Genomic DNA, 72,089 nt, shown 5'->3' on the forward strand with positions numbered 1-72,089 from the left:
TCTGCAGCAGACCTTCCACGGAGGCGAAGCTCTGGACGAACCATCAGCGCTGATTAGGGACTTAGACATATTCGATTTCTCACGCTTTATGACTCTGTATAACCGTTGCCACTTTACTTAATAAATCCAAGGTCCTCGTGCCGATAGACTTTATTACCTCTCCGTCTCATTTCATCTGGTCCAGTAACTAGACAGACCGTTTTTCCCAACAATTTGGTGACCTCCGACGTGAATTTTTTCTGAATTGAACACGCAACTGGGAAACGAGAGACGGAGAGCGGCACGACCTCGGGACCCCGGAGCACCGGACCGATTCCTGCAGTCTCACCTCGCGATCGCCCAACAAAAGGTAGGCAGAACCTGTTGATAAAATCCAAACTCTGCATAGTTATATAGGAACCACATTAGGAGGTGAGACTGTGAGAGCGGTTCGCTACGGTATATCTCGTGGGGACGAATAGAGCTGCATCCCAGCATTTCCCCATAAACCCGATTGACCCTGAACGCGTGACACATCGAATATCGGCTCGTTGCATGGTGAAAGAATACCCTCGAGACCATAGGGCCTATAAGAATCGGGCATAGTGATACAAGACTACCGATGGCCAAGTAATGGATGTGTAATAAAGGCACCTGTGTATCAAGAGGGTTTGAGTCCCCACCTGTGTGAAGAGGGTTTGAGTCCCCACCTGTGTAAAGAGGGTTAGAGTCCCCACCTGTGTATCAAGAGGGTCAGAGTCCCCACCAGTGTATCAAGAGGGTCAGAGTCCCCACCAGTGTATCAAGAGGGTCAGAGTCCCCACCAGTGTATCAAGAGGGTTAGAGTCCCCACCTATGTCTTAAGGGGGTTGGAGTCCCTCAGAGTGGGGTTAGAGTCCCCACCTATGTCTTAAGGGGGTTGGAGTCCCTCAGAGTGGGGTTAGAGTCCCCACCTATGTCTTAAGGGGGTTGGAGTCCCTCAGAGTGGGGTTAGAGTCCCCACCTATGTCTTAAGGGGGTTGGAGTCCCTCAGAGTGGGGTTAGAGTCCCCACCTATGTCTTAAGGGGGTTGGAGTCCCTCAGAGTGGGGTTAGAGTCCCCACCTATGTCTTAAGGGGGTTGGAGTCCCTCAGAGTGGGGTTAGAGTCCCCACCTATGTCTTAAGGGGGTTGGAATCCCTCGGGCTGGGGTTAAAGTCCCCACCTGTGACTAAAGGGGGGTTAGAGTCCCCTTCTTTGTTTGTATATTAAATAATTCTATGTGGTAAGCTATATATTCATTGCATATGCGGGGACTGACGGACAGACACCTGAACTGACGCAGACTAGGGATAGCAGAGACCTCTCACCCCCACCTTCACGACCAGAGAGCAAGTGCGTGTGTATGGAGTCGAGAACGAGAGTCAACGTGGGTGGAAGAATAGGAGAGCATGGGTGAGAGAGAGACAGAGAGACAGTGTGTGTATGCGCGAGTGAGAGAGAGGTTGAGACGGAGAGACTATGTGTGTGTGTGTGTGAGAGGCCCAGAGAGAAAAAAAAAAAAAAGAGAACAAGCGTATCTGTGAGCCGGCTAAATATAGAAATAAATCATTCAATGATAACCCGGGTGTGTGTGTGCAGCGTTCCCTTGTTTTGTTATGCTCAACGCTATGTGTGCAGCGCTTGCTTGCTTTGTTGTGCTCAACGCTATTTTGCAGTGTCTGATGATTGTGGGCGCGAGAGACAGAATGAGAGGTCCGTTGATATGTTTCTGTGTGCGTCTGTGAGAGACAGAATGAGAGGTCCGTTGATATGTTTCTGTGTGCGTCTGTGAGAGACAGAACAAAAGGTCTGTTGATATGTTTCTGTGTGCGTCTGCGAGAGACAGAATGAGAGGTCCGTTGATATGTTTCTGTGTGCGTCTGCGAGAGACAGAATGAGAGGTCCGTTGATATGTTTCTGTGTGCGTCTGTGAGAGACAGAACGAAAGGTCTGTTGATATGTGTCTGTGTGCGTCTGCGTGAAAGAGAGAATCTGTGAGTGAGTCAGTGGGTGTATGCGTGGTCCGCTCTATCTTCGCCCGTTAAAACGGGTAAAGGAAAGAATAGACAGATTGATAATAATGAATAATGTCTCTCTGACGTATTGCTTCGGTCTATGGCTTAACCTGCGGACCTAGATAAATTGACAAGGATAAATAACTTTTTTACTGCGTTGCTTCAATCTACGGTTTGACCCGTTAAAACTAGACCTAGATAAGTTGACAAAGATAAAGGATATCTCTTTTACTGTGTTTCTTAAAATTACTACTGGACCTGTCGCATAGATAAACTACGATACTAAACAACATCTCTTTGTCGCGTTGGTTGGCGATTTAGCCTGTTGAAACAGATTAATCAATAAAGATAGATAACGATTATTGGCTATGAGGAATATCTGGATGTATTGAATAACGTCTCTAGGCCCTGTTGTTGTTTTTGCTTCCTCCCCCCCTGTTTTTTCCTCCTTTTCTCCTCCTCCAAGAGTGACAAGAGTTACCACCTAGCCTCTCATCCGCTCTCATGTGTTAGACAGGTCACACAGAGTTATAGCACCACAGCCGCCATTTTTTGAGTTCTCTCACTCAGTCCCAAGCCACACCTCCCCCTCCGCCAAATCTGGACCACTCCAGCCCTGCCCTTCCCCAACTACACCGCCCCCTACTGGACTACTCCGACTCTGCCCTTCCCCAACTGCAGCGCCCCCTACTGGACCACTCCGACTCTGCCCTTCCCCAACTACAGCGCCCCCTACTGGACCACTCCGACCCTGCCCTTCCCCAACTACAGCGCCCCCTACTGGACCACTCCAGCCCTGCCCTTCCCCAACCACACCGCCCCCTACTGGACCACTCCGACTCTGCCCTTCCCCAACTACAGCGCCCCCTGCTGGACCACTCCAACTCTGAAAAAACAATCGGCAATATTTAAAAATTAGACCAAATAAGTATGATCAAACGTTATCCAAATTTCTAATTCAGGCTATCCACAATGACAAATGTCATTTAAAATAAATAAGCAAAATAAAATAAGAAAGGATGCGTATGTGAGCCTGTTCTCGTGTGTGTGTCAGGGCTGCCGAGGTAGGGGAGAATCCTCTCCTACTCCGAGTGATGGAGTACACAAGGGGATACACAAGCACACTTCAGATAAAACAATATGGTTAATTAGTAAATAGAAACAATGTATCAATTCAGTGTTGAATAAACTAGATAAGGACAACGTAGAGGGTTTGGGTTTGGCATAGTAGTGAATCAAAATGTGGAAAACACTAAATGCAATCAATAGGTAGAATAAAAGGTTTAATTAGGTCATCCAATTTAAATAGATAGTGAAGGGCAATCGGGTAGGATTATGAAGAGAATTGTGATTTTAAGTAACGGTTAAGACAGAAGTATGTCGCCCAATATTGAAAATGCAAGTTTTAATATTGTGATTTTGTTTTCTTTCACATCTCCCTAGTTCAGGACAATAGGTGGATTGACGCCACATCTGCTGGGAAGGAGTCATACATGCTATGTTGTCAAATTGGATTCGGAAGTAGTGGGTTTACCTTTCAAATGCCACTACTGCTGCTGCAACACTTTAATAATTTTAACTCTGATAAATTACCTTTTGTTTTATAGTTGCCCTGATGTGTATCTTTTACGCACACACACGCTGCATAGGGCAGATGCGGCTGAAGACTGTCTCCATCCCTCCACCTTGCGATCTATACCACCATATAGGTGGGGATTGATCGTATCCCAGGTACGGCATCCTGCACTAAGCCAGTATGGAAGGCTGGTTAGCCAATGACGGGTAAGATCCCACCTTGAAGCCCGGGACAACCTAAAACAGGCACAGTCACGATTACTTGGCAGAGTCACTGTGAGCACTGGCTCACTTGAACATGAAGTGACGAACTGCAACCATCATAGGAAAAGCCGGCTGATGATAGGTGGAGGGGGAACAGGAGTCAGATATGTCAGCTCTGGCAGCAGAGGTGGTCTTGGAACGGGGCATGTCGCGTTTTATTTTATTTTACCTTTGTGGTATAGAAGGCCACTAACGCATGAACGTTTTTTCGGTTTAGTGCATGACTTTGGAACAGCGTGGTTTCAGGCGGCTGATGGTAAACCCACCCATATTGGGCTTTGGATTTGGACATACTGGTTTCGATTTCCCTTCCCAAAAGATTGGTTTTAGTTTGCTGATGGTTAAGGTTAGACGTTTCGACGTTGGTTTCACCAACAGCGTTCTTAGATTTGCTTATCATTTAATGTGCATGGTTTTGACCATTGCCCAAGGGGGGAGGTATTGAGGAGAATTAAAAAAAATATATATATATATATATAAAAAAAATAATATAATAATAATAATAATAATAATAATAATTAGAAAACAAGGTTTTTCTTCACCATACTTGCAAACAATGATTGACATCCAGCTAAATGAGTGTGAAATATTTGAAAAAACAGTGTTCAACAGAGGGGTAGAAGCAGTCCCATCAGACGACCAAAGTGCGGCTACGGTAATCAAGGTTCTGACTAGAGAAGTCATGACTAGGTTTGGAATTCCGTCAGAAATAAGCTCAGACGGAGCGTTTATTCAGAGAACACTCAAACAAGTGATTCAACATTTGCATGTCGAATAAAGACTAGTCTGTGTCTACCATCCTCAAACCACAAGGTATGGTGGAGAGAGGAATGGGACGCTTAAGACAAAGATTAACAAAATTAAATTAGAGTACTAAATTAAAGGACTAATGCACTACGACTGACACTAATGAGTTATCGCATGAAAACTAACAGAACGACGCATCTAACCCCGCATTAAATGCTTAAGGGTCGACCCATGCCTTCACTTAACATTCGAGGGTCCCAAAAGGGACTTCCATTGGAGTAAGTATAAATAGAATTAAGGAAAATATGTTTGAACATCTAATTGTTGTACATAAGTTTGTAATTCCAGCAAGAGAAACACAAAGTTCCAAGGCCGGAGGAGGAGCCAGATGCAGACACGCCCGGAGCCAACGAACTACCCAAGAATGATGCAATCAAATTTCGGCAGGGTTTGAATCAGTCCTGTTTTGGTGGTCCACTATTAACAAAAATGTTAATTGGATAAATAATATATACTATAATCAGCAACGGTTTGTCAATTTTTCCACGGATAAGGTCAAGGGACTATATAGATATAGATATGCTATTGGCAGAGCAAGGAGGGGTGTGTGGGATGATAAGGACAACATGTTGTACTTTTATCCCAACAACACGGCCCCTGACGGGTCAGTGACAAGGGCCCTGGCCGGCCTTCGAGCTCTTTCCGTCCAGATGGCTCTGGGATCGACAACCCCATGGAGAAATGGATGACTGACATGTTCGGCAAGTGGAAGGGCCTTCTCATGGCCGTCCTGTCATCCCTGGCTTGCTTTGTCGGGATTGTGGTCTGCTGCGGGTGTTGCTGCATCCCCTGCGCCCGCACTCTCTGCTCACGCCTCATCACCACGGCCCTCGAAAAGGAGAAACAACAGCCCCCTCCCTACTCCGAAGCAGCCCCCCTCATGCCCCTTCTGGATTGCCTGGACGAGCTTCCCCTGGACGACCAGATGGTGCCTGAAAAATTTGACTGTGAGTATGGCCTCCCTCGCCCTGCAACCCCTGACTTTGAGTACGAGTTCCCCTACACACTCCCAACCCCCACCATCGACTGTGTCCCCGCCGAGCCGGACGCCTACCCGTGAGTGCTAGTGGCCTCTCCAGGTGCACGGCCCCGGCGTCCTGTTTCCACCACCGTATGCTGAAACCCCACCACCACACCCCCCTTCCCATACCCCCGCCTGTGACGTGCTAGTAACCTCTCCAGGTGGGCTGCCCCATTCCCGTCCCCGCCAACGGCACCACCCCCCCCTCCCACCTGATGCGCCCACGTCGCCCGGACCAGGGATCTGCGTTCCGGTACCAGGGGCTGCGGCCCGTTCCCTTAAGGCTTGAGGGCGCCCCTGGCTGTATTCGCTTCTGTACGCTTCACTGTTTTTAGCCGCTCCCATATCTATGCCCGCGTCTACGCAACCGATGCCGGGAACATAAATGTTGTTGTGTATATCGCTGTCCCACTAGATGGAGCTCGGGGATACACACGGGCGAGATTCCAGGGGCCTTGACTGCCCGTTTATCAGATGAGGTCCTGAGCGCAGTTGAATAAAAGGGTTTAACGCTCAGGTGGCGCCTTGCGACCACCTGCCCATGATGACGCTCAGGACTATTCCGTGGTTTCAGTTGTTCCCGTGCCCCGGGCCTGCCCCGAATACCCCATGCGTGTGATTGCTTATTGTTACACGACCAGCTAACTCCTCCTCACATCCTTAGTGTTTGGTCATCTGGGGATGGGTTGAGGGGGATTGCCATTCGTTATCTATCTCATATCTTTCTATTATTATTAATATTATTTAGGGACACGTTTCATGGTTGCATTTCTTTCCGGTGATTGTTATTGTGTAGTATTTGTGTGATTGTTGCATTTTTGTTTATTGTTTACTGTTTGTTTTATTGTTGCATTTCGTTGTTATTCTTAGGGTTTGTTATTGTGTAGTATTTGTGTGATTGTTGCATTTTTGTTTATTGTTTACTGTTTGTTTTATTGCTGCATTTCGTTGTTATTCTTAGGGTTTGGTGTTAGTTTTGTTGTTGGTTGTTGTTGTTTTTGGGTATCGTTTGGTATTTTGTTTTTTGTATTATTGTATGTTTGTGGTATGTTTGTTTTTTGTGTATTACCTGCTGCCACTTTACTTGGTATTGTCTGTTCGCGATGTAAGGCCGGGGTGGATGCCACCCCCTAGGTGGGGTGTGTATGGCACACCCATGTCTGAAGCACGGGTGGCGTTTCTCCCACGTGGTTCCCCATACACCCGGTCCAGCGACTTATTTTAGTCCCATGCTCGTGGTTGTTTGTTTTTATGATCATTTTGCCTTCTTTCTGTTATTTCTAAAAAGTGTTATGATGGTAGTCCCGCGCTGGAGTCCTATCCCTCGTACCCCTAATGAGTAAAAGTCGTCTTGCGACGACTTGAGGGGGATATGTTGGGCAAAATAACCTGCTGAGCACATCACATGTACATTATAAATATAGCTAACTCCCACCCTAGCTTGAGGAGCACAACACATGGCAGTCACGTTACAATATAGTCAATTTTCAACACATAACACACACATGAGAACATGGTCAGGTGAAGGCCAGAACCAAGGCCCCATCTCTCCTCCCGGCAAATGGTAAACACTCAGACAATGCACCGTTTCATCCTCAGAACGGGAGGGCCACAAGCAGGAGACTCTGTGAGACTCTCCCCCGTCAGGAGGAACACAAAAAGATATACATGCATACACTAGAGCCTGGGAGGCAAGGTCAACCAAAGACACACAGAACCATACACATCTCAAACGCACACACCTCATCGAGAGGAAGATACAGCATAAGAGTGTATCACACAGGAACTCAGCCCTTCTTCTGCAGCAGACCTTCCACGGAGGCGAAGCTCTGGACGAACCATCAGCGCTGATTAGGGACTTAGACATATTCGATTTCTCACGCTTTATGACTCTGTATAACCGTTGCCACTTTACTTAATAAATCCAAGGTCCTCGTGCCGATAGACTTTATTACCTCTCCGTCTCATTTCATCTGGTCCAGTAACTAGACAGACCGTTTTTCCCAACACCGTAGTGCAACCAAGTTGCTATAACCAAAAAGATGTAAAAGGGAAATAACAACGTTAAAATTTGCATGTTCAATATCAATTCTGTGTTAACCGTATCTCATAATAACAGTTACCTTCATCATACTACCCGATTGTCCTACACTAACTATGTATATTGGATGACCTAATCTTCATTTATTCTACCTATTGCTCGCATTTGATGCTGTCCACACTTTGATTCACTCCTATGTCAAACGTGAAATGAACCGGGCCGAGAGGAATCAATCCAATTTGAACTCCCTGGCAAACGACGGCCAAGCCTCCGGTTTAATATGCAACTAAGCTAGATTAACGTTAAAAACCTGACCTTTCCTCCCCCCACCGTAAGAGTTTGGAAGTTTATGGTCGGTATAAATATACCTTATGGTGGACCGGCTTAACTTCGGCACTTCACCATCTACCTTTTGGTGGCCCGGCTTAACTTCGGCGCTTTCACCATTTACCTTATGGTGGTCTCGGCTTAACTTCGAGACATTCACCATTTACCTTATGGTGGTCTCGGCTTAACTTCGAGACATTCACCATTTACCTTATGGTGGTCTCGGCTTAACTTCGAGACATTCACCATTTACCTTAGAGAGCGAGAGCGAGAGAGAGAGAGAGGTTGTAACACTTTAGTTGGTAACAAAAGAAACCGACGTCATGAAGACGCGCCGTCTCTTTAAACCTGTGGTTACACTCAAGACTCGCGGAAGAAGCAAACTTTTCGCCATTTGACCCAGATTATTGGTCAAATGCCTTCATGGATCTCAATAAGAATATTGAGATTGCGGCAAATTTGCTTCCACGGCGGGTTAGTGAGGCACTCACATCAGTTGGGTTAAAACTGCGCAAGTGTACCTCTACGGCTGCGTTCTATACTAATCAAAATTGCACATTAGACTTAACTATACCATTACATGAATTATCTAGTTTTTTTTTTGTTTTTTTTTGTCAACATCAAATCGATACATTAAAACTAGGCAGAACAAAGGGTCATCCAAACCTACAACAATTATGCACATCTGGGTATTAAATATATGGTGATATTCTATAAACAAAACAAAAAACTGAACCTAAAAGAAAAATTCAGAAGTTATCGGATGAAACAAATGTTATTGTAATTGAACTACAGTAGTTGAGCCAACTCCCACCTTGGGCACCGGTTAAAACTATGTGCATCATTTATTAATTAAACAAATTATTTTAGCAGTTGAACCCTGTGTCTATTTGAACCATCCTGGTTCTCTAATATCATTGTGCATGACACAACCCGTGTCTATTGCACTCCTGTTGTGATACACAAAACGCATGAAAACAGACAGAAGGGCTTAGCAACCTGAAAAACATAATGTCTGAGTGTTCGTTACTGCATATACTGCTATTTCCTGAAGAGAGAGAGAGAGAATATTAAGATCAATGCACACAAACACAGGTTGCAAAGGCTAAATTTACATCCTGGTTCCAACACATGGCTAGGTGTGAGGGTTTGAGGGGGCAAGGGGCAATTTAACTAACAATAGAGAGGCGAGTTACCTTCTCTAAGCAATATGAATAAGGAAGGTTGCGTGTTCAAATCACGTCGGGGTCACCATCTATTGCATATTCTCGAAGAAAGTTGTCCAATCCCGGGTTGCTTTAAACTCACTTCATTTATTATAAAGTCGTCGGCATGTTTCGGCATGGTAAGTGAAGCTATACGGAGGGAATTGTAGCTAAAGAGTGGAACACGTGTGAGAGATAATAACTCTGGCTACTATGGGCCACGGGCAAAGGCCCGTGACCCTTCGCGGGTGTCGCTGAAAATCTCTGGTCTCTTCACACTGGGTGCACAGGTAAGAGACCGTTAAGTGGGCGTGGCCTAGTGGGCGTGGCCGGGGTGCCGTACTGGCTTCGGCTTCTTCGTATATATAAAAGCGCTGCTATCTGTGGCTGGAGCAGCCTCCAATAAGGTCTTGCTCCCCTTGTGGCTATGTATGGTATTTACGGCTAATATGTTTGGTCCTGCATCATTGGGTCTATGTGTGGGTAGCTTAGATTCTTAAAATACGTAACACCCCGCACACATTTTTCATTCAGTACACACTCACGCTTTCAAATTTCATTCACTCAAAGAGGCTACTGAACTTATGTTTCACACAGAACATGAACACTTATGTTTCACATAGAACGTGAACACAAAACATTACGTAATTAATTCAAATAGGCTAACACTAAAACAAATAAGGCCAGTAGGCCTAATAGAACGAATATCGGGTGACAAGATCATTAAAATGGCTCACAATCCCGCATCAGCTGTTTGATGTCGTGCATCAAAATAGCACTTTGCCCCTGTGGAAGGGTTCGCATAAAGGGTTCGCTATGAGATCGTGTGGTAGGTGTGAAGTCGCGCAAGGGGTGCGCAAGGGCGCGCAAGGGCCTCTTGCGCTTGCGCTTACGCTTACGTAACTGAGCATAAATCGGCCTTTACTCTGTGCTGTTCCAGCTCCCGTGGTTTCCAACGAAACATTCAGAAGAGTCACATGGACGAATCCGGAAATAACTGATTTTTTTCATTGGTTGTTGTGTTAAATCTTACCCAGATACAGTAGGGCTATTTTCTGATTGGCTTTTATGTAGCCCCTTTCGTTTTTTGATTGGCTGGTAAGTGGCAGGCTCGGCTGAAGACTCCCGAGGCAGCAGGAGATGCACTTGATGAATCCTGCCGATTCCATAGCGAGAGCGGTGTCACGTTAAAATTGTACCGGGGGCGAAAATTGTACCGGCCTACGTCATCAGTTGTTGACAACTTGACAACCAATTACGTAAGGGTTGTCCGTTGCCGGGCAGGTTTCAAAAAACATTCGGCTCATGTTTCAAAAGACGAAATAACATAATACAGATAACGGATCGCTAGATAACACTTGTTTTTACTTTAAATTTGTATTGTATTGAATTGTTTAATCGAATTTAGCTAGTAAACTGAGTGACACTATGTTCTGTCTTGTCACGCTCAATGAAGGAGTGCAATCTTTTATTCCTAGTCTGTCTTACATAGTTTTGATAGGGCAATATGTAAAGCGTCTTAGAGTACCATATTAAGCGCTATATAAATTTCATTTATTATTATTATTATTATTAATGAACGAGCATGAAAGTTCGCGAATGTTCATTTTCGCCCCCGGTACAATTTTAACGTGACACCTGTCACGTTAAAATTGTACCTGGGGAGAAAATTGTACCGGCCTACGTCATCAGTTGTTGACAAATTCCAAACCTGCCTGGCAACGGGCGATCGCGTCGAATGACGTAGGAAGGTTCTTGAACATTCGCGAACTTTCATGCTCGTTCATTAATAATAATAATAATAATAAATACAATTTATATAGCGCTTAATATGGTACTCTAAGACGCTTTACATATTGCCCTATCAAAACTATGTAAAACAGACTAGGAATAAAAGATTGCACTCCTTCATTGAGCGTGACAAGACAGAACATAGTGTCACTCAGTTTACTAGCTAAATTCGATTAAACAATTAAATACAATACAAATATAAAGTAAAAACAAGTGTTATCTAGCGATCCGTTATCTGTATTATGTTATTTGGTGTTCGGCAACATGAGCGCGAATGGTTTTTGAAACCTGTTTTAAACACTCAGTTTACTAGCTAAATTCGATTAAACAATTCAATACAATACAAATTTTAAGTAAAAACAAGTGTTATCTAGCGATCCGTTATCTGTATTATGTTATTTCGTCTTTGGAAACATGAGCCGAATGTTTTTTGAAACCTGCCCGGCAACGGACAACCCTTACGTAATTGGTTGTCAAGTTGTCAACAACTGATGACGTAGGCCGGTACAATTTTCGCCCCCGGTACAATTTTAACGTGACAGCTCCCATAGCGGTCAGCGGATCAAGTAAAAATGAAGTTTAAAAACATACAGACTGGTAAGCTTTTCCGAACCATCGTATTGGTATACATTTAAATAAGTCATTTTTTTTAAGTCAATCGTGAAAAGGCAGACAGTCGGCAGACTGGATCTGGCCCTCAATTGTCATCCCCGTGGAGGAGCTGTTAATATACCTAAATTCAGGGCGCCCTGGCATGGAGGGGGTAGCCTACCTGGAGGTACCTCCTCAGAGAGTCAGGGGCCATGTGAGGGTACTGGTTGAATGTAGGTTTTTATGTTTTTCTTGTATTTTAGATTTTGTTTGCCTTCGAAGTAACACATGTAAACCGTGTGCGTGCCACAGCACATATGTTCCTAATGTTATTTCTTTGGTAACTGGGTAGAAAACCTAAAAGTGACAATTCATCAACTTCCCAGATCAAGATTAGTGCTTGTATTGAAGCCGCCGGCTACGATCGAACATTCTCCATTGCTCTTTGTATGATAGGAGGCCGATGGAAATCTCGATCCGGACGTGGATGGGTCATCTGAAAGGAATGAGATGTGATCAGTTTCTCCAACATTATAGATAAAACTACCATTTGCAAAAAAGGGAGGGCTACGCAAATAGTCTGGAGTGACCTTAGGCCAGGTCCTCTATTGGTAGTGTTGGAAGGCTGGAGAAGGCTATTTAAAATTAAAGATTTGCGCGAGAATCTTTATCTCTCCAGCAAAAAGTAATCCGATATGCCAAGATGCACGTATAATTTGCTTTCGGATATCAACAGGCCTCTCATCAAAAGGGCATGCCATTGTGAACACATGAAATCTGCGGTGAACGCGGGTTTAAATACCCAAAACCGGGTTATGTTCCAAACTTAACCTGCGCAAAACCTGCTCCGACCAGGTTTGATTCAACATACCGTGTTCATTTTGGAACGGAAAACCTGGGGTTACCGCCAACCCTGGGTTAATTTACCCGGTTTTGTGATAAAACCGTCTTTGTGGAGTACGGTATTTTAGTTACTATAGAAACATGCTGCTCTGAATCAAACCTGGTCGGAGCAGGTTTTGTTTGAAACATAACCCGGTTTTGGGTATTTAAACCCGCGTTCACCCCAGCTTCAATGTGTTCACAATGGCATGCCCTTTTGATGAGAAAACTGCTGATATCGGGGCGCAAATTATACGTGCAAGCCACCGGGAGCGATTAATAAGACCACGGCTCGACATCTTGGCATATCGGATGATTTTTTGCTGGAGAGATATAGATTCTCGCACAAATCTTTAATATATTTAAATAGCCTTCTCCAGCCTTACATAGCCAAAACTACCAATCGAGGACCTGCCCTCAGTTCACCCCATACTATTTGCGTAGCCCTCCGTTTTTTGCAAGTGGTAGTTTTATCTATATTGTTGGAGATGCTGAGCACATCTCAGTCCTTTCAGATGACCCATCCAAGATTTTTATCGGCCTCCTATCATACAAAGAGCAATATTGTCTGAGTACTATGCCTAGAGGCACTTACAACATAAAGTATAATATCCTAACGGACATACATCCACGGGAGAATGTTCGATCGTAGCCGGCGGCTTCATTACAAGCACTAATCCATCTTGATGTCCTGTGATCCATCTTGAACATATGCGCTGTGGCACACACACGGTTTTCATGTGTTACTTCGAAGGCAAACAAAATCTAAAATACAAGAAAACACAAAAACCTTCATTCAACCAGTGGGGTACCCTCACATTGCCCCTGACTCTCTGAGGAGGTACCTCCAGGTACCCCCTCCATGCCAGGGTGCCCTGAATTTATGTTTATTAACAGCTCCTCCACAGGGGTCAAGACAATTTGAGGGCCAGATCCAGTCTGCCGACTGTCTGCCTTTTCACGATTGGCTTAAAAAAAATGGCTTATTTAAATTTAGACCAATACGATGGTGGGAAAAGCTTACCAGTTTGTCTTTTTTTATAATTAATTTTTACTTGGTCCGCTGACCGCTTGGGAGCCATCGGAGTACATAATTTTTTAGAAGAAAAGGGTTATGTGGTAGGAACGTTAAGAATGCTTAACTGGGATATTTATAGATTCATGGCTCAAATATTGAGGATCATGCTTTTGACGTATAACTAACGCAACTAATGCGGTCAGCGATCCGCTGCCAGGCTTTGGTTCTCCGGGTTGCAGAGGCTTTAGCGTTCCCTTTTCTTGTGATAATGTCCTTCTCCTCGTCATAGCTCTCAAGGAGAACCTGGAGTTCCTTTTCATTTCGATCAGGGTTTCCATCCATACATCATGTCTTTTTAGGTTTGGCGTGGCCGCGCACAACCCTGTGTTAACCAACCCCGAGCCGATTGAACTAATGCATAACCGCTGCTGTGGAACCGAAAACTCTGGGTTAGTCGGCACAGGGTGTTGTCTTTTGGTCACTATTTAGTTCTAAAACTGTTTAAGAAGAAGTTGACGGGCAGACGGCAGACTGATGACTTAATCCAATCTTTTATTTGAAATCCACGGTAACAACCAGCGAGTGTTATTTAGGTCGAGCAGAGTACCAAGAGAACCCTCTGGTGCGATTCTGCCTAATATACCTATATGAACAACCAATAGGAGCCCGCCACCTAATGCCAACCAATCACATTGGGAAACCTGCAAACTGATACAACTACTGTATAACATTCTGTGTTGGGAATACCACAGCTCCTCCCCTGTAAATTCAAACTTCTTCTTTTTTTTTTCTTCGATTCTCCAAATCCTTGTTGCTCTTTAGCTCATGACAATGTACAGTATTTATTCAACAGTAACCATGCAATACATAACAGATTCCATTTTTTTTTTCAACGAATCTGCATTTGATTCACAAGTTCAGTCTTTAAGAAGGACATCTGTCTCTCACAGGACGAGTGTTCCGTTCCACCACTGGTGGGGGTGGTTCCAAAGGTCGTTCTTCCTCAACCTGTGGTTCAGGATGATCTGACGAATCAGTGTCCACATTGAAATCATCAATGTGTAAGAATCACAAGAGTCCATTTGAGTCGAATGATTTGGATTTCCTGTGACACCCAAAATCTGGTTCACATGTCTTTTCACACACTTTCCCTTAACCTCAACACTGTATGTGACAGGACCCAACACTTCACGTACAACTCCATTCAACCATTTCTCCCCTCCCCTGTAATTCTTTAACAACACTCGAAAAACCTAACACGGGGAATATCTGGTTCAGACTCAGTCTGCATTCTCTGAGAGAACTCTGGTTTGATAAGTGACAACCTGGTTCACACCTGTCTTCTCAGAAAGAGCTCCGCTGGCGTTTTCCCTGTCTTAGTATGGGATGTGTTTCTGTACCCAATCTGAAAGTTCGCTACACAGTGCTCAAGTGTCATACCACCAATGGCTCTATTCTTTGCAAGGGATTTCTTAAGATTCTGAACCAATCTTTCGGCTAAACCATTACTTGCAGGATGGTAAGCAGGTGATTTGATGGGTTTTACTCCATTGCTAATCAAAAATGACTCAAACTCTTGCGATACAAACTGAGGTCCGTAATCAGTTACAACTAGGGATGGGCAAAATGGTTCCTTTCCGGGAACTAGTTCTTTCAGTTCAGTTCACTATAACGATTCGTTTATTTGATTCGGTCATTTTGATTTGTTCGTTACGTCAGATTACGTCTTAAAAAAAATAAAAATTAAAACAACTTTTTTTTATTAATATTTTTTTTTTTTAATTGGTCATGGGTCCGGATAGGACCGTCAAGACCGCGGTCCGCTGTTTGGAGATGCCTGCTATATAGTATAACCGAACGTCCCACCAATATTTATACCACTTGCTTACTCTCTATATTTCATTCATGGTTTTACATTTATAATTTTATTTTACTTTACATTTAATTCTTCATTGTTCAGGCATTACAGAACTTGTATGGTCATAAATAAAAAATACGAACTGCAGTTTAATTTCTTTGTTTGTTCTTAAATTGATGTAGAATGGAGCAAAGACTCCTGGGATTGGGAAATGCGTTTATCCAATAAACAGATGGAGGTCAAGTCTATTTTCGAAAAAATTTAGGGGGATATATGAGTGGCCCCACGTCGAATGGTATGACCCAAGATACGTCAGACAGAAAGCGCGCATATTCGACGGTACCGCCTTGTCATTGGCTTACCCAGGTGCCATTGCAACACCATTGCTACCTCTCATTGGCTGAATGTTTGAGAACGTTGACTCAATCAATATAAGTCGCAGGGAGACGAAGCTCTGCTCGTTTGTATATTTTATTTACGTGACCATATTTTTGGTTTATAAGAATCAAAGAACCAGTTCTTCTTGTTTTGGGGAACCAGTTCTTGTCGTTCACGTTCGGGATTCGTTCGTTGTAACGAATCGGTCGCGACCGACACATCCCTAGTTACAACCTCTTAAGGCAACCCATAAGCTGCGAATAAATTCCTCAGTGCTTCAATCGTCTTAGATGATGTTTTAGTGTTCATGGCAACTATCTCTGGCCATCTAGCATAGGCATCCTTCGATACTAAAAACATCTGTTTGCAAAATCAAGATGTACCCTTTCCCATGGACTCGAAGACCTTTTCCATGTATGGACTGGTACTGTAGCAGGCATACTACGCTGCTGCTGACAAATAGTACACTGATTCACTTCACGTTCAATACTGTCATCTAATGTAGGCCACCAGAATAGACTTCTGGCGAGGGATTTCATTTTAACGATTCCCCAGTGGTGCTCATGTAATTCAGACAATAACCTGTCTCTCAGTTTATCAGGCACTACCACACGGTAACCCCATAATAAACAATCATCCTCAATGCTAAGCTCTCATTTTCTCTGAAAATAAGGCTTCAGTGACTCATCCTGTACATGTTTAGGCCACCCAGTTAACACCAACTTAACACAGGATCTCTGTCTGTTTTTTTGGCTAATTCTCTAGCAGTAAGAGGTAAGTCTTCCAAGTAAGACACTCTGTGAATTGGGTTTGACACCACATCTACAGGTAATCTTGATAAGGCATCAGCATTGCTATGCTGCTCTGACTTCTGGTATTGGATTTCGTATGTATACGCTGCCAAAATTAGAGCCCATCTTTGTAATCTAGCAGCGGCCAGGGTTGGCAAACCTCACATGCTAGTATGATTTGTAAATCTGAATAAAAATGTACTAACAATTTATCTGACTGAAGAGACGTCTTTGCACTTCCAAATGCACTTTGACATTTCTCTGACCATTCCCAGGTTGCATCTCTATGCAACAATGCTGTCATTGGCTGAATCAGAGTAGATAGATTAGGGATAAACTTCCCATAGTAGTTTAACAGAGCTAAAAATGACCTAAGTTCAGTTACATTTTTCGGAACTGCAGCCCTCTGAATAGCATCTGTCTTTCCCTTCATTGGATGTATGCCCATGGCATCAATGACATGTCCTAAGTATGAAACGCTGTTCTGCATGAATGCACACTTCTCTCTTTTTACCCTGAGATTGTAAGTTTGAAGTCTGCTAAGAACCTCTTCCAAGTTTGTCAGGTGGCTTTCTGCATCTTTTCCAGTAATTAATATAATATTAATATAGATATAATATCGAAATAACATATGACACCTTCCATGCCCTGAAGAACCTGATCCATAATCTTTTTGAAAATAGCAGGAGCGCTATAGTGACACCAGGGAGCGTGTCCATGTTCCCCGGGTCCTATGTTCCCCGGGTCCTATGTTCCCCGGGTCCTATGTTCCCCTCTTTGTATGAGACTGGGGAACATAGGACCCTTTTTTTAAAAAAAGGGTCCTATGTTCCCCGCTTTTCCCAAAAAGGGTCCTACGTTCCCCGATATGTATGTGACCGGGGAACATATGACCCTTTTTAAAAAAAAAGGGTTCTATGTTCCTCGTCTGTTACTTTTTCTCACTATTACTGCCAAATTATAGTTAGGGACTGTCTTGAATTTTCCTCTAGTGGAACTTGCTGATAAGCCTGTGACAAGTGTAATTTGGTAAACTGCTGACCTCCTGCTATTTTAGCAAATAAATCTTGATTTTTGGGTAGTGAATACTGTTTCACATTCAACCATGAATTTACGGTGACCTTGTAGTCTCCACATATTCTCACAGTATTTTTAGGCACACAAACTATTGGAGCTGCTCACTCACTGTAATAATTGGGTGAGATGAAACCTTCAGCTTCCAATTTTGCCAGTTCTCTCTCTACGGCTTCTCTAAGTGCATAAGGCCCGTTTCTAGGCTTACAGAACTTGGGCACAGCATCTGGAACTACATGTAGTCTGGCTTTAATACCTTTAAGCTTGCCAAGATCAGGTTTGAACACTGATGCATGTCTGGCACACACATCATCAACTGTATCAGGGGCCACTCTGTTGACTCTTGACCAGTCTAGCTTTAATTTACTTATCCAGTCTCTTCCCATTAATGCAGGACCTCTACCTTTCACTACCAGTAGTTCTAGCCTTTCAGAGCGTTCCTTGCATTTCACCTTTGCTGTGGATTTCCCTAACAATTGCAATGATTCCTCACTGTAGTTTTTCAGCACACAATTTGCTGGACTAAGTTTAACTCCTTTAAACCTTCGTTTAAGCAGAGTTTCAGATATCAATGACACGGCTGCACCAGTGTCTACCTCCATTTTAACCCGTGTACCATATACACTGACATACACATAGTAGGGTTTCACAATGTCATTGTCAACTTTACCCGTGTCCATTGCAAAAAGATCAGCCCCTCCAATGTCCCATGTGTTCTTTACCGCATCCACCATGGACCTTTTCGGCAGACCGTAGTCTTCTCTGCTGCTGTGGGGCTGAGGCTGGATACAATCTCCATTTGACCGAAGATTCTGAGAGTTGCTCTGGTCCACGTGCTGGGGAGCGTTGCTCTGGTCCACGTGCTGGGGAGCGCTGCAAACATGTCTTCCCTGCTGCTTGAGAGCGCTGGAATCCGTACATGTCTCGTGCTTGAGAGCGTTGCAACATTCCAAATGCCTGGTCTCCTTGCCATAGCCTCCTTCCTTATGTCCGCGGCATGCTTTTGCGATGTGTCCCATTTTCTTACAATGGTGACACTCTACTTCCTTGAACCTGCATTCATCCGGTCTGTGACCTTTTCCATTGCAGCATTAGCAGGAATTTCCATTAGCTGTAGACTTTTCCGTAGCCTCTCTATGCTTTATTGTGGCTTTCTTCTCTACCACATTAGCTTTATAGCTTTTCTGTGCAAACTGTTGCACACTGTCCTTTGTCACTTCAAAAGAGAGCCATTTCTGATTTGATTTGATTGAAATTTATTTCGAACATGTAAAAGAAAACAAAAAATATATATCATACACAAATTACTGATGTTAAAAAAAATAGAAAGCATAATTAGATCCATAAATGATAAATACTTGATAATTGTAACATGTTCGAAAAGGAGTGGGAAGAAGTTTACACATATTTAATCCCATCCCTTCTCCGTAACTCATTGAAATTAAGATTCCTTAGTCATAATAATAATAATTATTAACATTTTCATTTATTATTAATAAATATATATATATTAGATATATATTTTATTTTTTAACGTATCCAAACATATAATTTTATTTTATTTTTTTAAATAAAATGTATAACTTATATGTTCATATCAGATATATACTATAATTTCTTACACATTTGTCAAAAAAAATCATAAATAAATAAACAAAAAACATTCATGAAATATATATAGATATTATCTCACTATTGATATATTTTAGCATCAAAACTATAATTTTAATTCAGAAAAAAAAAATACAAAAAATAAATAAATAAATAACAAACTAAATAAATAAATAAACAATTAACACCCAATGGAAATCAAACACCTTCATCCTTGTACCCTGTGAGAATCATTTCCTTTAACCTTGTTTTGAATAGTTTTATGTTAGGACATTGTTTGAGCTCTTCTTTTAACCCATTCCACAATTTTACTCCACAGACAGAAATACAAAAACTTTTTCTGGTTGTACGCACCTTTTTCATTTAAAATTAAACAATCCCCGTAAAAAATAACTCCCTTCTCTTTGTGTGAACATTTTTTGAATACTTGCCGGTAGTTTGTTATTTTTTGCGTTAAACATTAATTGTGTTGTTTGAAATTCAACAGATCTGTTAATTTGAGTATTTTTGACTGCATGAATAATGAGTTTGTATACAGAGGAACAATCACCAAGTGTCACAAATTGATGCCTGTCACTCAAATAACTCCTGTTAAACAGAGCTTGACTGCTAGATATACCTACGAAACGTTCTAACTTGGGAGGACAAATAACACAACTGCATTCAAGTTCTGAGAAAACACACACTCAATTTATTTTGTGCAGGTGCATCAGCTTATATAGGCAGTCACATGACACACACACCTGAAATGAATCGTCAAGAATTGGGAGCACAATCAGTTGGCAATTCATCAATTAACACCCCCACTTGATCACACATTATTGACAAGCATAAATCATAAAACAAAACAAAACAAAAACAAACAAACATGGAAACCAACTGAACTTAACTGGCTATACTCCAAACAGGAACATGGAAAAAGTCAGTAGCTTTGCTTTAGTAGCTGGTTTTGTCATCAGGTCAGCTACCATCTGGTTTGTTGGGCAATACTCCAAACATACTTTACAGTCATTAACAGTTGATCTCACAAAATGGTATTTGATATCAATATGCTTACATCGCTGTCTGCTTACTGGATTCTTGGCTAATGCAATTGTACCTTGGTTATCTTCAAAAATCTTAGGTACATCATACAGACAGTCATCAAGATGTTCAAGCAGTTGAGATAAGTAAACACTCTTGTGTGGTGGCTGCCAATGCCATATACTCTGCCTCACAAGTTGACAGTGCTACAGTTGGCTGCTTCTTAAAGTCCGTCCACACCAGAAGCGAATTGAGCGACCAAATCGCCGGAAGTCATTCACTTTCTATGGGCAAGAGCGACCAAAGCGACCAACGCTACCAGCGGCCAAAGTTGAGCGACCAGAGCGTCAAAAAGAAGTTGAAAACTTTTTAACTTTATGCAAATGACTATTATTCGCTTCAGCGACCAAACACTGACAGCCAATCGGAATGTAGACGCTCTTCGCTTGCGTGGATCCCAGGGAACATCGGCAGGCACTTTGGTTCCTACCTACCTTTATTCACTCACTGAACAAAATGTCGGCTGAAGTATTAATCGCGGCTGTAACTGGGCACCCGGTGTTGTACGAACCCACCCTTTTTCAGTTCAGAGATCGAAACGCCATAGTGGTTTGGATATCAAGTGATGATAAGCGGGAGTATTTATAGGCTACATCTAGAACGTTCGTATTTAAGCGGGAATCATTATAATTTGCTCTGCATGCCACCAATCTAACCAACCAATCGCGTGTAGCATGCTTTAAACAAAACCAAAATAGTATTTGAAATCGTCACATAAACAAACTAATCGACAAGACGAGGGATAAATGACAAGGGATATATCTCTTGTCTTTTATCCCTCTATTCCCCACTATTCACGGAGCCTGAGGTGAATAATTTTTAATTAAATAGTCTAGATAGATAGATAGTCAAGTCTTTATTAATACCAAACGACACAAATCGTCGGGAATCCATTTAGGTGGTTCGTCCCACACAGGACAGTAGCCTACAATACCACACAGAACAAGTCTGACTGGATCATACACACAATACATCACATTAAAACTAGACACGCGTTGATAGATAGATAGACAGAAAGGCCTAGATAGATAGATAGATAGATATGTTCCATTATTTGCCTTGCGGAGCCAACCAGTCCTGTGCACGTATGCAAATTAGCCATGTGTCCCAACGTCTATTTGTTTTGAATGCGACGAATGAGTGCATATCATGATTTGCAGATCCAGATCAGTGAAACATATTTTAACTACTAGGGCCTACAGCACGCAGGGTTTTTTGTTCTCGGTTGTAATTAGCCTACATTTTAGGATTTTTTTTATATTGGGGGGAATCACTGTCCTACTTGTTGTCGAAGCACTTTATCGAACAAGCAAAACCGTCTCGGCAATATGGCCAAGGTGTATGGGAGAGTTCACTATTTGATGTGGCTGTCTGTAGGGCCTACTAAACGCATACGGTTCCTTTAAATGCGTCTGCATAATTGAATTGTACGTCATGAGCGACTTGAGCGACCAAAGCGAACAGAAAAATTCGCAGCGAAACTTTGTGAGCGACCAGAGCGTCTTTGACGCTTTGGTCGCTCCTGGTGTGGACGTACAGTTAGTCTTCCAGGAAATCAGAGGACCATTTTCACTCAGACTAACACAATAACCAGTTGTACTGCGTCGGTCAGTTGCATCACCTGCCCAATCTGCATCACTGTAAGCAAACAACCTTAGCCCATCACATTTTCTGTAACACAACATTTTGTCATTTGTGCCCTTCAAATATTTCAGTACATGTTTAACAGTTGTCCACTGCTCTTCTGTCGGCTCACTAAAATGCTGTGACAGTTTGCTTACAACAAAACTCAGATCAGGTCTGGTGCATGAGGTTAGGTAGATAAGGCTACCCACTGCCTCTCTGTACTTTCTGGGGTCATCTAGCTTATCATCATCATCATCATCAGTGTAATACAGTTTTAGTTCACAAGGTGTCGACCTGGGTTTACAATCCTGCATATCGAACCTGTCAAGTAGCTTGTCAACATAACTCTGCTGTGACATGGTCACACATCCATTACACTGGTTAAAAGTGATACCAAGAAAATTCTTCAGTCTGCCCAAATCTTTCATCTGGAACTTAACAGTAAGCATCTCTTTAACTGCTTTTAAAGCTCTCTCATCACTGGCTGCAATAACCAGGTCATCAACCCAGATCAGTATGATCACCTTGTCATGTTCGGTTTCTCTAACATAAACACAGTAATCGGCTGGGTTCTGTACAAACATGTTTTCACATAGATAGTCATGCAACATTTTGTTCCAGTTTCGACCTGATTGTTTAAGCCCATATAGTGACTTCTCTAGTCTACACACCAACTTCTTATTTGTCTGTGATTTTACATCATAACCCTCTGGCTGTTCCATGTAAATCTCACAATCAATTGGTGCATGTAGGTAGGCAGTTTTAACATCCATCTGATGTAGGATCAGATCCTCTTGGGCAGCTTTCTGCATCAAAACTCTCACACTAGTTAGGTCAGCAGTAGGAGAAAAACGTTTCTCCATAGTCTACACCCATCTGTTGACTGTATCCCTTGGCTACATAGCGGGCCTTGTACTTGTCAGATCCATCAACATTGGTTTTGACAGTATACACCCATCTACCCCCCACTGCTTTCTTGCCCACAGGTAAGGTGGTCAGAGTAAATGTTTTGTTATCCCTCAGTGCCTTCATCTCCTCATCCATTGCATCTACCCACTCTCTTGAGTTGGATAAAGTCACAGCATCTCTGAACGTCTGAGGTACATTACAAACCATCCTGTAGCAATAATCAATGTTGATCTGAACCTGATCACTATCTATCCCATAGAAGTCTGGCCTCCTCCTCTCTCTAGCAGGGTATCTCCGTGGAGACTGGGATTCTGGCTTGACCTCACCTGTCTGTAGGCCTATCTGGCTTGGACCTGGCCTAGCCTCTGGGATGTCGTTCTGCTCGGGTTTGTCGGGGTCAGGTCTGGTTGTGCTAGACTGCACACCACTGTCATCGTCTGACATGCCATCAGTCTGCGGTCCCTCAACACAGGACATGAACCTCACCAGTCTGTGCTTCATCACCTTCCTGCTGTCAGGGTAGTAGACCATATAGGCTGGACTGTTCTTATCATAACCAACAAAGATGCCTTTGTCAGACCTTGACTCTAGCTTCTTCCTGTCCTGCCTATAGGCGTAACACACAGTACCAAACTTCTGCATCCTGGAGACATTAGGTCTCCTTCCTGTCAGCATGAAGTAAGGTGTCTCTCTGGTGCGGTTGTTAAAACATCTATTCCTCACCACTGCTGCTGTCTGGACCGCATACGGCCATAGCTCCTTGGCTAACTGGCTCTCCAAGAGCATACATCTAGCCATGTCAAAAAGGGTTCTCCAGTTACGCTCTGCGGTGCCATTCTGGTGTGGTGAGTATGGTGCTGATGTTTCATGTCTGATTCTATTTCTACGCAGTAGGGCTTGGTAACCCTGCCCTGTGAACTCAGTACCATTGTCAGACCTGATACACTTCACTTTCCCATATGGGGCTGTGTCGGCTAGAAACCTCTCTGTGGCTTCTACAGTGTCACTCTTGTGCTTTAGACAGTACACAAACACTGCACCTGAATAGTCATCAGTAAAGGAAACTACATACCTATACCCTTCCTTGGACTCTGGGTCAATGGGGCCTGCCAAGTCAGTGTGAACCAGCTCTAAGGCTGATTTGGCCCTCACATCAGGCTTCCTGTTCCTGCTCTGAGTGAACTTGCCTGAGTGAACACTTCACATGTCATGGATTTGGACGCTTTACCCCTGATTGACATTCCATTCACAACATTCTCTAACTTCATGACATCATCAAAATTACAGTGCCCGAAAATCTCGTGCCACGTCTGAATATCATAACAGCTCATACATTTATCATCAGAGTCATTGTTTACTGGCACAGTAGGCAAATAAAACAGTCTGTTATGCTCATGAATGAGGAAGCTCGTACCGTCTCTGTACTGCAATACACAGAGGTGGGGGTAATTCATTCATGTGCAAGTCACAAGCAAGTCTCAAGTCATAACCTTCAAGTCTCAAGCAAGTCCCAAGTCACTGTGGTGAGAATCAAGCAAGTCACAAGTCAAGTCATTGCTCAGGTCAAGCAAGTCACAAGTCAAGTCATACAAAAATCTGATGATCTAACCCAGTTTCCACATTTAAAAATCGGTAAAGAGAGTGGGTCATAAGTTGAGTTTTATTTCAACATTAACAATAACAATGTCTTAACAATAACAATAACTCAAACTATTCAAAACATTCCAAAACCATTATGTGCATAGTTTGAAAATGTTTTTTATGATCATTACCTCCAACCTATGAACAGAATCAAATATAACCTCTAGGTAGCTGTATACGACAACAGTTCAAGTCAATCACTCAATCTCCCTACATGTCGTAGAATATTATTTGCAACACATGGCATCAGACATGAAAAAAAAGAATATTTCAAAAGTAATATCACATACACATACTGTAGGAAGGGGAAATAGTAATACACAAGCCTGAAAGCTGGTAGCAATCTTGCTGCCTCGCAACATACATCGACTTACAATGCATTGCATTTGCAAAAAAAATTATTTGACAGTACTTTGTCACTGAGTTCTGAATGATGCGGTCACATTATCACCCCACCATGGCTGAACACACGTTCAAGAGGTGCACTTGATGCAGGGACTGCTATAACTCGTACCTCCACCTTGAACAAAAAGACACTTAAAACCACTGAGTTAGAAGTAGCCTACTGACATGAAAATTAAACAAGTTAATCATCTGTGGAACGGGCAGGGCTCGAAAAACTCCAGCCAATGATTTTCAGAAACACCGAGTGGCATTGGACAGTAAGTACGTCAATCAAACGGTCGTACTGCACTCCCCCCCACCATTATGTGCATAGTTTGAAAATGTTTTTTATGATCATTACCTCCAACCTATGAACAGAATCAAATATAACCTCTAGGTAGCTGTATACGACAACAGTTCAAGTCAATCACTCAATCTCCCTACATGTTGTAGAATATTATTTGCAACACATGGCATCAGACATGAAAAAAATGAATATTTCAAAAGTAATATCACATACACATACTGTAGGAAGGGGAAATAGTAATACACAAGCCTGAAAGCTGGTAGCAATCTTGCTGCCTCGCAACATACATCGACTTACAATGCATTGCATTTGCAAAAAAAAAAATTTGACAGTACTTTGTCACTGAGTTCTGAATGATGCGGTCACATTATCACCCCACCATGGCTGAACACACGTTCAAGAGGTGCACTTGATGCAGGGACTGCTATAACTCGTACCTCCACCTTGAACAAAAAGACACTTAAAACCACTGAGTTAGAAGTAGCCTACTGACATGAAAATTAGACAAGTTAATCATCTGTGGAACGGGCAGGGCTCGAAAAACTCCAGCCAATGATTTTCAGAAACACAGAGTGGCATTGGACAGTAAGTACGTCAATCAAACGGTCCCCCCCGCGCGCGTGACCTCTTCGTGCACGTGCACGTACTCAAAGCTCGTGCCAGAGCAAGCTTCTGTTTGTTGTTATCCTGCGGTAGCTACTGGAGCTAGTTTACTTGCTAATCCACATTTGGACCTAGCGCTAGAATACAACCCTAAACTCCAACCTAGCTAGCCTGCCCTGGCCCACTCTCGCGCATCTGTGTTCGCGCTCTTGTGTGATTGCGCGTCCATGTACTTGAAATGGGTGGAGTCAGAGTCAGCGTTGAAGGAGTGGGGGTAGGACCATTTGAGTTGCGTCTTTTCAAAATCTCCTGGCGTATCGCAAATCACATATCCAACCTATAATCTAACTTTAGAAAAGTCATTTCGAGTCATCTGTCTCAAGTCTAAGTCAAGTCTCAAGTCATGAAGACCAAGTCAAAGTCAAGTCGAGTCTTTTATCAGTGTTAGTCAAGCAAGTCTCAAGTCCTCAAATTTGCGACTCGAGTCTGACTCGAGTCAAGTCATGTGATTCGAGTCCCCCATGTCTGGCAATACATCTTCTCCTTCCTTGAAGATCACCGTTGCCCCATTCGGCGTCTCCTCTGCGCTCCGCGACCCCCATGCAGCTTGTGCCATCGGCCAGCTCCACGCAGTGAATCTCGGACTGGAATCGGTCATCGAAGCTCTTGAACTTTGCCAAGTCAGTGATGATATGCGATGTCGCACCGGTGTCCACCATCAGGCCCTTTCTGGTGACACAGCTTCCTGGCTCGCTGGTCACAAGCTTGAACGCGAAGGTGCTGTCATCCGTCTCCTCGTACACTCCGCGAGCGTTGTCCTGCTGCCGCTGTCGCCATCCTCCTCGCCGTGCGGTATTCTCGCCCTGGCTGTACCACTGTTGACCACGCTGACAGTCTCTTACCTTGTGACCTCTCTGGCCACAACGGAAACACACAATGTCCCCGCTCTCGGTTCTGCGCGCACTTGCACCTGATGGGGCAGCCCTACTTGGATGCGCACGGGCCCCCATGACATTGTCGTCAGCCGCAGCTGTGTGCATACTTTCAGTGCTCTCATAACTGCGCAACTTAGTCTTGAACTCGGCAAAAGAGAGAGTCTCATCACTTTGAGTGATAAAAATGGAAAAAGGCTTAAATGATTCTGGCAGCCCCTTCAAAATCATTGCAACCAATAATCCATCGCTTAAAACCTCTCCAGCATTACGCAGTGCTGTGATTGAAGTCTCGGCGCGTATGACATAATCAGTCACACTCTCAAAACTCATCTTTTGCAAGGAAGTCAGTTCTGTATACAGGCATACAATGCGGGGCTTACCCTTGCCTGCATAATAGTCGCGTAAAATCCTGAGAGCTGCACGTCCGTCATCCGCTGCCTCTCGCATGACCAGAGACAAACTTTTGTCATCAAGGAATTGGATCAATTCCGCGTACGCTTCCGCGTTCTTCGCCGCATCCTCGGCCAGTGCGTTTTCTTCCGCGCCATCGGCTGGTTGATTCAAAATTGTGTCCTTCAATTTCTGCAACCGCATATGGCCCAAAAACTTAGTCTCCCACAGTTCATAGTTCTTTTCGTCTCCGTCAAACACAAGACGAGACCAACGTGAACTTGTACGTTCGCTCATGGTCCTGGCACTCCAATCCGTGAGACACGTATTCAAACTCGCTCACAAACAAATGTCTCTCGGTGCCTACTCACGCCGGATATCTCTGTGCACAAACGTCAAACGCTCCTGGGCCCATAACCTGTTAAACAGAGCTTGACTGCTAGATATACCTATGAAACGTTCTATCAACTTGGGAGGACAAATAACACAACTGCATTCAAGTTCTGAGAAAACACACACTAAATTTATTTTGTGCAGGTGCATCAGCTTATGTAGGCAGTCACATGACACACACACCTGAAATGAATCGTCAAGAATTGGGAGCACAATCAGTTGGCAATTCATCAATTAACAACTCCTCACCCAGTTGCCCACTATACCCCTGATGCCGTAACGTTCCAGGTTTTTTATTAATATGTCATGATTTATTGTGTCAAATGCTTTTTTTAGATCTAGGAATATCCCTATTGATTGTTGTTTTTGGTCTATAGAATTTGTGATTTCTTCAACTGAATCTAATAAAGCCATTGATGTAGATCTATTTGCTCTGAATCCGTATTGATTATCAGTGAGCAGTTTGTGTTTATCTATGAAATTGTCCAGTCGATTATTGAATAGTTTTTCAAGAATTTTGGAGAATTGTGGCAATAACGAGACCGGTCTGTAATTTGTGAAGCAGTGTTTGTTCCCAGATTTGTACAAAGGTATGACTTTTGCTATTTTCATTTTGTTTGGAAATGTACCAGTTTGGAATGAAAGGTTACAGATGTATGTGAATGGTTTTGTTATTCCATCAATCACTTTTTTTACCACAGTCATATCTATCTCATCACAATCATTCGATTTTTTACCCATACAATTCAGAACAATATCAACAATTTCCCTTTCGTCCACTGCTGTGAGAAACATAGACCTCATTTCTACTAATTAATTTTTCCATATTTTGCTCAGATGACCCTTGATCAGGAATTTTTTCTGCTAGGTCCGAAACCAATAATCACCAAAAAATTATTAAAGCAGTTGGCCACAACATCCATATTGTACTCCTCCTTATCATCAACCAAAAAATACTTAGGATAATTTCTGAACACTGTTCAGTATGTTCCATATTCCTTTAATATAGTTTTTGTTTTTTTCCAATAAATTCCTATAGTAGTCTTTTTTATTAGTTCTTATGATTTTATTTAACTTATTTTTATAGGTTTTATATCTGTTCTCAGCATCTTCAGTTTTCAGCCTTATACAATTCTGGTACAGTTTATTTTACTTTTTACAGGCATTTTGTAGGCCCTTCGTGATCCATGGACATTCAGAGTATTTAATTTTTCTTGTATATTTTCTTATTGGACAGTTTTTATTGTATAATGTTTTGAATAATCTGAGAAATTCTTCATATGCACTGTTAATGTCTATTTTCTCATATATTTCATTCCAATTCTGTGCCTGCAGTTCATTTTTAAAAGCAATCATCGATTCTTCAGATCTAACTCGTCTGTATTCTTTATTTTTGACTGGCTTATTGATCTTATAGTTCCTGGTAGATGGTCGCTTATATCATTTATCAATAGTCCCCTTAGTGTATTGTTTTCAATGCCATTTGTGAATATATTGTCTATGAGAGTGGCACAATGTGATGTGATTCTGCTAGGTCTGGTAATGATGGGATAGTAGCTCATGCTGTACATTGTGTTTATAAATTCCTCTGTCATTTTATGTTTATTTGGATTAAGACGGTCAATATTGAAGTCTCCACAAATGAAAATGGTTTTGTTACCCTTGTTGGAGAAAATGTCTTCCATCCAATCTTTGAACACCTCAATATTAGAGCCAGGTGCCCTATATAAACAGCTAATGATCAGATTTTTTCTTTGCAGATTTCTATTGATATGCATTCCAGAACATTGTCCACTACTGTTGTCATTCTGTCCAGCACCTTGAAATTTAATGTCTTGTCCACATATATGGCTACTCCTCCTCCTCCTTTATTTTGTCTATTTATATAACTAAGTTCATAGCCATCCATGTCAAAGTCCAGTTTTCTGTCCTTATTGAGCCAGGTTTCAGATATTGCGATGATATTGAATGGTTGTGAAAATGTATCTAAGTAATCCCTGATAGAAGTAAAATTTGCATACAGACTTCTCCTGTTGAAGTGAATAATTGATAATTTGCCATCGGTCTTAATGCTCCGGTTGAACTGCTCCCCAGTGTAATAGTGACAGTTGTTGTTGATGGTAGAGAAAAAATGGTTGTCCGGGTCTATTTCGTGCTCCAAATCCAGTGCATTATGATCCGTATATTCAAATGTGTTTAGTTCCAAAGTGTCATTATTCATAATCCCCTGAGTTATGTGGCTATTGTCTACAGATGCATTTGAGCGAATACTTTGAGTTTGTGTCATTGTTGAGTGTTGTTTTTTATTCACTGTGTTGACATAAGTATGTATGATTGACTGTGATGTATTCTGTACTGTATATCTGTTCCACACCACAAGGGGGCGTTATCAGTTTGATAAGAGATGTGATATGATTGGTGACGTCATGCCCCCTATAAATATGAATGTTCTGGACTTGATCATTCTCTTGGCCCGCTCCCAACATGAAGGCTGGAAGAGCAGTTTAGTTATTTACTACAAAATAAATATGCCTTGAGGCTGAAGAGTAAAACTCGTCTCGTCTACTTTTCTGTTGTTGCACTGTTGGACTCCTGCTGTGTTAGTAGTGCTCCTGCTAACAGGTTATGGGCCCAGTAACGACGACGATAGTTGCAACAACGGAAAGTGGCGGCAAACGTTAGCTAGTCAGCAAAAGTGTGTTAGCTAGTTAGCGCGGTAAAACCGGGAAGCTAACAAAGCTGAGGAGAATGGCACATCAAAAGGCAAAGTGGCCGATGTTTGATGGTAGGGCCGAAGAATATGAGCTCTGGGATGAACGGATGCTGTGTTGTATGCACCGTGTCAGGTTAAAAGAGACTATTCTGAACGAGCCTGGTGGACCGCTGACGGCTGAGGAACGAGCCAAGGATGAGGAGCTGAATGCTGATGCTTACTGTTCGTTGGCGCCATTGCTGGATAACGTGAGCTTGGGACTGATATTCAGAGACTGTAAAAATAAGGGACGCGAGAGTCTGCATGTGTTGAGAGAGCACTACATTGGCAAAGGAAGGCCACGGATTGTTTCGTTATACATAACGTTAACCTCGCTGAAGAAAGCGGACACTGAGACTGTGACAGAGTACATTATCCGGGCAGAGCAGATCTTCACAGCGCTCAGAGGTGCAGGCGAGGCACCGAGTGAGGGGTTGATGATGGCTATGATTATGCGGGGACTTCCAGAGAACTACACCGTTTACGCTGATGGTAACCCACGGTTCAGCGGAGATGAAACTGGCGGAGTTCAAGGCTAAGCTGCGAAACATCCTCCGAAACGTCGGAGGATGCTGAGCCAGTAGCCGAGATGGCGGGAGAAAGGGTGCTGAAGGCTCGCGCAGCACTGAAGAAAAAGAACAGCGGATCTTCGACAGAGATGGCGTGTTGGCGGTGCGGTGAAAGGGGACATCGAAAAGATGAGTGCACAAGCCACAGCGACAACGCCTGCAGGAAGAAAGAGCGTGCACAAAGGTCCAGGTGTGCTCGCGCTGAAGATCACGGCGGTGGTGGCAACGGCAGCGGCAGTGGTACCAGCAACAGCAGCGGCGGTGGCAGTAGCAGAGGCGGCGGCAGCAGCGGTGGTAGCAGTGGCGGTCGGGCAGCGAATGGTGGACGGATCGAGGCGCGGGGACCCGCGAGAGACGACTTCACATTCCGGGCAGAGACCGAGGTCACCTGCAAGCCAGCGCAGCAGCGGCAGATTGAGGGAAAAGGGCTGATCGTCGACACTGGCGCGACATCCCACATGCTGAACGACAGGAGCCGGTTCAAGTCCTTCGACAGCACATTCAAGCCGGAGAGCCACAGCATGGAGCTGGCCGACGGGAGGCGGACATTCGGGTTGGCGGAAGGCAGAGGAGACGCACAGGTGTGTCTCACCGACAGCGACGGACGAACATGTACAGTGACTCTCAAGAACGCCCTGTACATCCCTTCGTTCCCACAAGAACTCTTCTCCGTGAAGTGTGCCACTGCACACGGTGCCAAGGTACTCTTCGAGGAAGGTAACGATGTTCTTGTAGCGCCTGATGGTGCAAGGTTTAGCATTCAAGTGTGTGACAGAATGTATTACTTGCAAACCAAGTGTGATGACAATGATGTGTGCAATGTTAGCCATGATATTCAAACCTGGCATGAAATTATGGGGCATTGTAACTATGATGACATACTGAAACTGCAGGATGTAACCCTAGGCATGCACATTAAGGGTGCAAAGCGTAAGCCTGAAAAGGAATGTCATGTGTGCATAGAGGGGAAGTTTACTCGGACGAGAAACAGAAATGCAACAGACAAGGTGAAAACACCACTGGAGTTGGTAAACACTGATCTAGCTGGTCCAGTGACCAATGGTTCAATCGAGGGTTACAGGTACATGCAATCTTTCACAGATGTGTACACAGGAGTAGTATTCACATACTTCCTCAAAGCAAAGAGTGATGCCGTACTGGCTACTGAAAAGTTCTTGGCTGACATAGCGCCTTATGGCAGTGTGAAATGCATCCGGTCAGACAACGGGACCGAGTTCACAAGCAGAGAGTTTAAGACACTCCTGCGAAAGAACAAGATCAGACAAGAGACGTCCTGTCCTTACTCCCCACACCAGAATGGGATAGCTGAGAGGGAAGGGTGCACTCTCTTTGAGATGGCAAGGTGTAAGCTCATTGACAGCAACTTACCTAAGAGTCTATGGCATTACGCCGTTCAGGAAGCAGCATACACCAGAAACCGATGCTTTAACAAGCACATAGGCACAACACCATACACACTGCACTGACAGGGAAGAAGTGTGATCTAGCCAACATGCACAAATTCGGGTCAGAGTGTTATGCGTACATACAAGAAAAGGGTAAACTAGATCCCAGGTGTGAGAAGGGTCTTTTCGTAGGGCACGACAAAGGCAGCCCAGCCTATCTAGTTCACTACCCCACCAAAGGTAAAGTGCAGAAGCACAGACTGGTCAAGTTTATCACTAAGACCACATGTGACAGCGAGACTCAGACTCAGGACTTAGGACTTGACCCCATTGTAAATAGTGACAAGACCGACGCACCACAGCCCAGTGCTCAGAGCACACACGTACAGACTGACAGTCCACAATCCCCAGAGGATGATGGCGAGGAGCACCAAAAGGTGACGCCACAGGCCCCAAGCAGTGGGAGGTACCCCACTAGAGAGCGTAAGCCCCCAAGTTATCTCTGTGATTATGCTACTGAGGATGATAGTGGTGATGATGATAGCACACTCACCAGTGTTGACTATTGCTACCGAGCAGTGTGCGGTGTGCCACTGACCTTTAAGCAGGCTATGACATCATCACAAGCAGGTAAATGGGAGAGGGCAATGGACGAGGAGATGCAGTCATTGGAGGAGAACCAGACCTTTACCCTGACAAAATTGCCAGAGGGCAGAAAGACAGTGGGAGGTAGGTGGGTATACTCAATTAAAGAGGGTGGTGATGGGTGTGAGCAGTACAAGGCCAGATTTGTGGCGAAGGGGTATAGCCAGAGAGAGGGGATAGATTATGGTGAGACATTCTCCCCCACGGCAAATATGACCAGTGTGCGTGTAGTCATGCAAAAGGCAGCACAAGAGAACTTGGTACTACACCAAATGGATGTAAAAACGGCGTATCTACACGCACCCATTGACCGAGAAATGTACATGGAACAACCTGAAGGTTATGAAAAAGGGGAAAACAATCTAGTGTGTAAATTACAGAAGTCAATTTATGGTTTGAAACAGTCGGGACGTAACTGGAATGAAATGTCACACAAATGCTTGGTAAATGACAACTTTACACAGAACCCAGCAGATCATTGTGTGTACACAAAAGAGTCAACGCAGGGAGGGAAGGTGATTATTGTCATTTGGGTGGATGATCTCATCATCGCAGCAAACAACACAATAAGTCTAGAGCAGGTGAAGGCAATGCTTTCCACCAGGTTCAAGATGAAGGACCTAGGCAGGCTGAAACACTTTCTAGGCATAGACTTCAGTCAGACTGACGATTGTGTAACCATGTCACAACAGAGGTATACTGAGAAGATTCTCAAACGTTTTGATATGCAGGAGTGCAGAACACGTGACACACCATGTGAACAAAAGGTTGATTACACTGACGATGCACCAAAGATGACTGATGTAAGAAAATACAGGGAAGCTGTAGGTAGTCTCATCTACTTAGCTACTTGTACGAGACCTGATCTATGTTTTGTGGTAAGCAAGTTATCACAACATTTTGCAAACCCCACAGAGGAAAACTGGGTGACAGTCAAACATGCACTGCGTTATCTTAAAGGTACTACTGACAAGCAGCTGACTTTTAAGAAAAGCAGCGATGGTTTAGGCCTTTGGGCATACAGTGATGCAGATTGGGGTGCAGACACCAGCGACAGACGGAGCACGTCTGGCTACTGTGTGAGCATGAGCAGTGACAGCTCACTGGTATCATGGAAGAGTAAAAAGCAACCCACAGTAGCGTTATCTACATGTGAAGCCGAATACATGGCTTTAGCTCTAACAATACAGGAGTGTATCTATCTAGAGCAATTAATGAAGGGTATGGATTCCTATGAATATGTTCCAACTGTTGTTCATGAGGATAACCAGGGCACTATTGCACTTGTGAAGAACCCTGTGTGCAGACAAAGGTGCAAACATGTTGACATCAAGTATCACTTCATAAGGTCAACCATTAAAGATGGGAAGATGACACTTGTTTATTGTCCAACAGATGAGATGGTAGCAGATGCTATGACCAAGCCTGTCTCAAAGGTTAAACTGAGGAAATTTTCAGAAGTCATGTTTGGTGTAAGCATCTAATGAATAGTAAATATGTTTTTGATTTAATTCTGTATTTGTTTATTCTGATTGTTAAAAGCTGTACAGGATACAGGTCACTCATAAGTGGGAGTGTTGACATAAGTATGTATGATTGATTGTGATGTATTCTGTACTGTATATCTGTTCCACACCACAAGGGGGCGTTATCAGTTTGATAAGAGATGTGATATGATTGGTGACGTCATGCCCCCTATAAATATGAATGTTCTGGACTTGATCATTCTCTTGGCCCGCTCCCAACATGAAGGCTGGAAGAGCAGTTTAGTTATTTACTACAAAATAAATATGCCTTGAGGCTGAAGAGTAAAACTCGTCTCGTCTACTTTTCTGTTGTTGCACTGTTGGACTCCTGCTGTGCTAGTAGTGCTCCTGCTAACACACTGGTATTTATCCAGTTCCTCAATGTGCTTGACGACCAACACTTCGGGAGAACCATTTAATTTAATGAATATTTTACAGTTTGCAGTCCAAGTGTTCTGAATTTTCCTCTGCTTTTTCAAATTGCGAGCTATTCTGGCTATGTCGGCGTTGTATTTACTGAGATGGTCGTTCAGGAACACGTTACTTCCTTTCAGCTTCCTCCCCTGTCTCAGCAGCGCGGTCTTGTGTTTGCGGTTAACAAACCTGATGATGACCACCGGATTGTCGCTGGTTTTCCTCCTGGGCAGCGGGTGGCATGCCTCGATGTCATTGCAGTCCAGGTCAATCCCCTTCGATTGCAGGAATGCAGCTACCTGTTGCTCCGTGGAGCTGACATCCATTTCACCGCCCGAGCGTATGACCGGGGTTAAACGTGGAGCCCGGTAACGATGACGTTGTTAATCCTAGTGTACTGCTCCAGGTCAGACACTCTGCTTTCCAGATGGATAATTTGTTTATCCTTTTCCTCGCTCTGCATCCGCAACACTTTTATCTCCCCGGCCAGGTCTAGGATGTCTCTCTGCTGTTTCCTCATCGCGGCAACTTCGCCGGATAGGAAGTCGAGAGACCTTTTTATGTCCTCGGCTTCTTCGGCCGTTACAGCCTTCTTCTGACCCATTCCTTGGCAGCGTGGTTCTTGGATCACAAAAAATCAACCCGCAAAAAACTTTGCTTCAAGGCCCTGAATCAACGTCAAGTAGAAACACTTCCTTCAACAACTTGCTCTACACACACATACACACGACTCTCTCTGACATGATAGGAAGTCAACTGCGAGCTGTAACAACTGCGAGCTGTAACGTTAAGTCTTTTGTGTGGGCCGCATTGAGTAACCGATCTCTTAGTTCACTGCTCTTAACTCCACAGACAAACCTATCACACAGTACTTCGTCTAAAAACGTTCCAAATTTGCTAACTTTCTGAAACTTGCAATGTACTCACTCATTGATTCATTTTCGTTTTGGTTTCTTCCGTGAAACTTGCATCTCTGAGCAATAAAGTTGGTTTTTGGAATGTAGTGCTTTTCTAGCATTTCCACCAGTACTTCATACGTTTTCCCCCGATGGCTTTTCTGGCGCGCACAAATCCATCAGCAAGCTATGCGCCCGTTTTCCTACCACCGTAAGGAAAACCGCTTTGGTTCTTTCTTCTTTAATGTCCAAACCATTTGCTGCAAAGTACTGCTCCAACCGCTCTCGATAACTCTCGAAACTTTCCTCACTTTCCTCAAAGTGGAAATCTTCTGGCTTTACCAAATGCCATCTTCTGTTTTTTCCTTTTACTCGCTGAACGGCTCTTCGGTTGTTGGTTTTATTGGCGGTTGGCAAACAAACATGTGCATTACCGCCACCTACTGGTTTCTTTATGCATCTTTATTTACTATTGTAACCCTGAGTTACCCGGATTTCATATTTTCTTTATCAAATTTGTTTCTTTTAAATATCCAAATACGTGCCTATAGCATCTATCTCCTGACATTTTCCTTAATATATTCTCTAACTCATATCTTTCTTTAATTTCTGCCAAATTATCCTGCATTTGTCGTCTCTCTACTTCATACTTTCTACAAATGTTCATTACATGATCTACCGTTTCCTGCTCCTCACAATGATCACACCTCCCTGTGTCATGTTTTCCAACCATAAACAACGATGCATTTAGCCCTGTATGTCCAAATCTTAACCGTGATATTACGGTTTCTTCCCTTCTGCTCCTTCCTGTTCCCCTGGCCTCTCCTACTTTCCTCAGAATTTTATAAAACCACCTTCCCTTCCTCTCCTCCTCCCACCTCTTCTGCCATTTCTCCTTCATTTTCCTTTTAATTATGTTTTTACCCTCCATCTTGCTGATATTTATGCGTAATTCAATTTCTTCACATTTTGTTGCCTCTTTTGCCACCTTATCTACCACCTCATTCCCTCTCACTCCAATATGTGCCGGTACCCACACAAACACCACTGTTATACCCATCATCTCTATTCTATATAAAATCTGTTTTATCTCTATTAGAATGTCCGGCCTGCTATCTGACTTACTGCTCTGTAGACTGGTTAGAACTGAACTTGAGTCCGAACATATTGTTACTCTTACTGGTCTAATTTCCTCTACCCAATGTATTGCCAATAATATTGCAATCATTTCTGCTGTATACACCGATACTTCATCATTGACCCTTTTACCCACCCGCACCTGAAATTCTGGGACCCAAAATGCTACTCCTACTTTACTTTCTGCGCTCTTTGATCCATCTGTATATATCTTTACATAACCATAGAATTTATCAATATACTCTTGCACACTTATGGCATTACAAACAAACTCTCTATCTTTATTTTTCCTTTCTAGAATTGTCAGATCTACTGTAGCATCTGGAAGAATCCAGGGTGGGAGTGCTGATATTGGTACTGTTGGACTAAACTGTATCTTTTCAATTCCAATTTCTTTTGCCCTCTGCACTGCTGTCCAACCAAAATTCCTAACTTCCTTTTTCTCTTTTTCCCAACTAGGTTTTAACGTGTCTTGCACTGGATGGTCCTTGCTATGTCCTTGTAAATGCACCCAGTATGTCAGTGACAATTGCAGCCTTCTCAAATCAATAGGCATGACCCCCATTTCTACCTGCAGCGCAGCTATAGGTGTTGTTTTAAAACCGCCTGTACATAAACGCAATGCCTGATTCTGTATACCTTCCAGTTTCTTCATATGTGTCTCTGCTGCTGCCCCATATACCACACTCCCATAATCTATAAATGCTCTAATTAAACCATCATATATACCCTTTAGTGCCACTCTATCCGCCCCCCACTCTTTTCCAACTAGACACCTCATTATATTTATAACCTTTTTACATTTGTCCACAACCTTCTGAATGTGTATTTTCCATGTTAACCTTTCATCAAACCACATTCCTAATAACTTAAAGTGTTTTACTCTTTTTAGGTCTTGTTTATAAAGTTTTAATTTAATCTCATCTCCCACTCTTTTCCTGGAGAAAAACATTATGTTTGTCTTCCCTACCGAAAACTTAAAACCCCATTTATAAGACCATTCCTCCACTCTATTGATTGCCTCCTGTAATTTTTTAACAATGAATTTCATATTTTTCCCCCTCTTCCATATTGGCCCATCATCTGCAAATAATGAAAAACCCATACCACTCTCTATTTCTTCAAAAACTTCATTTATCATAATGGAAAATAATAGTGGACTAATTATGCTCCCCTGTGGTGTTCCATTCTCTATTTTAAATTTCCCTCAAGAGAACCCTCTGGTGCGATTCTGCCTAATATACCTATATGAACAACCAATAGGAGCCCGCCACCTAATGCCAACCAATCACATTGGGAAAACTGCAAACTGATACAACTACTGTATAACATTCTGTGTTGGGAACACCGCACAGGGTCAATCAACCTAGAGTTCAGCGTTAACTCAGTGTTTGTTAAACCTCCGTTCGTGGAATACCCCACAGTTCACACACAAATGCAAACAAGTTCACAAATGAAAAGCGTCTTGTTAATTCAAGTTAAACAGTTTGTATATAAATGTAACAACGTCCAAATAGATTTTTGATGAAAATTGCAAATATCTTTTTAATTAATATATTTATGGATTTATATTACATTTATTTAAAACAAGGCACAGTCATGTGTTGATCAGAAATGTGTGATTTATTTTACATTTATTCATACCGATATCCATTTGTGTGTGCATTGAAATGTATTTGTGAGAAAAGAGTAATTTATATATAAATCAGAAAATACATTTGTGAATCCTTCTCTGTGCATTCATTATTAAAGGTTGGGTATGGGATTTGCGAAACGCCAGCAGATTCCTACCCCCTCTCCTTCAACGCTGACTCTGACTCCACCCATTCCAAGTACATGGACGCGCAGTAATGCAGGAGCGAACACAGATGCCGAGCGAGCCTATGGAGCGAGCCATTAGCTATTTAGCGAGCTCCAGTAGCTACCGCAGGATAACAACAAATAGAAGCTTGCTCTGGGTCACGAGCTTTGAGTACGTGCACGAAGGGGTCACGCGGGGGGAGGGGGAGTGCAGTGCTGCCCGTTCCACAGATGATTGACTTGTTCAATTTTCATGTCAGTTGCTGTAAATGGATTATGATAAGGATTTCAAGTAATTTTGCAAAAATTGCCAAAAAAGAGAATTCCATAGCCAGCCTTTAATGAGACTGTTCTGACCCCATACTAATCCTATCCAGAACAAGCCGTAAAACACGTGTATTTGGCCGTACAGGGACCTAAACAGGCCGTTTCTCAATTCCTAGCACGCGTACTACGGACTCGATGACTTGCAAGCACGTACTTGGCAAGTCTGTACTTCAAGCACATACTTGCGAGCACGCGAGTACGTACCTGCGATTGGAACAGCAGCGGACTCGATGACGTCACCACCTCTGCTCGTCCGTTAACTGTGCTACGGCATCATTTAGGCATATACTACTGAACAATAAATGATATAAAACAAAATCCCTGGCCGTTTCTCAATTCCTAGCACGCGTACTACGGACTCGATGACTTGCAAGCACGTACTTGGCAAGTCCGTACTTCAAGCACAGACTTGCGAGCACGCGAGTAGGCCTACGTAGCCTACCTGCAATTGGAACAGCAGCGGACTCGATGACGTCACCACCTCTGCTCGTCCGTTAACTGTGCTACGGCCTCATTTAGGCATATACTACTGAACAATATAAACAAATGATATAAAACAAAATCCCAGCCTCTTTCATTTTCAAATAGCATGTAAATATTCTGAATTAATAAAAATTGAAAAGATATGCGTGTCCTGTCATGTGTATAAGCTATACACACACGACTTTATATATCTATATATATTTATATATTATCTTATATTATTATTATTATTATTATATTATATATTATATAAATATATAAGTTAAGAGTAACTTAAGCTACAGTTGTGCGTCTTCTCCATATTGTCCGCCATCGTACTGCTGCGAGTGCGAAATGCATCCTGGGATTTATAGCGGTTGCAAGCACACACGAGCCACCTCCGATGCATGCTCGGTGAAACGGCGAGATCGAGCCAGGCCCCCAGGACAGGCATATACTTCCGCAATCCACCCGTGCTCAGAGGCCAAGCCTGGTATTGCAGCTGTTTAGCTGGGAGTGGACGGGGGTCCGTCATTTCATGTGGCCCAGAAGTAGATATCGCCGTCCACTCCAATACAAGTGGGGAACGGGATTGTGTCTCCGCAAGAAATGTCTGGATATCAATCAAAGGCTCATAATTATATTTCTACCCTGTTCTAAAAAAAATTAAGTTTTTTCTTTTCAAAACGCCTCCTCAAGCGTTTTATTAGCAGTTTACGTTGGGTACAGCAGCTGAAAGGAGCCGTACTGAAACGAACGGCTCCTTGCTATGATCCTATTTTGAAGTGCACGGCTCCATTAAAGCTATACTGTACGATTTGAGAGAGCTAGCATGATTCGAAATTAGCTTCTCTTCGGAGTTCCGTTTAACTCCTCCCCCACCCTTCAGGACTCCCTGCCCCCACCCCTCGACACAGAGCCGTGCACGAGCGCTGCTGCTACTTAGCAACCAGGTAGCTACGCTGCCGCTGCCTCATTGAGCGAGAGCTGAGCTAACGGTCGGCTGCGTTTCTCTACAAACTAGGATGTCTCATTCACCGGTAAGAACACACCTAATATTATAATGCTAAAGGTTTAAAACAAACATGATGAGGCCTACTGTTACTGTTAGTAGTAGTACTCACAGCCGTCAGGCTAGCTCATAAGCACAGATTGACTGGTAACAGTAAAGAAAAAGTTCACAATTTACTTACACACATATTTTGTGTAGTATATTACACTTTATTTATCATTCATTGTTTTGCTTGTCAGAGTTCACAAGATGAGAGTTTTTTGGGCTCTGACACAGACTACAGTCCCGAGCCAAACACGTCGTCGGGTCAGAGGGGACGGGCCCGAGGTCGACTGTCTGCAAGAGAGCAGGCCATTAGGGGCAGAGGAAGTAGAGGTGGAAGACGGGGAGCAAGAGACACTGGACGAGCGGGAAGAAGCAGGAGACGCGGGGCTGCAGTAAACCTGGGGCAGGATGATGTACTGCGAGTGGAGAACCTGCAAGCTCTAAGGATAGCAGATGAGCAGGTACTGTATCTGAGACATAAACCTTACCAGCAACTTTGTATACTGAGATGCCATGTACCATGAACACACACTAGCCTACCTATTAGAGGAAAATAAAAAACGGTATTCAATAACTAATCTTCATCATGTATTACTTTACAGGCAAGAATTCAAAGTCTGGATCTGCAAATGTCGCATCATTTGCTCCAGCTCTGCCTGACACGCGACCCCAGCCTCATGTTCGACCTGCTCACCATGTCATCCACAGATCCTCCTCCATCAGGCCCTCAAGTGAGAGATAAACCCACCTGGTGCATCTGCCACAACTGCAGGGAAATGCCGACGGACGTGGAGCGCAAGTGCTGTGGGCAACAACCTCACTCATGTATAGCAATGCTGCCCCACATCGAGGCATACATTCTGCAAGAGGGGCACCTGCGCCTTGCAATCAGAATCTGGAACGATGTGCGGGCTTTGAATGACCTTCCAGACCCAGGGGAAAGCAACAAACAATTTCGCTATGCTGCATACCGACAGTTTGTTGTGTGGCAATATGGGGCACTGGGAGCAGGGAACAGAGTGGTCCTACCCAGTTGCTGTGTGTGGAAGATAAGAGACCGCTTTCCAGATCCACACGGACAATATAAAGGCTTCATCCCAAACAGGTTGCAATGAACAAACAGTTTATTTGTATCTGTGTGAACGTTTTTTATATAATGTACATCGTTTTTATTTATATTTTTTCCCCAGGAGTAATTAAAAATGCAGAGTCCTTTTGTTTTTATATTATGTTTGAATAAAAAAAGGAAAATTACTTTTCATTTGTTATTATTACTGATATCAAGACATAACATTTATCATCTCTGTAAATGCTGCACTAAATAATTACAACCAATGTCGGGTGACAATATATCTTTTTTTATTGAATATAAACAAGTACAAACATGGTCAGAAACATTGTCCTGGGGTCCAGTTTTCGCAGATAGGTCTGGCTCTGCACGTGGCTGCATAGGCTGTGGCAACTCACACTTTTGGCAGTGAATGTCCTTGGGAGAGAAAATCACAAGACACACACAATAAACAACGGTATTAGGGGTTTTAAACAGCTGCAGATAAAAAGCTAAACAGTAGCTCTGTAGCTAACAGCTGAGTCGGAGCCTTCAGTCAACTGAAGCAGACAGTCTAGCGGGGCGAGCAGACTATTCCCTGAACACAAAAATAGACTTCTTCTGAACACAAATATAAAATAAACAGGAAACAAGACGAAAGCTTACCTGTCCAAGAGAAAAACGGCAACCATTGCGTCACTTTTCAGGCCATACCACTCCCTCAGCTTTCGCCATCACTGAAAAGCGAATCCAATATTTATCCTCGTTTTTCCTCGAGCTCTCTCCAAATTTTTTTTTGTTGCTGCCTTTTCATTTTCGGTCTTTCTTTTTCTTGCCTTTTTAAAAGGATGAACCGGGGCAAGTAACGGTGGCAGTGGTAACTTCTGTTTGTCTTCCATCGTGTTGACGTTGTAGGTTCACTAGGTCTAGTCCACTGTCATGAACTACTATATGACAACAACGCTTTCTTTGCCCTCCGTGAACGCGCTCAGGCCGGCTCAGGCTCATACACAGAGGGGAGAGAACGCGCAGGCTTGTGATTGGTTCTTTAGATTCGGGGTACAATGTCTCCGATTGGTAAGCATTTTAACAGGTTTATAGCCGATACAGAATTCGTTTTTGTTTCGCTTCTTTTTCATTGCCCATAAGTTATTTATTGCTGTCAGGATGTAGAAACCAATTTCAACAACATATTAAAAAGTGCATATCACTGGAAATCGTACAGTATGCCTTTAACTTCCGAATTAAATTAAATTCCGAATTAACTTCCATTAACTCCATTAACTTCCAAAGTCTGAGATTTGTCCTTTACTTGACATGAATGGCGTTGAACACGGATATATAACACACATATCATTGAAATAGCTGGAACAGGCACGCACGTATTGATTACCTGAATGATTATGGGAGACCTACGTAATTTTCATAATATTGTAAATTGTCTGATATTAACATTTCAGTTGCGTTGGTAGGTATTTCATTTTCATTTGCTTGTTTAGCTATGTATGACAGGGTTATGGTTAGCTATGTATGACAGTTGACAATGTTGGTGTATTACAATTCAATATTTGGGTAGGCTACTCCAACTTCGTTGCTGGTCGATATGTAAACATTTACTTTTATATAAATTATTGATTGCATTCTTTGTAAAATAGTTAGTTGGAAGGAATCTGTTTCTTAAGCAATAACATTGAACTGAAATTTTTAGGCCTACATACGTTTACTATGTTACTATGGTATTATATGGAGCAATCTTACATATTTATGAAGTTTCCAGATCAATAAAGTTCTATCTCTTTTTATTTGAACTGCCTGTATGTCCTCTTGATTATAGTATTACAGTGTGTACCTTGGTTATCAGCTATCATAGAATGGTGTCCAAATGGCTGCATGTGTAATGTATTTATATGTTTTTTTACATGTTGTGACTGTCTGAGTTTGTGATGTGAGTCTATGGTCTTGTATATACATGTTTCATGTATTTATATGTTTTTTACATGTTGTGACTGTCTGAGTTTGTGATGTGAGTCTTTGGTCTCGTATTTATATGCATGTTTCATGTATTTATGTTTTTTACATGTTGTGACTGTCTGAGTTTGTGATGTGAGTCTTTGTTCTATTGTGTCTCGTATTCATATACATGTTTTGACTGTCTGAGTTTGTGATGTGAGTCTATGGTCTTGTATATACATGTTTCATGTATTTATATGTTTTTTACATGTTGTGACTGTCTGAGTTTGTGATGTGAGTCTTTGTTCTATTGTGTCTCGTATTCATATACATGTTTTGACTGTCTGAGTTTGTGATGTGAGTCTATGGTCTTGTATATACATGTTTCATGTATTCATATGTTTTTTACATGTTGTGACTGTCTGAGTTTGTGATGTGAGTCTTTGGTCTCGTATTTATATGCATGTTTCATGTATTTATGTTTTTTACATGTTGTGACTGTCTGAGTTTGTGATGTGAGTCTTTGTTCTATTGTGTCTCGTATTCATATACATGTTGTGACTGTCTGAGTTTGTGATGTGAGTCTTTGTTCTATGTTCCCACTCTTGGCCTGCACCTTGACGTGGTGAGTGGGCTTTAAACTAAGCCAGGCCTTTTATATTTTTTCGTTTGTTATTCACAGTCTATCTTATTAATGATACAAAGCCTTAATTAAACCCCTTCTCTTCTGTTTGCAGAAACTGGAAACTTCAGAGTATATTTTATCTTAAGTTAGATAATCTTTTTTTGTTTCCTCATCAGATCCCAGTCCATCATGCTCCTCTACTTGTCTGCCGTGCCACCATCATGCCTCATGCATCACCTCTCAGCGCCTACCCAGCTGCATCTTATTCCATTTCGAAAAAGCGAGCATCTCACCAAGCAAAGTTTTGCTAATGCCTGCTCAAGTTATTTAAATACTTCATTCTATGGATATCTGAAAATATTTACAGATGGTTCTAAAGATCCCAAAGGACAATGTGGTATTGGCATATATATTCCAGAATTTGAAAAAGGATATGGATATAGAGTGGGTGACTTTATCCAACCCAGTCGCCAAGAAAAAACGTCAGTGGTGTACGTTTCCATGAACACTGGATACGTAGCATTTCAACGTAAAAAATAGCGTGTTATACCTACAATATCCACGTGTGCCGCTGTGGAGGCGGGTTTCGGGGTTTGGGTTTCACGGCTTTCGCGGCAAATTGTGGACACGATTGTTTAGGGGGGGGGGGAGACTGTTGTTGACCGGGGAGGGGGGGGGGGAGGAACACGTTTGTTGAGGGGGGACGACGGCACACGATTGTAGGGGGGGGGGGACACGTTAGTTGAAGGGGGGGGGGGGGGGGGGGACACGTTTGTTGAGGGGGGGGAGACACGTTTGTAGGGGGGGGGGGGCACGCTCGACAACGAGAGTTGGTTTTTATTGAACGCTCGACAACGAGAGTTGGTTTTTATTGAACGAGACTTCAACACGGAACAGCTGCGCGAAACGATGGTCACGTCACTCTCGGTGACGGTGTCGACAATAATGAACACACGAACAATGTTAATAGAACAACACACAACCACATAACATCCCGAACCCATTAACCCCACTTAATCCTAACAACAAAACAAGTTAAAAAAAGCCCCATTTGTCAACTGAGAACCCCAATTCCCAGAATCCCCCGCGGCTCCGGAACACGGCGTAGCTTATATTAATCTTTATTATCTGAATGGGAAATGCAATATTTTAGGACCGATTCACCGTTAAACGTGTTTCTAATAACATTTCTAGCGAGAAATATACTTTTTAATTGCATAATCTTCAGTCAGTGATTGTGTCTGATCTTTAGTTTTATAGTTATTAGGAGTTGATCGGCTCGCTCGCATGTTTCAACGACGTCAGGTTGCTTTCGCTAAACTAGCAGCTCACGTGCTTCCTGCGTTTGTGTTATTAAACTGTTACTTTATGTAACTTTTAATGATATCATCTTGTTAGAAACACGTATATCTGAGAGCCAACCCAGTCGCCAAAATCATACCTACGTTGACAGTGTACGTTTCGTGAACACTGGATTACGTCGCATTTCAACATAAAATAGCGTGTTATACACACACACACACGCACGCACATGCACAGACACACACACACACAAGCACACACACGCACGCACGCACAGACACGCAGACACAGACACAGACACACACACACACACACACACACACACACACACACACACACACACACACACACACACACACGCACACACGCACACGGTGCATTTCGCTGCTAAAACCACAACAAAAAAATATTCCCTCAAATATTATTACTTTCAAAACGTTGGCCAAAACGGCCAATAATATCATTTTTTTTTGGGATGCTTCTAGGACATTTTGGGTGGATTTTGAACGGTATGTGGGGGGCACGTTTTTTGCAGGACCTGGCAACCCTGCGCTGTTGCCCGAGATCTGGATCCACCGCGGCGTGGTGCCGTCTCCTTTTGACCTTTTGACCCCAGACTTCTGGGGGAATAGCTGAATCAATTCATTAGTCAATCAGAAGCATGTAAATATCTTTCCGGTGGTGTAAGAGGACAAACAAGGTATCCTTCAACATCTACGCTTCCAGGCGATTGCAACGGTGCCACACATGAGCATATTCGAACATGTTTAATGGTAGTAATTAGCTGTCGAAATTGGAGGCCTTAATCAATACTGAGCAGCTATTGATTTGCTTCCCGATAAAGATTTGTCACAAATGACATGTTATTTAGCATCTACACGTTGAGCTGAGTCCAATGACACCAAGAACGACACTCTAGCTAATGGTAACATGTATTTTACATGGTACACCTAGGTCTAGGACATGATCTCGGTGTAGCAAGAGGCCGAGCTTGATCTCATTGGACTCAGCTTAACGTGTAGATGCTAATTAACATGTAATTTGTCAAAAATCTCCATCGGGAAGCAAATCTATAGCTGGTCATTATTGATAAAGGCCTCCAAAATCGACAGCTAATTACTACCCCGAAACATATTCAAATATGATCATGTGTGGCACTGTTGCAATCGTCTCGAAACGTAGATGTCAAAGGACACCTTGTTTGCTCTGCTGCACCACCAACGGGAAGATATTTTCATACTTCTAATGGATTGATTCATATTTTAAGGTTCTCGGAGTGAGACTTTAAGTGGCTGCAGCAGAAGTGTTGAGACGAAAGATGATATCAAGAGATTTATAGAATATTCCCATTCACATTATGATTCTTCGTCGTAACATCCGACCAAACATCCTTTACATTCACAGAGCGAAGATTATGAAAGTCCAGGCTCAGCAAGTGCTCCATCTCGTTGCACCTGCACCCAGCGGCTCGCTTGCAAGATTTTGGCCTGAAGTTCTTCCCAGACCTATACCCTAACAGTCCAATATGCATATCTGAGAATCAGGCCTCTCTTCAATAATGACAAAATGTAATTCACTTTTTGTTATCTCATAAGCGGCGTGGTGCCGGCTCCTTTTGACCTTTTGACCCCAGACTTCAAAGACGTGGCCATAGGCCAGCGGTGTCTACACACATTAAGCCACAAATGTACACCTCCATCCCGCAAAAAATGGGGCCTAGAAACTAACCTCTGTCTTATGTAAATTGACTGTACTGTTGGAGGTCACGCCCCTTTTCCAGCCTTTTCGAGATAGCTAGGGATGCTAAAATGTTGACACACATTTCCCGGGGCCCCGAGAACGACATATGCAAGATTTGTAGTTCTAGCCCATAGAGAAAAAAAGTTTTCCCAAATGGACTGTCATTTGGACAAAGCCCCTTCAGAAGTGTTGCCTGCGAGACCTAATGGTTCAGAATGTGGTGGAAAAACAGTTTTTGAGATAGGAAGGTCCTACCGCCCTGAAATTTTAATACCTTATTCTAGGGCCTAACTGGGACCTCCGCACCGAAACTTGGCGGTCATCAGGGCGGTAGGACCTTCCTATCTCAAAAACTGTTTTTCCACCACATTCTGAACCATTAGGTCTCGCAGGCAACACTTCTGAAGGGGCTTTGTCCAAATGACACTCCATTTGGGAAAACTTTTTATCTCTAAGGGCTAGAACTCCAAATCTCGGATATGTCGTACACGGGGCCCCGGGAAATGTGTGTAAACATTTTAGCATCCCTAGCTATCTTGAAAAGGTCGGCAAAGGGGTGTGACCTCCAACAGTACAGTAAATGTACATAAGACAGAGGTTAGTTTCTAGTCCCCATTTTTTGTGGGATGGAGGTGTACATTTGTGGCTAAAGGTGTGTAGACACAGCTGGCCTGTGGCCACGTTTTTGAAGTCGGGGGTCAAAAGGTCAAAAGGAGCCGGCACCACGCCGCTTATGAGATAACAAAAAGTGAATGTGTATTTCTCTAATAGCTTTTTGTCATTATTAAAGAGAGGCCTGATTCTCAGATATGCAGGTTGGATGGCTACGGTGTAGGTCTGGGAATAACTTCAGGCCAAAATCTTGCAAGCGAGCCGCTGGGTGCAGGTGCAACGAGATGGAGCACTTGCTGAGTCATTTCCTGTAGGGCCGGAGCCACAGGTTGAAGCGTATGCGTCCTATGAGACCCCCTTTGATATATAAGAGACCTCAAAGTAAAGCTTACTTAAATGTCGTCGACCCAGTCACCTATTGCATCACTTCCTTTAGGGCTTCGGCCTCCTAATTGATCATTGTAGTATAATTGAATGCCCTCTTTCATATATATGATACCTCCACCACTGGGACGTGGCAACAATTCTCCAAATCCATATGGGGAGGGGGGGGTGATGCTTGTGGACAGTAGGGTTGTACACTAGACATAAATAGGAAGAAAACTCAGGAGAAGGAATGACCTCTCATAAATATTTATTTAATAAATTGTTTCAAATAACCCTGCCTCGTTAAATCAATGAGCTTGGTGTTTTGCTTTCAAAAATAGGTTATAGAAGAAGTCTAAACTGCAGAAAATAAAAACATCCAAGCTGCCTTTTAAGGATACCTTGGAATATCCGTCTATTTTTTAACCATCGGACACTAGTTTACGACAAAAACAACACAATTTACGGCAGCTCATTTGCCGCGTGGTTTTTAGAGCCATGTAAGGATTAGAGGGGCTGGTGGATAGCAACCACCATAGCAACCATGACGGTCAAGTGACTGGATTCAGCCCCGTTTAAAAAAATAGAATACCACCCTCAGGAGATTAATGATATTTAAATGATTATGACCATGAAGTCTTTATTTGCATGGGTTTACATTTCGTTCTGTGTAGCATGGAAAAATCGGAGAAACACTCCCATTCGGAATGCATTGGTTTACATTTCTTTCTTTGGAGCACAGTTATTTTTATTTATTTTCAGTTTTTGAGGAGGTGCTTCAAAGATGCTAATTTTTCTGCAATAATCCAAAATCAAATGGAAAAACCCGTTGGCTTTTTGTCAAGGGAACCCAGGGCGACGCTCACTTCCGGGTTGGCCAACACACGTCATCCCTCCACCACTATACTGTAATAACGCATGTTGAAGTTGAATGATAATGAATTAATTTATTCTTTATTCTGCCTTAGTATTCATTCATTTGGCAGCGAAATGCAGTGTGTGTGTGTGTGTGTGTGTGTGTGTGTGTATAACACGCTATTTTATGTTGAAATGCGACGTAATCCAGTGTTCACGAAAACGTACGTGTTTCTAACAAGATGATATCATTAAAAGTTACATAAAGTAACGGTTTAATAACACAAAAGCAGGAAACACGTGAGCTGCATTTCCCATTCAGATAATAAAGATTAATAAAGATCATACACATTCACTGACTGAGGATTATTCAAGGGAAAAGTACATTTCTCGCTAGAAATGTCATTAGAAACACGTTAAATGGTGAATATGTCCTAAAATATTGCATCTCCCATTCAGTTAATGCTGGGTTTTTCGTATCATATGCACATATGCACGCGAAATGGACGTATCCGCCCTCCACAGTAGTTAATGCTGGGTTTTGCGTATCGTATGCACACGAAATGGTCATTGGGCGTATGTAGGCTACTGCACGCATCTTGAAAGTGTCAAACCGTGCGATCTGTGCGCATATTGGTGAGACTGGAAAAGCTGTCATATTCTTAGTTATCACAGACAATTTTTAACAATAAATGTTCTGTACGGAGCTCCTTAAGGGACAATAGGGAGAAAGCTCCCGGACAGAACCTTAGATGGAAGTCGTGCTTAGTGACAAATCACGACAAATACTTCCAATTGATATGCATGAGTTTGAAAATTGTGCTTTTTGACACGAACATTTAGAAATACGTGTACCTGATCACGTTTCAATAGATTAAATAACGTGACAATGTCACCTATTTTCGTGAGCCCGGGATGCCTGTACGCCGGCCATTATCGCCCGATGAAATATTCTTCGTCATATCTATCAAACCAAACATCCTTCACATTCGCCGAACGACGATTATGAAAGTAAAATGCACATTTCTCGCTAAAAATGTTTACATAAACACTTTTAATGGTTTAACTATGCTAAAATATCATATTTTCCACCCAGGATAAAAAGTATGTCCGCCATTTTCACAGAAGAATATCCTAAAAACTATCCAATAGGAAAGATGCTCACAGCGTCTATTAGAGACGTAGTGAGGCACCCCCCATTCCGTATGCAGAAGACGCCGAAGGGTACCTTTACCGTCACCGAGCGAATAAAAAGGGTACCTTTCCCGTCAGTCACCGACGCTAAAGGGCCTTTGCCAACAGTCGGTATTTGACGTTCTCGGAGTGAGACTGTGTTGTTCCGGTTGGCACGAACAGTGCCACAAGCATACAGGCCATGGGTCCTCATCTCCTCCAAGAGACCTACCCCGGTGTAAAAATTGTCCATGTAGATGGACAGGTGAGAGCCGTAATATGGTCTGGCTAAATCCATAACCACACGATGTGCCAGGCCCTTCTCTCCTGACCCTTCACAACCAGCATAGACCTGGAAGTTGGTCACATATCCAGTGGCGCTCTCAGCCATTACCCACACCTTGATACCCCACTTTGTAGGCTTCATGGGGAGGTACTGCCTGAAGGAGAGACGCCCTTTGAATTTAATCATGCTCTCATCCACAGACACGTTGCCATCCACCTCATAAAGTGCCTGGAATTGAGCCAGGAGGTAATCTAGGAACCAGCGCATTTTCCACATCTTGTCATCTCTGTTGACTGCTGCCTGGTTGTCCTGGAGGTGTAGATACCTGAAAATGCAGAAATAGACACAGATCTTAGATGAAAGCACAATATCAAACAAAGTTACCTTGGATGAAAGCATAATTTAAAATATTATCATAATTGCTGTGCGTTGTAACATAATATTCTGTCTATATTGTTAATTACATTGGACTGTAAGCTACTATTTATACTTGTATGTGATTGAATAAAAATACTATGCAAAAAAACTGTCTGTGTTTTAAATTACATGCACTTGTATGTGATGACTACTGAATAAAAGTATTATGCATAATACAAATACAATTGCATTCCATCATAAGAAGTAGCGTAATTAAAAGATACAGGCTATAATTTGGGAATGTATAGTAGCCTAGGCCTTATTGTTCTGGAGATCGCAGTTAGGTGTGAAATTCCAAAGAAGCTCTATTCTTTGGAAGAGTTGTATTGCTAGTCTGGAGATCGCACTTAGGTGTGACATTCCAGAGAAGCTTATCTGATTTTACGCACCCGGGTGCTTTACGCATCTCCGGGACAGTAATACATATCTTACATATAAACTGTCGTAATTTCTTATTACAGCATCATCACAACCAATAAGTATTACTATTGTCCTTACCTCCAGATGACCGCAAATCTGTCCCGGGACATATTTCTGGCGAATTGCGTCCGAAAGAGATTCTTACTCTGTCGCCAGTAATCTCTTCGCACCGGCAACACAAGCAGCCCCAATCCCATACAGATACCAATAAAGGTCTTCATCTCCGGCACAGTTACCGGAGACCACCTTGCCGTCTTCGCTCTGGTCGGTGTTTGTTCGACCTGGTCTCTATATCGGTTTGTCTCTGTGACGAGATGTGTCCAAAGTTCCTCCTTAAAAATCTTCTCAAATGCCTGTAGCGGTGTGGCATCTTGAGGCAAATCGAGCTTCACCCCTGGTGTCCTGTTGAAGGCACTCCGTCGATTTCGATGGTAGTTGTCCGTCTTCCAGTTGGTCTGGAAACCCTCAAACTCCCCTAAATCATCTTCTTCTTCCTCGTCGTCATTCACGAACATGTGCCTTAACCATAATTCCCGGTCAATCGGTTCGTATTCGTCATCAAAGTACTCAGCCTCATCAACATCTTCGAAGCCGAGAAACTCCTCGAAATCGCTACCGTCAGAAAAGTCTTCAGTCTCAAATTCCGCCATACTTGCTTGAAGAAATTTCTGAACTAAACTCACGAGGAACAAGTTGACACCTATATGTGTCTATTCTGATGCATTTCATTGGCCCAGAGGCCGACACTTTGGGCAAAAACCCGCCTTATACAGAAAAACGACACAAACGCTTTCCCGTCCTTAAAGGTAGAATGACGCAACAGCGCCCCCGGCTTTAAAGGTAGAACAGCGGCAATGCTTTCCCGGCTTAAATGGGTTAATATTCACACTACATCCCTCCTTGCGCATATGCTTCAGCCATGCGCATTAAATTAACCAATCCTAACAACGGTGTAGTGCAACCAAGTTGAAGTTCCTTTCCTGAATCATCTGTACATAAACCAATCTATTGTGAAGAGAAATGAAGACCAGTAAATACAAAACCAAAGGTCGATAGTGGTGGGTCTATACAGCCGTCTTGAGACCACGCTGTTCTTAAATGCAGTAAACCGTAAATGTTTCATGATTCAGTATACCTGTGTGTCGTAACTTATCAGAGTAACAAATATCAGTCTATGAAACGCTGACGTTGTATCAAAGCGTTACAGCAGTAGCATTGGCATTTGAAAGGTGAACCCACTACTTCTGAATCTAAATTGAGCCTATATTGTCCCTGGCGAGCAGATGTATCGCTAATCCAATCGCATTTGATGTTGTCCACACTTTGATTCACTCCTATGTACATTGCATACCACATCAAACGTGTATACGCCTTATTCTCTGCCTTTTGCATACCACATCAAACGTGCATATGTCTTAGCAAAGTGAAGTAAAGTAAAACCCAGTTTTATCTTTACTTATTTTATAGCTATACATGTCCCGGACACGTCCATTACTATTTCCAAAACAGTTTTTTTAGCTACGCAGGTCCCAGACCTAACTATACCATTACATGAACAGTATTTATTATTATAATTATCTAGTTTTTTGTTGGTCAACATCAAATCGATACATTAATTCAACCTTCTGACTTACTGACTTACTTGATTTCTCCCCGTGTGAGCCCGTGATTGACAACTCTCCCAGAGCCTCCCCATGAGCTCCACCGTCACCACTCCCCGTGTGAGCCCGCGATTGTCAACTCTCCCGGAGCCTCCCATTGAGCTCCACCGTCACCACTCCAGAACACTGCAGGAACGATTAGTCGGTTGACGTGTGGCTCGGAGGCTCCCAAGGAGTGCCACAATCCTACGTCTTGACACCTGGTGCAGTTGACATGTGGCTCGGGGGCTCCCAAGGAGGGCCACAATCCTACGTCTGACACCTGGTGAATTTTGAGCTAGGTCAATCAAAACCGTCTAAACTAGGTAGAATAAAGAGTCATCCAAACTCACAACAATTATGCACATCTGGGTATTAAATATATGGTGATATTTTATAAACAAAACAAAAACTGAACCTAAAAGAAAAATTCAGAAGTTATCGGTTGAAACAAATGTTATTGTAATTGAACTACAGCAGTTGAGCTAACTCCTGCCTTGTGCACCGGTTAAAACCATGTGCACCATCTATTAATTAGACATATTATTCTAGCAGTTGAACCCTGTGTCTATTTGAACCAGCCTGGTTCTCTACCTGTCTAGCTACACAAAACGCATGAAAATAGACAGAAGGGCTCAGCAACCTGGAAAAAATAATAATTACTGTCAGTGTTTGGCATTCGTTCCTGCTTATACTGCCATTACCTGGAGAGAGAGAGAATTAAGATCAATGCACAGAAGTAAAACGATGAGTGTTGGGCAACTTGTAATGCCTGTTTTGCCACCTCCTGAAGAGAAAAGAGAATATTTGTAGTAATGTTAACAATTAAAATGATGAATGTCGGGCATCCGTCACTGCTCGGGTTGCAAAGGCCTGACGAGAAAAGAGAACAAATTTAGTACAAATGCAAAACATTTATAGATCGTTTAAACTATTAATGTTGGTGAATCAAAAAAAATTGATTACAACCTACACAAATACTCGTGTGTACGATATTAACAAGGGACTGGCTTTCCGTATTTCAGCACCCAGACACACAGGCCCCCAAATATACAAACAAATATACTAAATGTACATCCTGGTTCCAAAACATGACTAGACTAGGGTTGGGAGGGGGCAAGGGGGAGAAAGAACAATAAGATAAGACTTCAATTTAACTGACAATAGGAAGGGGTATAGCCTCCTTCTTTCAGCAATATGAATAAGGGAGTGTGGGAAGAGAGCGTTTGAAGGTACAGACTAGGTGTGTTCGTCTTTAAGTTGCAGGGCTGTGTGATCTGCAGGGAAATCAATAGGTCTTTGTCTATGAAGTTGATGTGGCATAGGGGGTGTATAGAAATGTATTAGATCCCTCTGATTCAGTATGAATGTTAAAGTCAAGAGGGGTTTTGAACGGCTGTTTAATGCGTTACCCTATTGTTGCAAGTCAAATTTGGTCTCGTCTGGTGGGGGCAGACAATTAAGGGGATTCTTGAGCTGGATGGGGGGATAACAGTAGATCGGCTTCTTGGAAAGCAGGGGGTTGTCCAGTTGGGACTTATAATAGTTATATTCTTGTGGTGCAGTTGGAGATGTTGAGATGTAATTGCGAATAATCTCGTGTTAACGAGTAGGGGGCACTACCAAGAACTACAAATATAGCGGCGGGGCAAACTACATACGTATCAGCCGATAAAAGAAACTTCTCTGAGTTCTATCTGTCCGGCTGATATCTGGGGTACCTTATGGCATAAGGCTACCACTTGACCGCAATTTTCTGATCAACTACACTCTTTCTCCGCATTTCTCCGTGTACATTTATATATACACAGATAGTCCTATGAGATCCTCGGATGAAAAGGGGAACTACAAACAGAAGTTATTGTTAGTTTTAAACAGCCACAGAGAGAGAGAGAGAGAGAGAGAGAGAGAGAGATGTCGTGGGAGGGATGGGGGGTCTTTACGAGGAGGTTTTGCTGGAGGAAGAGTGTTTGTCGGGGGTTCACTAAGATAGATGAGAGGAGGAGGAAAAGAACTTCAATTCAACTATCAAATAGAAAGGCGTGTGGCCTTCTTCTTTAAGGAAGTGAGGGGAAGAGAGTGTTTGAAGGCATTCATGAAGGGGGTGCGGAAGGAGGGGAGGGGGGTGTTGGACGGGATCTGAAGAGGGAGATGAAAGGGTTTCAAGGGGAGGGAGGTGTAAGAGGGGTAGATTACCAGGGGCGTGCGGAGGGAGGGGGGAGAGGGGGGCGTTGGATTCATCGAAGAACTTCAAATATGGCGGCGGGGCAAACTACATACGTATCAGCCGACTACAGAAACTTCTCTGAGTTCTATCTGTCCGGCTGAAAACTGTGGTAACTTATGGCATAAGGCTACCACTTAACCGCAATTTGTGTTCTCAGTACACTCTGTTTCTGCGCTGTGTGTACATTTATATGTACACAGATAGCCCTATGAGATCTTTGGATGATAAGGGGAACTACAAATAGAAGATACCGTTGTTAAAAATAGCGACAGAGAGAGAGAGATGTGTCGTGGGAGAGGCTGGGGGTTGGATTTACGAGGAGGGTTTGGCGTGAGGAAGATTGGTGGTGGGGGGTTCATTAAGACAGTGGAGGAGGAGAAGCGGAGAGAGAGACGGGGTTGGAGAGAGAGGAAATGGAAGGCCAGTGAGGGGACGGGGTGTTAGACTGGGCCTGGAGGGGGGTGGTGGGGACTTTAAGAGTGTAAAGGGTTAGGAGGGACTCGTAGATTAATAATTAATCGTCTTTTATCACAAAATACCAACAGACTTGAATGTAAAATGTAAGCATGCAGTCTTGGATGGTATTTACTCTGAACGTCCGCTATGGAGCTACTGCTTAGGAACACAGACCGTGCCGGCCTCAGGAAAGTTCAGAAGAATGGGAGAAGTGAAAGATAATAAGGATTGGAACTCTCGTTAATGTTCTATTGTGGCTCGATCTTCACAGAGACCGATAGTGGAGGACTTCACCTCGCACCCATAACCATGAACAATCGTTAACGACGAGTACTCAAAACAACTCAAGTGTAAAGAAGGGGGGAGGGAGGGCCTTCAGAGTTCCTTGCAACCGTTGATCTACACGTGTTGTTATGCTTTTTAAGTCGAGGTCTAGGCCTCTGGAGCAGCACGACCGGACAGTGGCTAAAACAAACTTACACCTAAATGTTCTTATAACCAATCCTATTGCAGATTTAATCTTTAAGGCAATAGTTTCTACTTACCTCAGACGTGTGTGGCCTGTGGAAGTTATTTTAGCGTCGCGCCCGCCGGGATTCTCGGGACTTTCTTCCAAACGTCGAGGGTCACCAAATTATTGCAGCATTCTTGAAGAAAGTTGTCCAATCCCGGGTTGCTTTTAACTCACTTTATTTTTTATAAAGTAGGCATGTTTCGGTATGGTAAACTATGAAGCTTAAGGGAGGGAATTGTATCTAACGCGTGGAGAGGAAAATACCGTGATCTACTTCAAGCCACCGGGCTTAGGCCCAGTGGCTCTCTGCCGTCTACCTATTGATCTCTGGCCTCTTCACTTCGAATCATCGGATAGAGGACGTCAAGTGGGCGTGGCCTATGCAGTGGGCGTGGCCGGGGTGACGTAATGGCTTCGGCTTCTTCACCTATCTAAAGGTGCTGCCTTCTGTGGAGGGAGCAGCCTTCAATAAGGTCTTGCTTCCCTTGTGGCTATGTGAGGGTAATGCAGCTTCTTAAAATACTTGACAGCAATCCAAATAATATAAATTATAATATTAGCTAGCATGCTATCTAACGTTATGTCCACCATTTCGCTAGCAAGCTTCGCAATTAAAACGTATTTTATTTATCTGTGTATATAAAAGTATTACTGGCGTTTTTAATAGCTGAATAGTCAGGAGCACAGGAGAGACGTTTCCTCCAGGGCCGACGTTCTCTCGGGGTAACACCCTTCACTTTGACCGGCAGTGGGTCTGCTTATAGGTCGGAATGAAGCGGCCACGATTATTGACGGGCTGGGTACTTTATTCGTAGTTCCACTGACTTAGCAGTTCACACAACCGGACTCGTTCGTTCATTAAACTGACATGCGCAATCGCTCGCTCTCCTCGCTTGTCCACTCACTCGCTGAAGTCACTCACACACACGCTGCCATTCTCACGCACACACAGACGAGAGCGTAGTGTGTACTGAATGCATCTTGATGATGATACACTTATATTGACACGACACCGGCTTCCTCTATCATCTTCGCCACCTTTTTTTAATAAATCGCCGTTTCTCGTTTTCCGTCGGCGACAACCATAGATATATATATTAACTAGATGCCTTGCGGTGGCGTCTAGAACGTCACCACTGGCGGCCATTGTTGGGAAAAATAACCTGATGAGCACATCATATGGCAGGCACATTAATATATAGTCGACTCTTGCTCTAAACCCAACGAACACATAACACAAACATGATAATATATAGTCAGGTCAAGGCCGGAGCTGAAGGCCCCATCTCCCAGGCAGGCAGATGGTGGACACTCAGACAATGCACCAGTATCATCTCCAGAACGGGAGAGCCACATTAATTTATCACACAGGAGACACCTCGAAGCTCTCCCCCACTAGAAGGAACACATGCAGATACTAGGGGCCTGAGAGCCACATTAATTTATCACACAGGAGACATTTTGAGAGCTCTTCCCCGTTAGGAGGAACCAAGAGATACACCTGCCCATACCAGGGCCTCAGAGCCACATTAAATTACCACACACGAGACATTTCAGGGGGGCACTCCCCGTTTTAATTTATCACACCGGAGACACGAGGAACTCTCCCTGTTACGAAGCTCTCTCAGGGCCTGGGAGCCAAAACACACAGAACCGCACACACCTCAAACGCACACACCTCATCGAGAGGAGGATACAGCATAAAAACTGTACCACACAGGGACTCTTCACCTTCTTCTGAAGCAGACCTTCCACGGAGGCGAAGCTCCAGACGAACCATCAGCGCTGATTAGGGACTTAGACATATTCGATTTCTCACGCTTTATGACTCTGTATAACCGTTGCCACTTTACTTAATAAATCCAAGGTCCTCGTGCCGATAGACTTTATTACCTCTCCGTCTCATTTTATCTGGTCCAGTAGCTAGACAGACCGTTTTTCCCCAACACCATCTTACCACAGTAAGCTGCTCACCCATAACATGTGTTGGTAGTGGTACATGTACTTTTTAAATATCCATAACTTGCTAAATTTTCAACCGATTTACAAACGGTTTGGTTTATTACAAACGTTATTAACGTGGTTATGATATTGTACCTGTTTTAGAACATTATTCTATTTTTCATCATTCTATCAAAAGTATGCAGTGTCATAACTACATCTCTGACGTTTATAACAAACCAAACCGTTTGAAAATCGGTTAGACAGATTTTAAATGTGCTTTGTCTGAGTTATAACAATCATAGTTTATGTTTTGTGTTCTCTCATTTTAGACTTTTGTGTAAACTTCTTGGCAGAGCTAGAGTCAACAGATCTCTGTAATGATGGTAAGTAGACAAATAGGCTACATGGCTATGTGATGCCCTCAGCCACTCTTATTGTGTCTAAAGTCTGTTTATTCAGTGTCTCCCTATCTTGCAAGTATATAATTTGATTGTCCTCTTTTTAGACTTTGCTGACAATCACCATCACCACCCCCAGGGCTATACAGGTGAGTATATAGGTGAGTTAACTAAAACAATTTTTATACATATATTTTTTAACACCAGATATGCCAACCAATCTCAAATGCTGCCATTCGATGGCCAATCAATCGGCAACCTTAGTTGCTATATGGTGCTCATTCATAACAACTTTGATAGTGCTTATTTACCTTATTTTCTCATTGCTTTCTGTATGTGAATGCAAATGTATAACTCGAGCCCCTACCACACTGTGCCATCAGAGCAAGCAAGGAATGGTATATATTTCTCATCTTAAATGTAAAAATGTTGTTTGTGCTATAATGCCCATTTACCCCCCAATACACAATGACCTAATGTGCAATGCCATGTGTGATGCCATGTTGTCGGTGTCTTAATGGTTCAGCTCCAGAAACACCACGGGGAAGATTCCATGCAAGGGAGCCCAGCCAAATGTTGCAAGGCAAGTATCATTTTCTGATCAACTTCGGTAAAGGCTCCATCATGGGTGTGAGTGTGTGCCCCCTCCCCCTCGGAGATGACTCAGCAGCAGAGAGAGAGGTCATGTTTCCCGAAGCTCCGCTAGGCATTGGAAAAAACTACTTAATTTATCGTTCAGATCTACTTTATCTTATTTTATTTCATGATCATAATACCTAACAGTATATAGTTTGTTTTCGTCGTCCTCCATCGCTCGATTCAACAATACATTTTGGCACTTTTTACTCCCGGATCAGACCGCAGAAAAAGCCTTGGACTTTCCTATCGCCAACATGCCTCTGTACTCGGATATCTCTGGCACGGAGACTGGGAAATGCACAGACTGCACCAAACTGCAACAGACGGTGGCTTTAATTGAAACGAGACTAGCAGCATTAGAAAAATGCAAAGGACCCCTACAGGATACAGTGCCGATGGGTGAGTTTGCTGAGCTCACTCAGATACAGCAAGATGATCAAAGCTACACTGTATCCTTCCCGAAGCTGGACAAGAGAGAGACAGTTCCAGCTGCGTTTCACTGGCACAGAGTCGGCGCTAAGCCAAAACAACATACCAAAGTGAATCAACAAGTTCACTCAACACCAAATGCTAAACTACCCAAAGCTAAAGTTATCAGCCGGATTAGCCCGTCACTGAAATTAACCCTGCCACTGAAGAACCGGTTCCTGCCACTTCAAGAGTCCACGAACGAGCCTGCCACCCATGCACCCCTGAGCCCCGAGATGCGTCCGGACGGACAGTGAGGACAGAGACGGAGCATGAACCAGTCGCCATGGAGGCGAGCTGCGCATGCCTCGGCCACCTGTGCACCCCTGACCCCTGAAATGGAGAGACGCCGAGATCGTTTAATGGCCTGTGGCATGTGCCACCGCGACCACTGACATACCATGGCATATGCCGTTCTGGAACGGTAACTGCCGTTCTGAAACGGTAACTGCCGTCGCGACCACAGACATACCATGGCATATGCCGTTCTGGAACGGTAACTGCCATTCTGAAACGGTAACTACCGTTCTGAAACGGTAACTGCCGTCGCGACCACTGACATACCATGGCATATGCCGTTCTGGAACGGTAACTGCCGTTCTGAAACGGTAACTGCCGTTCTGAAACGGTAACTACCGTTCTGAAACGGTAATGCCATGGCATATGCCTTTCTGGAACGGTAACTACCGTTCTGAAACGGTAACTGCCGTTCAGGTGGAACGGTAACTGCAGTTCCCAACAATGGTATGTGACACCAGCATAACTCCTCCGTATAATTTCAAGACAGGTATTGCCATAAATGTAAAGGTATATATTTGGTATTTATTGACACAATATCACAACATAACGCCGTAAATAAAGGGATTTACACGTTTCTCTCGTCCGTGCTGTTGTTATGATATTTCCGATCTGTTTGTTGTTGCTTTTGTAATGACAGATGCTTTTGAAAACAGCCGGACTTGCTCCGGTGACGGTAGTTATAGCCTAGCCTTCTAGGTGGCCATAGAGCTATAGTCTATTGCTTTGTTCCAATATCCATACTATCCGCAGTCATTATACTTTATTTTAGTATGACTTCTTTTTTATATAGTTTGAGTACGTAGTGCGTTGCAATTAAGATCAGGGCGAAAGGAAGTGTAGTGAAAGGACCCGGATGGTATACTCAAAACGGTCAAACCGATGAGTGTGGAATCGTGGATTGTACACCTTTCGTGCTCCACGGCAGCGATCTTAGCTACGTAGCTGAAGAGGCGGAGCCAGGCTGAGCCAACGTCGGCGCATTTTCTTTAATAGGTCCATGCATTTTCCACGTATCCTCCATTAATGGAGTCATTTTGTTGTTTTAATAGCTTTATAACTACTATGTGTAAAGTGTTCACCGTTCAAAGCGAGATGTTTATTGCGGTTGCGATCGTAGTTTCCGTTAGGGGTGGCACTGTAGGCTATGGCTAGACAGTCATCCATTTTTCCACTCGTGTTTTATCAAGATGTTCTAGTAGCGTAGCCTATAATAAAGCCTACTGTTTGACTGCTTCAGCTCATAACTATTCAATAGGCCAAATATTAAGTTTTGCATTTGTTGTTATTGGTGTTTAACCAAATAATTTAAGCAGGCCTATAGGTTCCTATCATTTAACCCTGATCCAGTGTCATGAACCTTTCTATATCGACATGATCCAGTGGTATCATGGCATACAGGCCAAAAGTTTTTCCGCTGGCAAGCCAATTATGTTAATCGGAAGTTCCATTTCCTACTGGAACCACCGTTTTTCCGCTGGCATGCCACTCATGTAAAATGGTATTACCAGTTTCTACTGGCACCTACCGTTTTTCCGCTGGCATGCCACTCATGTAAAATGGTATTACCAGTTTCTACTGGCACCTACCGTTTTTCCGCTGGCATGCCACTCATGGAAAATGGTAATTACCAGTTTCTACTGGCACCTACCGTTTTTCCGATGGCATGCCACTCATGGAAAATGGTAATTACCAGTTTCTACTGGCACCTACCGTTTGCCAGTAGATATTCCTTTCCTGTGGTATTTGCCCGTTCATACACACATACCACTCATGATTCACAGCTACACAATCATTCTTATAAAAACGGTAGGTGCCAGTAGAAACTGGTAATTACCATTTTCCATGAGTGGCATGCCATCGGAAAAACGGTAGGTGCCAGTAGAAACTGGTAATTACCATTTTCCATGAGTGGCATGCCAGCGGAAAAACGGTAGGTGCCAGTAGAAACTGGTAATTACCATTTTCCATGAGTGGCATGCCAGCGGAAAAACGGTAGGTGCCAGTAGAAACTGGTAATTACCATTTTCCATGAGTGGCATGCCAGCGGAAAAACGGTAGGTGCCAGTAGAAACTGGTAATACCATTTTACATGAGTGGCATGCCAGCGGAAAAACGGTGGCCTGTATGCCATGATACCACTGGATCATGTCGATATAGAAAGGTTTATGACACTGGATCAGGGTTAAATGATAGGAACCTATAGGCCTGCTTAAATTATTTGGTTAAACACCAATAACAACAAATGCAAAACTTAATATTTGGCCTATTGAATAGTTATGAGCTGAAGCAGTCACACAGTATAGGCTTTATTATAGTCTACGCTACTAGAACATCTTGATAAAACACGAGTGGAAAAATGGATGACTGTCTAGCCATAGCCTACAGTGCCACCCCTATAGGGACCTGGCTCTGGTGCACTAACCGGAAACTACGATCGCAACCGCAATAAACATCTCGCTTTGAACGGTGAACTCTTTACACATAGTAGTTATAAAGCTATTAAAACAACAAAATGACTCCATTAATGCAGGATACGTGGAAAATGCATGGACCTATTAAAGAAAATGCGCCGACGTTGGCTCAGCCTGGCTCCGCCTCTTCAGCTACGTAGCTATTAGATCGCTGCCGTGGAGCACGAAAGGTGTACATCAATCCACACTCATCGGTTTGACCGTTTGAGTATACCATCCGGGTCCTTTCACTACACTTCCTTTCGCCCTGATCTTAATTGCAACGCACTACGTAGGCCTACTCAAACTATATAAAAAAAGAAGTCATACTAAAATAAAGTATAATGACTGCGGATAGTATGGATATTGGAACAAAGCAATAGACTAGCTCTATGGCCACCTAGAAGGCTAGGCTATAACTACCGTCACCGGAGCAAGTCCGGCTGTTTTCAAAAGCATCTGTCATTACAAAAGCAACAACAAAACAGATCGGAAATATCCTAACAACAGCACGGACGAGAGAAACGTGTAAATCCCTTTATTTACGGCGTTATGTTGTGATATTGTGTCAATAAATACCAAATATATATACCTTTACATTTATGGCAATACCTGTCTTGAAATTATACGGAGGAGTTATGCTGGTGTCACATACCATTGTTGGGAACTGCAGTTACCGTTCCACCTGAACGGCAGTTACCGTTTCAGAACGGTAGTTACCGTTCCAGAAAGGCATATGCCATGGCATTACCGTTTCAGAACGGTAGTTACCGTTTCAGAACGGTAGTTACCGTTTCAGAACGGTAGTTACCGTTTCAGAACGGTAGTTACCGTTTCCTGAACGGCAGTTACCGTTCCAGAACGGCATATGCCATGGTATGTCAGTGGTCGCGACGGCAGTTACCGTTTCAGAACGGCAGTTACCGTTTCAGAACGGCAGTTACCGTTCCAGAACGGCATATGCCATGGTATGTCAGTGGTCGCGGTGGCACATGCCACAGGCCAATAAACGATCTCGGCCCTACTGCACAAGTACGCGAATTGAGAAACGGCCTAATATGAGGAGAACTGGCACTCGCGGGTTAGTTCCGGTTTTCTGGACTGGTTGCAGTAATAATCTTTGACCACGCGGGACGCTCGTAGGCGAGTCCAGAATGAATGGGAGCCAACGGGGTTTTATCCTCAGAATCCTCTTTTCTCACGATGTAATTTTTTGTCGAGTAATTTTAAAGTTGCTATCAAAGGGTGGGGCTAAGATAATAAACTCAGCTGAATATTGCATTTTTTAAGGTCACGTATGTTCTAAAAAGGCGTTAAAAACATGCGATGACGTCACACACTGTAATAGGCTACTGTCAGAGGCACTGCTTTACGGCAGTTTCTAAAGCACTTCCCTTGTCCCCCAACGATAACACCAGCTGTTGGAGGTAAGGCTTTTTTTTGCCCTAGTTACAGAGTTTTAGTGAGCTAATGTAAAAAAAAGAAATGCGCGAATGTTTTACATATGTATGTTACTTACAGAGAGTGTTTTTACTAATCCTCACTAGTGCCGATGATAAAGCTTTTTTTTTTAGTAACGATTATGAGCCATTTCTTTCTCCTAAAATAGAAACCTGGATTAGAATCATAATTTTAAGACCATCAATTTAGTTTACATCAGTAAACAATCTGCTAGAGAGCAGTGTTCTGTTGTTCTCCTCATGCCTCTTCCTTTCTTGATCTCTACAGTCGGACCTTGATGCGTGTGACAACGGACAAGTCTTCTTCCTCTGTCCTTTTCCCCTGCCTCTGTTCAGTATGTTCAGTGTTGTTAAATCATTTCTCTTTTTTTTTTATTAGTTACTGTTCTTATTGTGTTCTTGTTAGTGTGATGTTTGAATAAACTTGCCTGTTGCAATGTTGGTATAATGTTTGTATAATTACTGTTATACAACTGTTACTGTTTCAATGTGACCCAGACCATATTTCTCATTTAACAAACATGTGTAGCTTATAATGTGTTGCATTGCAAGGGAAATTACGGTATATTCAATGGCTTAAAACAAACCCATCTGTAAAGATCAGTGAATGCATAGAAATCAATGACAAGTGGTGTAGATGGTTTTCCCTCTGTGCAAGGTCATTAGCCCAAGTCCTACAAAAAAATAACGACTGTAATAGCAGATGTTGAAGTTGTTAAATCGTTAACTAACCATTTGTATGGAACAATCGGTTAAGGTAAGTTAAGTGCTTGAGTCTCGACACTTTAGAGAATGTCTAGCGCGCAACTTGAATAAGCCATGTGCGATATTACCCGGGCTCCAGCGCAACTTTCCTTACCAGGTGAAGCCTCAGTAGCCTAGGACCATTCATACAGGAGCAAGCAAGAACGTTGCCTTTTTCTGTCCTTGGTAAACGAAAAGACGGACAATCCGTTTCCACTGTAAGTGCAGTTTATCATTGCACATTTACGAGGCATTTCTTTTTTAAACTATCTTTATTTTCGAAAAATAGACACTGACAGATTAAATGATATTGAGCGGGATATTGACTGTATTATTTAAGGTGGTCATACCGTACCTACCATGTATATAACACATTGAACATTGAACACAAGAAATGGAAGAAATTCCATTTATGCCCATGTACTTTCACCATACATACTATCTAAAAAATAAAAGGACCTGCAGGAAAATATAAATACAGTACTCAAAAATTGAGTTAACACGTTTCTGATTGCTCTTCAGCTTCAGATGCCGTAAGAGGGGTCTCTGGTCGTAATCAGTCGCAAGTCCGTCCCTGACCAATCAGCATTCATTAGCAGAATGCTAGCGTGTTTGGCCAACAACGGCCCAAACTGTAAGAAATCGAAAGGACATAAGTACTCACTCATTTGACTTTTGAACCATAATCTATATTGAACTTGCGGAATCTACAATAAAATTTGCGATATTTCAACGACAAACAGGTGAAAGAGGCATAATTAGCCGTTTAGCCCCATAGACTCCCATTCAATCTGGACTCGCCCGCGATCACCCCCAGTGGATTTCTCATGGAACTACAACCAAAATCGGTACAATGGGGCGTATAGGGAGTGCCCAGGCTCTTCGTAGACGGGCTCTGGTTGCAAGCACACACGAGCCACCTCCGATGCATGCTCGGTGAAACGGCGAGATCGAGCACGCATCAAGAACACTTCCGGGTTTTACGACAGTACTCGCTTGATGCGTGCTTCGAATTGGAACAGTGCTCGGGCAACGACTGATGACGTTTCACGAGTCCACGAGCACACGAGCACGCGCAAGTACGCGAATTGAGAAACGGCCAAACATCGAGCCGGCTTTTATGGTCGTCCATTTTTGTAGTCTTTATACCCCTTATTTATGGAGTCAAACTGACATGGAGTCTTAACCTCATTAAACATTAACAAAAAAGGACATGCGGTTTAATTTATATACTTGTATGATACGGTATTTATTGGGCACAATTAGCACGTTTTATATATATAAAGCTATGATGTTTCAGGGGGCGTATGGTTACACTTCCGTTTGCTACACCGCCTAAACTTCAATTTCCGGTTGACACAGACCCTGGCGGAGCGCTGTTGTGTAGCGCGAGGAGGAGGGCTGCCATTTTGATCTCAACGGTTTGGGAGAGAAGCGCCGAGGGGAGCTCCACTCACACAAACACACACACCCAACAGAAGACGCTCTAAGCGGGAAGGAGGACGGATTCAGCGAGAAGGAGGACGGTTTCATCGGGAAGGAGGACGGTTTCAGCGGAAAGATGCTGTCCGCTGCGCAGCTGCTCGACGAGTTGATGGGCCGCGACCGGAACCTGGCGCCCGACGAGAAGCGCTGTAACGTCCGCTGGGACCACGAGACCGTAAGCCCCAGTCCCACCACCACGGACCCCCCCGGTCTGATTTAGCGTAATGTTACACCGTAAACCCCCGGACTACTTTCCCCCAGACCGGGCTGGTGCCGAGCTAATCCCGGGCCAGTACAGCGGCGGCCCGGAGCGCTGGTCGTGGCTAGCGGATGTAGCCTAGTGAGCTAGCACAAAGGCTATTAAGTGACAGCTAACGCTAGCGCGTCTAGCAACGGCAGCGTGAGGGCACGGTTTGCCTGTTAATCAGATATGAGGTGGATTCGTCTTTAATAATGAAGTGGTGATAAGTCTGTAATAATTGTTCAGCTGAGAGAACCTCCATCTGAGCCAGATCCATGTTGAACAGAAACACCGGTCCTAGAGTACAACACGTTAGCACACCATTCTGTAATGTAAACACCAATAGTAACGTATTCATGTGGTGGTATCTAATGAACCTTCATGTAAACACCAGTAGTTACGTGTTCATGCGGTGGTATCTGAATGCATTCAATTTAAGCACCAGTTACGTGTTCATGTGATGGTATCTGAATACATTCATGTTAACACCATAGTTATGTGTTCATGTGATATTATCTGAATGCATTCATGTAAACACCAGTAGTAACGTGTTCATGTGGGGGCATCTAATGAACATTCATGTAAGCACCATACTAACATGTCCATGTCGTGGTATCGAATGATCCTTCATGTAAACACCCGTACTAACGTGTTTGTCTCATGTTATCTGAATACTTTTATGTAAACACCAGTATTAATGTGTTCATGCTGTCTCCTCCCAAGGTGTGTCGGTACTACCTCTGTGGCTTCTGTCCAGCGGAGCTCTTCACCAACACACGGTCAGACCTGGGTAAGACCTGAACACATTAACACATTTGGGGTGAAGGGTGGTGAACACAGGATGGGCTGTTTCTCATTGATTTTCTCTTCTCTTTCAGGACCTTGTGAGAAAATCCACGATGAAAATTTACGGAAAACGTAAGCTTTGATATGTTTAATATTCACTGTTTAATTAGATTTTAATAATTCAGATGTTTTTTATCCAAAGCGTCTTGCAGGGATTAAGATACTTTTCATAAGTGTAGTTTGACGTTTTGCATCCTGGAGTTATCCTGGAGTTAAATAACACACCCACTCCATCACCACAGTCCCCATGTTAAACCTCCTACCCTGTGCGGCTCCAGGTACGAGAAGAGCTCCCGCTTCATGAAGGAGGGGTACGAGCGAGACTTCCTGCGCTACCTGCAGTCCCTGCTGGCGGAGGTGGAGCGGCGGATCCGGAGGGGCCACGCGCGGCTGGCCCTGTCCCAGGCCCAGCAGAACGCAGGGGTGGGTGGTAGCATCAGGGGTCGGAGCTTCACACTTCTAAAATACCTATGAGAACAAAAGAACACTGTTGATGTTAGACCTGCATCAGCTAAATGGTTTATGGCGGTGTCCAGCCATCTAAAATAGGGGCTGGCTGAACATCTGCACACAATCCCATTCCCTACAGTTAGTGAGAAGATACACATTTCTTTATAGAACATCATTCGCGCACTTTTTCTTTTGTTGTTGATTTAAAGCCACTCCCTATTTACGATGACTTAAGACAATGAATGTCTTGTACGACCCATACACATATAGATAGATATAATTAGGTCATAGCCCTAGAGATAACACAACCTCATCCTACCCCGCAGGATGGCGTTCCCTCTGTAGCGTTTGTCCCTCCTGGGCCGCTTTAGAGCGGTGCAGCGTGACGGAGGAATCCCCTCCTCATCCTAACCCAGCGTTGGTCTCTTTTAAGGGTCCTGGTCCGGCTGGGAAGAACGACGAGAAGTCGACGGTCCTGACGGAGAAAATCGAGGACCTTGTTCTTCAGGTCTGTTGCTCTGCAGTTTACACATCTTCCTCCGTCTCAATGTGTGGTTAACCGATTTGTATAAAACAACTCAGAAGATCCCTGTGTCTGGGCTGAGCAAGTGGCTCCGGGCAGTGCGTGGTAGCGACTGGAGGTAGCCCTATTGGCCCTGGCGTGGCTTCAGATGGCCTCACCAGTGGCTGGAGGTAGAGCATCCCTATTGGCCCTGGCTCGGCTTCAGATGGCCTCACCAGAGGCTGTGGGTTTTTATCTCACTTCAATTCGGCATCTGTTGCGTTGTTGTTACCGTGACGTCTGTTACTTTTCAGGTAGTTTGGTTTTTTCAGCCTGTATTCAATTCTGGCTGAAACTGAAACCTTTTACATTTTTAAAAAGTAAAAGGGTCAGCTACAGAGTTGGATAATGGTCTGTCACAGGAAAAAAATATATTCTCAGCAGATCTCAGCAGCCTCACTCTACCAGCGTGCCAAGACTTAAAATAGACATGTAGAGCGTATCAATGGATACCTGTTTCCATCCAGTGCAGAGAAAACGCGTTGAGCCCTGGGCCCGGTAGCCCTGCGTTCACTACTGTATCCCCATGGCTGTAGTCCCATCCTCACTATGTGTCCGTGTGTCCAGATCGAGGAGCTGGGCTCGGAGGGCCGGGTGGAGGAGGCGCAGGGCATGATGAAGCTGGTGGAGCAGCTGAAGGAGGAGCGAGAGATGATCAGCGCCAACCCCTCGGTGGGTCCGCCCCTCGTGGACCGCATGTTCAGCATTCACCTTCTTGTATTTTAAATGTTAGGACCACTTACGACCCCGAATGGAAGAGGCAACATTGTAACAATGGGGGGTTTGTTTTGAGCAGACCATCGAGAGCTTCGCTGCTCAGGAGAAGCAGATGGAGGTGTGCGAGGTGTGCGGTGCCTTCCTCATCGTGGGCGACGCCCAGTCCAGGGTGGACGACCATCTGATGGGAAAGCAGCACATGGGCTACGCTAAGATCAAGACCACCGTGGAAGAACTCAAGGTAACCTTGACAACTGCACCGATCCCATAGAGTCGTTACGGCTGGGACCTCCAGACCTCTAAGGTCCAACGTCCTCTCTAGCTAGAGCAAGATGCCTGACCCCGAACCTGCTCACTGATTCATACTAGGGAACTTCAAGTAGCTTTGGAATACAAGCAATGACTAAATAGTTAACATCTCGTCGATGATTATATTTACTGAAATATTATTTGATTGATGTGCAGAATGAATCATTGTGCAGAATGAGTCATGTTTCTGCATATCGTTTGTGTTTTTTTAGACCAAAGGAATCAAACAAGTACTATGTTTTCACCAGTCCCTGCAGCCCAGTTAGGTGTGCTCCTCATGTCGGAGAAGCCCGTCTCGGACGGGCTTTAGCTCCTCGGACCCTTGTAGTACAATGCCACACCCTGTGTCTTTATTCATGTGTGGATGATGATTCTGACGGCAGTCATGAGTAGGGTTGAGCACCGAAACTCGGTTCCAGTAGGGAACCGGTTCCGCCTTAAACGGTTGTAACGAGATCGAATAAGAACGCACATTTCGGTTCCTCATAAAAGTGCCTGACGTTTTTTAACGCCCCCTGCCCCGCCCCCATGGTGTTGCGGCGTCAACTTGCGTTGGTGCTGGGCGCTATACCGGTTCTTACTGAATAACGGTGTGTATTTTCGTTAGGATATGATTTTTTTTTTTATATAGCCTTGCCATACCGGTGTATTTGATTACACAACGTTCGGAACGCAGCGCTGCGCGACTCTGTTTCAGACGGGACCCTTCTCAATGTTGCGGTAAACAAGCATGGTACTAGAGCCCGACCGATATAGGATTTTTAAGGCCGATACCGATACGAATATTTTGTGATTAAAAAATCCGATATGCCGATATATCGGCCGATATATATAAAAAAAAAAAATCCAGAAACGCGCAACAAAACAAACAGATTTCCCTAACATTGGTTATTTGTAGTTATCCTTTAAATCCTTTTCACTCTCAACTAACACGTAACAACAGCAAAACTGGACATGGTAGTCATGAATTAAGTCATGCTTATCGACTTTAGAGAATTGATGGGGATGTTCTTTTAATTGTTATTCAAGCAATGTATGTCTTGTGACAGTTGCCAACTTACCATGAACACACTTGCACACATGAGCTGTGTTGGAAATCATTCCCTATTCACTCCCTCACTATTCCCTATATAGTGTTTATGATATAGTGCACTATATAGGGAACGAACAAACGAGAATTCGGACACTACGCTGAACATTTCTAATCGTGATTTGCGTCAGTAAATGCGCCGGGTATTTGTGTGACGCAGACAGATGCTCCCACATCATGTAAACAAACCGGGCAATCCCGAGGAAAGCTGGAGCTTGTATTGATGTTGAACGCAACATTTCCTTGATCAAGTTTTTTTTATTAATTTTGAATATTACATTTTCTATGTTAACTCCCAATTAAATTGTTGACATCTCTAAACGAAAGCCGGAGACTCCATCATTAAATGTATTAGTTTTCGCGGTTATTCAGCTTCTTCTTCTCCTCCGGAAGAACACTACCGCATTGCATTGTGGTATACGGAGTAACAAGTAGGGAACATCGTATGTACACTCAAATTTTAGTGCATGAAATTAACCACTGAGAATTCGAACACCACTGCAAAATGGCGAGCACCCTATATAGTGCACTATATCCGTGATAGGGAATGATTTCGAACACAGCTATGAACAACACCGATGATCTCCGTCGATCTCCGTCATTCACTCTGCCTGAATCAGCGGGTTTGGGGCGTTAGAGCGCCCTCTGGTGGACAAACTTTTTTTTTTAATATTCATTTATCGGCCATTATAATGCCGATACCGAATAGTTTGAAAAATGCCTAATATCGGCCGATAATATCGGCCTGCCGATATATCGGTCGGGCTCTACATGGTACGACTACGACTTTCTTTATAGGTCCATGACTGCGAGGCGTGGTATTTCAGGCCAAATGGTAAAAGAGTGTGTCACGGCTTTCAAACATATAAACCATAAAGCCTATGGGCGCCTCGAGACTCGGGACGGACTTGTCAACGCGCTGTGGGATCGCTTACTTGATGTTGTTTTGATTGGAGATCGGCAGGTTGTAGTGGGTGAACGTGAATGAACGTGTGTGTGTGTGTGTTTGTTGCAAATGTAATTTTAAAGTAACAAACAAACAAACTCAAAGCCGATACATGCATCCAAAACTTGCTGTTCAAAAACCAAATAAACAAATCAAAAACAGTCGTTATTCGCTTCAAATACTTTTTCTTTTCAAAACTTGGGAATTAATACAGCGCGGTACCGAGCGGTTGAAAACAATGTTGGCGTCTCCTGTGGCTGCCTTGCGCACATGAGTTATATTACTTGATATGACTTTGGCAGTAATGTTACGCCATGATGCGTGCCTGCATGCTTTCAGTGAGTAATTAAAATTATTTGTAATTTTAAAACGATATGTATTAGAGCCCGACCGATATAGGATTTTTAAGGCCGATACCGATACGAATATTTTGTGATTTAAAAAATCCGATATGCCGATATATATATATAAAAAAAAATAATCCAGAAACGCGCAACAAAACAAACAGATTTCCCTAACATTGGTTATTTGTAGTTATCCTTTAAATCCTTTTCACTCTCAGCTAACACGTAACAACAGCAAAACTGGACATGGTAGTCATGAATTAAGTCATGCTTATCGACTTTAGAGAATTGATGGGGATGTTCTTTTAATTGTTATTCAAGCAATGTATGTCTTGTGACAGTTGCCAACTTACCATGAACACACTTGCACACATGAGCTGTGTTCGAAATCATTCCCTATTCACTCCCTCACTATTCCCTATATAGTGTTTATGATATAGTACACTATATAGGGAACGAACAAACGAGAATTCGGACACTACGCTGAACATTTCTAAGCGTCATTTGCGTCAGTAAATGCGCCGGGTATTTGTGTGACGCAGACAGATGCTCCCA

General features: G+C 43.3%; 3 protein-coding genes across 6 annotated transcripts in view; 2 read left to right on the forward strand and 1 right to left on the reverse strand.

The window, feature by feature from the left end:
- The first annotated feature begins 30,860 nt into the window (after positions 1 to 30,860).
- Positions 30,861 to 34,772, forward strand: LOC132474146 (uncharacterized). The gene is made up of 2 exons (XM_060074698.1): positions 30,861 to 33,230; positions 34,112 to 34,772. The coding sequence occupies exon 1, from the start codon at positions 30,861 to 30,863 to the stop codon at positions 32,325 to 32,327; it is 1,467 nt and encodes a 488-aa protein (XP_059930681.1). The 3' UTR covers positions 32,328 to 33,230; positions 34,112 to 34,772.
- A 1,356-nt stretch (positions 34,773 to 36,128) lies between these two features.
- LOC132451206 (uncharacterized) lies at positions 36,129 to 37,920 on the reverse strand. The gene is made up of 2 exons (XM_060043569.1): positions 36,606 to 37,920; positions 36,129 to 36,527 (listed from the first exon to the last, which is right to left on the reverse strand). The coding sequence occupies exons 1-2, from the start codon at positions 37,913 to 37,915 to the stop codon at positions 36,224 to 36,226; spliced, it is 1,614 nt and encodes a 537-aa protein (XP_059899552.1). The 5' UTR covers positions 37,916 to 37,920; the 3' UTR covers positions 36,129 to 36,223.
- A 27,963-nt stretch (positions 37,921 to 65,883) lies between these two features.
- The window catches only part of luc7l3 (LUC7-like 3 pre-mRNA splicing factor), a 17,349-nt gene continuing 11,143 nt past the window's right edge, over positions 65,884 to 72,089 (forward strand). For 2 of the 4 annotated variants that reach the window (XM_060072904.1, XM_060072912.1), the window contains exons 1-7: positions 65,885 to 66,204; positions 66,994 to 67,060; positions 67,149 to 67,188; positions 67,395 to 67,539; positions 68,000 to 68,074; positions 68,696 to 68,800; positions 68,925 to 69,086. In XM_060072904.1, coding sequence (XP_059928887.1) covers positions 66,106 to 66,204; positions 66,994 to 67,060; positions 67,149 to 67,188; positions 67,395 to 67,539; positions 68,000 to 68,074; positions 68,696 to 68,800; positions 68,925 to 69,086 — 693 coding nt within the window. In that variant the 5' untranslated portion in view covers positions 65,885 to 66,105. Of the gene's footprint in view, positions 66,205 to 66,993; positions 67,061 to 67,148; positions 67,189 to 67,394; positions 67,540 to 67,999; positions 68,075 to 68,695; positions 68,801 to 68,924; positions 69,087 to 72,089 lie in introns of all 4 variants that reach the window. The other 2 variants (XM_060072921.1, XM_060072929.1) reach the window with 2 other exon arrangements.

This window comes from Gadus macrocephalus, chromosome 2 (genome assembly GCF_031168955.1).
Source record: "Gadus macrocephalus chromosome 2, ASM3116895v1".
Lineage (NCBI taxonomy): Eukaryota > Metazoa > Chordata > Actinopteri > Gadiformes > Gadidae > Gadus > Gadus macrocephalus.

Bases quoted from the DNA above. Each gene is read 5' to 3' on its own strand.
- LOC132451206 (XM_060043569.1), bottom strand. From the start codon at position 37,915: ATGAAATTCATTGTTAAAAAATTACAGGAGGCAATCAATAGAGTGGAG. The intron at 36,528-36,605 runs GTGGGAGGAGGA...AACAGGAAGGAG, and splicing joins AAGGAGAAATGGCAGAAGAG to CAGAAGGGAAGAAACCGTAA.
- LOC132474146 (XM_060074698.1), top strand. From the start codon at position 30,861: ATGGCGGGAGAAAGGGTGCTGAAGGCTCGCGCAGCACTGAAGAAAAAG.